This window comes from Argiope bruennichi, chromosome 8 (assembly GCF_947563725.1).
Source record: "Argiope bruennichi chromosome 8, qqArgBrue1.1, whole genome shotgun sequence".
NCBI classification, from domain to species: domain Eukaryota; kingdom Metazoa; phylum Arthropoda; class Arachnida; order Araneae; family Araneidae; genus Argiope; species Argiope bruennichi.
This window is the reverse complement of record NC_079158.1, coordinates 30,691,815-30,763,903: the sequence shown is the minus strand read 5'-3', so window position 1 is coordinate 30,763,903 and position 72,089 is coordinate 30,691,815. Positions and strand designations below refer to the sequence as shown.

General features: G+C 27.5%; 2 protein-coding genes across 2 annotated transcripts; one reads left to right on the top strand and one right to left on the bottom strand.

The window, feature by feature from the left end:
- Positions 1-17,926: 17,926 nt before the first annotated feature.
- LOC129980608 (actin-6-like) lies at positions 17,927-24,674 on the bottom strand. The gene is made up of 4 exons (XM_056090989.1): positions 24,651-24,674; positions 21,237-21,483; positions 19,860-20,081; positions 17,927-18,219 (listed from the first exon to the last, which is right to left on the bottom strand). Exons 1-4 carry the CDS (start codon positions 24,672-24,674, stop codon positions 17,927-17,929), a joined length of 786 nt encoding a protein of 261 aa, XP_055946964.1.
- A 6-nt stretch (positions 24,675-24,680) lies between these two features.
- LOC129980942 (DNA-directed RNA polymerase I subunit RPA1-like) lies at positions 24,681-71,776 on the top strand. Its single transcript, XM_056091449.1, has 32 exons — positions 24,681-24,848; positions 27,659-27,839; positions 29,377-29,504; positions 30,854-31,067; positions 35,855-36,062; positions 37,443-37,662; positions 38,284-38,415; positions 38,506-38,646; positions 40,220-40,440; positions 41,529-41,748; positions 42,560-42,813; positions 43,548-43,656; positions 44,506-44,589; positions 46,371-46,538; positions 48,185-48,304; positions 49,150-49,367; positions 50,507-50,591; positions 51,911-52,111; positions 54,882-55,010; positions 56,864-57,025; positions 58,152-58,300; positions 58,880-59,144; positions 59,730-59,954; positions 60,962-61,011; positions 61,117-61,284; positions 63,361-63,596; positions 63,987-64,123; positions 66,084-66,164; positions 67,430-67,597; positions 68,288-68,398; positions 70,536-70,728; positions 71,626-71,776. The coding sequence occupies exons 2-32, from the start codon at positions 27,680-27,682 to the stop codon at positions 71,730-71,732; spliced, it is 5,064 nt and encodes a 1,687-aa protein (XP_055947424.1). The 5' UTR covers positions 24,681-24,848; positions 27,659-27,679; the 3' UTR covers positions 71,733-71,776.
- Positions 71,777-72,089: the final 313 nt, after the last annotated feature.

The window sequence follows — 72,089 nt, the reverse complement described above, 5'->3', positions numbered from 1 at the left end:
AAGAAAAAAATATAAAAAACTTTCCGATTCGCGATTCGAACTGAAGACCTTCAAAAGGTAACGTCTCGCCCTGCCGACTTAGCCACCAATCTTGTACACCGGCTTTTGACCAGATTCACACCACGTTTAATACTTTTATTGGCTAGTCATAATGAGAGTCTTAAACTTTTCAGACGCTCTCGGGGTTCAAGGATTGGTGGCTAGGTCGGCATGGTGAGACTCTAACTTTTGAAGGTCTTCAGTACGAATCGCGAAGCGGAAATACTTTTTTTAATTTCTTTTTCATTCTTGGTTTTTAAAATTTATTTAGGTACTTTTCTCCAATTATAAGAGAGTTACTATAAATTCCTCCAAATCATATATTCCAAAAATAAAATTTAATATTAAAATATTTCTATATTTAATCGTAATTTAAAGAAACAAGATGACGAACATGCGCAGTATCCACTCCTATACTTAGCATTGTGCTTTTTGACCAGATTCACACCAAGTTTAATACTTTTTTTGTCTAGTCATAATGAGAGTCTTAAACGTTTCAGACGCGGCCGGTGTACAAGATTGGTAACTAAGTCGGCAGGGCGAGACGTTACCTTTTGAAGGTTTTCAGTTCGGATCGCGAAGCGGAAAATTTTTATATAAGTATAGGATATAGAAATATTTTAATATTAAATTTTATTTTTGCAATATATGATTTGGAGGAATTTATAGTAACTCTCTTATAATTGGAGAAAAATACCTAAATAAATTTTTTTTAAAAAGAAAGAAAAAAAATATAAAAAACTTTCCTCTTCGCGATTCGAACTGAAGATATTCAAAAGGTAGCGTCTCGCCCTGCCGACTTAGCCACTAACCTTGTACACCGACCGCGTCTGAAAAGTTTAAGACTCTCATTATGACTATCCAAAAAAAGTATTAGACGTGGTGTGAATCTGGTCAAAAAGCACAATGATAAGTATAGGAGTGGATATTGCGCATGTGCGTGAACTTGTTTCGTTAAATTACGATTAATTATAAAAATTGTTTGATAATAAATTTTACTTTTGAAATATATGATTTGGAGGAATTTATAGTAACTCTCTTATAATTGGACAAAAATAACTAAATAAATTTTTAAAAAAAAGAAAGAAAAAAAATATTAAAAACTTTCGCTTCGCGATTCGAACTGAAGACCTTCAAAAGTTAGAGTCTCAGCCTGCCAAACTAGCCACCAATCTTGTACACCGACAGCGTATGAAAAGTTAATACTCTCATTATGACTAGAAAATAAAAGTATCAAACGTGTTGGGAATCTGGTCAAAAAGCACAATGCTAAATATAGGAGTGGATACTGCGCATGTGCGTAACTTTTTTCTTTAAATTATGATTAAATATAGAAATATTTTAATATTAAATTTTATTTTTGAAATATATGATTCGGAGGAATTCATAGTAACTCTCTTATAATTGGAGAAAAATAACTAAAAAAATTTTAAAAAAAAGAAAGAAAAAGAAATTTAAAAAAAGTGTTTCCGCTACGCGATTTGAACTGAAGACCTTCAAAAGTTAGAGTCTCACCCTGCCGACCTATCCATCAATCCTTGTACCCCGAGAGCGTCTGAAACGTTTAAGACTCTCATTATGACTAGCCAATAAAATTATTAAACGTGGTGTCAATCTGGTCAAAAATCACAATGCTAAGTATAGGAGTGGATACTGCGCATGTGCGTGAACTTGTTTCTTTAAATTACGATTAATTATAGAAATATTTTAATATTAAATTTTATTTTTGAAATATATGATTTGGAGGAATTTATAGTAACTCTCTTATAATTGGAGAAAAATACCTAAATGAATTTTAAAAAAAAGAAAGAAAAAGAAATTAAAAAAAAGTATTTACGCTTCGCGATTCGAAATGAAGACCTTCAAAAGTTAGAGTCTCACCCTGCCGACCTATCCATCAATCCTTGTACCCCGAGAGCGTCTGAAACGTTTAAGACTCTCATTATGACTAGCCAATAAAAGTATTAAACTTGGTGTGAATCTGGTCTAAAAGCAGAATGCTAAGTATAGGAGTGGATACTGCGCATGTGCGTCATCTGGTTTCTTTAAATTATGATTAAATATAGAAATATTTTAATATTAAATTTTATTTTTGAAATATATGATTTGGAGGAATTTATAGTAACTCTCTTATAATTGGATAAAAATACCTAAATAAATTTTTTTTAAAAAGAAAAAAAAAATATAAAAAACTTTCCGCTTTGCGATTCGAACTGAAGAACTTCAAAATGTAGCGTCTCGCCCTGCCGACTTAGCCACCAATCTTGTACACCGAAAGCGTCTGAAACGTTTAAGACTCTCATTATGACTAGCCAAAAAAAGTATTAAACGTGGTGTGAATCTGGTCAAAAAGCACATTGCTAAGTATAGGAGTGGATACTGCGCATGTGCGTCATCTTGTTTCTTTAAATTATGATTAAATATAGAAATATTTTAATGATAAATTTTATTTTTGAATATATGATTTGGAGGGATTTATAGTAACTCTTATAATTGGAGAAAAATACCTAAATAAATATTTAAAATAAGAAAGAAAAAAAAATATATAAAAAATATTTCGCTTCGCGATTCGCCCTGAAGACCTTCAAAAGTTAGCGTCTCGCCCAACCGACCTAGCCACCAATCCTTGCACCTCGAGAGGTCTAAAAAGTTTAAGACTCTCATTTTGATTAGCCAATAAAAGTATTAAACGTGGTATGAATCTGGTCAGAAACCACTATGCTAAGTATAGGAGTGGATACTGCGCATGTGCGTCATCTTGTTTCTTTAAATTATGATTAAATATAAAAATTGTTTGATATTAAATTTTATTTTTGAAATATATGATTTGGAGGAATTTATAGTAACTCTCTTATAATTGGAGAAAAATACCTAAATAAATTTTTAAAAAAAGAAAGATAAAGAAATTTAAAAAAAGTATTTACGCTTCGCGATTTGAACTGAAGACCTTCAAAAGGTAGCGTCTCGCCCTGCCGGCTTAGCCACCAATCTTGTATACCGGCAGCGTATGAAAAGTTTAAGACTCTCATTCTGACTAGAAAATAAAAGTATCAAAAGTGTTGGGAATCTGGTCAAAAAGCACAATGCTAAATATAGGAGAGGATACTGCGCATGTGCGTAACTGTTTTCTTTAAATTATGATTAAATATAGAAATATTTTAATATTAAATTTTATTTTTGAAATATATGATTTGGAGGAATTTATAGTAACTCTCTTATAATTGGAGAAAAATACCTAAATAAATTTTTTTTAAAAAGAAAGAAAAAAAATATAAAAAACTTTCCGCTTCGCGATTCGAACTGAAGACCTTCAAAAGGTAGCGTCTCGCCCTGCCGACTTAGCCACCAATCTTGTATACCGACAGCGTATGAAAAGTTTAAGACTCTCATTCTGACTAGAAAATAAAAGTATCAAACGTGTTGGGAATCTGGTCAAAAAGCACAATGCTAAATATAGGAGTGGATACTGCGCATGTGCGTAACTGTTTTCTTTAAATTATGATTAAATATAGAAATATTTTAATATTAAATTTTATTTTTGAAATATATGATTCGGAGGAATTCATAGTAACTCTCTTATAATTGGAGAAAAATAACTAAATAAATTTTAAAAAAAAGAAAGAAAACGAAATTTAAAAAAAGTATTTCCGCTTCGCGATTCGAACTGAAGACCTTCAAAAGTTACAGTCTCACCCTGCCGACCTAGCCACCAATCATTGTACACCGAAAGCATCTGAAAAGTTTAAGACTCTCATTATGAATAGCCGAAAAAGTATTAAATGTGGTGTGAAAAGGTCAAAAAGCACAATGCTAAATATAGGAGTGGATACTGCGCATGTGCGTGAACTTGTTTCTTTTAATAATGATTAAATATAGAAATATTTTAATATTAAATTTTATTTTTCAAATATATGATTTTGAGGAATTTATAGTAACTCTCTTATAATTGGAGAAAAATACCTAAATAAATTTTTAAAAAAAGAAAGAAAAAGAAATTAAAAAAAAGTATTTACGCTTCGCGATTCGAAATGAAGACCTTCAAAAGTTAGAGTCTCACCCTGCCGACCTAGCCACCAATCCTTATACCCCGAGAGCGTCTGAAAAATTTAAGACTGTCATTATGACTAGCCAATAAAAGTAATAAACGTGGTGGGAATCTGGTCAAAAAGGACAATGCTAAGTATAGGAGTGGATACTGCGCATGTGCATCATCTTGTTTCTTTAAATTATGATTAAATATAGAAATATTTTAATATTAAATTTTATTTTTGAAATATATGATTTGGAGGAATTTATAGTAAATCTCTTATAATTGGAGAAAAATACCTAAATAATTTTTTTTAAAAAAGAAAAATAAAAAATATATAAAAAACTTTCCGCTTTGCGATTCGAACTGAAGACCTTCAAAATGTAGCGTCTCGCCCTGCCGACTTAGCCACCAATCTCGTACACCGACAGCATCTGAAAAGTTTAAGACTCTCATTATGAATAGCCGAAAAAGTATTAAACGTGGTGTGAACAGGTCAAAAGCACAATGCTAAATATAAGAGTGGATACTGCGCATGTGCGTGAACTTTTTTCTTTAAATTATGATTAAATATAGAAATATTTTAATATTAAATTTTATTTTTGAAATATATGATTCGGAGGAATTCATAGTAACTCTCTTATAATTGGAGAAAAATACCTAAATAAATTTTTAAAAAAAGGAAGAAAAAGAAATTAAAAAAAAGTCTTTCCGCTTCGCGATTTGAACTGAAGACCTTCAAAAGTTAGAGTCTCACCCTGCCGACCTTTCCACCAACCCTTGTACCCCGAGAGCGTCTGAAACTTTTAAGACTCTCATTATGACTAGCCAATAAAAGTATTAAACTTGGTGTGAATCTGGTCTAAAAGCACAATGCTAAGTATAGGAGTGGATACTGCGCATGTGCGTCATCTTGTTTCTTTAAATTATGATTAAATATAGAAATATTTTAATATTAAATTTTATTTTTGAAATATATGATTTGGAGGAATTTATAGTAACTCTCTTATAATTGGAGAAAAATACCTAAATAAATTTTTAAAAAATGAAAGAAAAAGAAATTAAAAAAAGCATTTCCGCTTCGCGATTCGAACTGAAGACCTTCAAAAGTTACAGTCTCACCCTGCCGACCTAGCCACCAATCTTGTACACCGACAGCGTCTGAAAAGTTTAAGACTCTGATTATGACTAGAAAATAAAAGTATCAAACGTGTTGGGAATCTGGTCAAAAAGCACAATGCTAAGTATTGGAGTGGATACTGCGCATGTGCGTCATCTTGTTTCTTTAAATAATGTTTAAATATAGAAATATTTTAATATTAAATTTTATTTTTGAAATATATGATTCGGAGGAATTCATAGTAACTCTCTTATAATTGGAGAAAAATACCTAAATAAATTTTTAAAAAAAGAAAGAAAAAGAAATTAAATAAAAGTCTTTCCGCTACGCGATTTGAACTGAAGACCTTCAAAAGTTAGAGTCTCACCCTGCCGACCTATCCACCAATCCTTGTGCCCCGAGAGCGTCTGAAACGTTTAAGTCTCTCATTATGACTAGCCAATAAAAGTATTAAACTTGGTGTGAATCTGGTCCAAAAGCAGAATGCTAAGTATAGGAGTGGATACTGCGCATGTGCGTCATCTGGTTTCTTTAAATTATGATTAAATATAGAAATATTTTAAAATCAAATTTTATTTTTGAAATATATGATTTGGAGGAATTTATAGTAACTCTCTTATAATTGGATAAAAATACCTAAATAAATTTTTTTTAAAAAGAAAAAATATATATATAAAAAACTTTCCGCTTTGCGATTCGAACTGAAGACCTTCAAAATGTAGCGTCTCGCCCTGCCGACTTAGCCACTAATCGCGTACACCGACAGCATCTGAAAAGTTTAAGACTCTCATTATGAATAGCCGAAAAAGTATTAAACGTTGTGTGAAAAGGTCAAAAAGCACAATGCTAAATATAGGAGTGGATACTGCGCATGTGCGTGAACTTGTTTCGTTTAATTATGATTAAATATAGAAATATTTTAATATTAAATTTTATTTTTCAAATATATGATTTTGAGGAATTTATAGTAACTCTCTTATAATTGGAGAAAAATACCTAAATAAATTTTTAAAAAAAGAAAGAAAAAGAAATTAAAAAAAGCATTTCCGCTTCGCGATTCGAACTGAAGACCTTCAAAAGTTACAGTCTCACCCTGCCGACCTAGCCACGGATCTTGTACACCGACAGCGTCTGAAAAGTTTAAGACTCTGATTATGACTAGAAAATAAAAGTATCAAACGTGTTGGGAATCTGGTCAAAAAGCACAATGCTAAGTATTGGAGTGGATACTGCGCATGTGCGTCATCTTGTTTCTTTAAATTATGATTAAATATAGAAATATTTTAATATTAAATTTTATTTTTGAAAAATATGATTTGGAGGAATTTGTAGTAACTCTCTTATAATTGGACAAAAATACCTAAATAAATTTTAAAAGCAAAGAATGAAAAAGAAATTTAAAAAAAGTATTTCCGATTCGCTATTCGAACTGAAGACCTTCAAAAGTTTGCATCTCGCCCTGCCGACCTAGCCACCAATCCTTGTAGGTCGAGAGGTCTGAAAAGTTTAAGACTCTTATTTTGATTAGCCAATAAAAGTATTAAACGTGGTCTCAATCTGGTCAAAAAGCACAATGCTAAGTATAGGAGTGGATACTGCGCATGTGCGTCATCTTGTTTATTTAAATTATGATTAAATATAGAAATATTTTAATATTAAATATTATTTTTGAAATATATGATTTGGAGGAATTTATAGTAACTCTCTTATAATTGGAGAAAAATACCTAAATAAATTTTTAAAAAAAGAAAGAAAAAGAAATTTTAAAAAAGTATTTCCGCTCCGCGATTCGAACTGAAGACCTTCAAAAGTTAGAGTCTCAGACTGCCGACATAGCCACCAATCATTGTACCCCGAGAGCGTCTGAAACGTTTAAGACTCTCATTATGACTAGCCAATAAAAGTATTAAACGTGGTGGGAATCTGGTCAAAAAGCACAATGCTAAGTATAGGAGTGGATACAGCGCATGTGCGTCATCTTGTTTCTTTAAATTATGATTAAATATAGAAATATTTTAATATTAAATTTTATTTTTGAAATATATGATTCGGAGGAATTCATAGTAACTCTCTTATAATTGGAGAAAAATACCTAAATAAATTTTTAAAAAAAGAAAGAAAAAGAAATTAAAAAAAAGTCTTTCCGCTACGCGATTTGAACTGAAGACCTTCAAAAGTTAGAGTCTCACCCTGCCGACCTATCCACCAATCCTTGTACCCCGAGAGCGTCTGAAACGTTTAAGACTCTCATTATGACTAGCCAATAAAAGTATTAAACTTGGTGTGAATCTGGTCTAAAAGCAGAATGCTAAGTATAGGAGTGGATACTGCGCATGTGCGTCATCTGGTTTCTTTAAATTATGATTAAATATAGAAATATTTTAATATCAAATTTTATTTTTGAAATATATGATTTGGAGGAATTTATAGTAACTCTCTTATAATTGGATAAAAATACCTAAATAAATTTTTTTTAAAAGAAAAAATATATATATAAAAAACTTTCCGCTTTGCGATTCGAACTGAAGACCTTCAAAATGTAGCGTTTCGCCCTGCCGACTTAGCCACTAATCGCGCACACCGACAGCATCTGAAAAGTTTAAGACTCTCATTATGAATAGCCGAAAAAGTATTAAACGTTGTGTGAAAAGGTCAAAAAGCACAATGCTAAATATAGGAGTGGATACTGCGCATGTGCGTGAACTTGTTTCTTTTAATTATGATTAAATATAGAAATATTTTAATATTAAATTTTATTTTTCAAATATATGATTTTGAGGAATTTATAGTAACTCTCTTATAATTGGAGAAAAATACCTAAATAAATTTTTAAAAAAAGAAAAAAAAGAAATTAAAAAAAAGTCTTTCCGCTTCGCGATTTGAACTGAGGACCTTCAAAAGTTACAGTCTCACCTTGCCGACCTAGCCACCAATCCTTGCACCCCGAGAGCGTCTGAAAAATTTAAGACTGTCATTATGACAAGCCAATAAAAGTATTAAACGTATTGGAATCTGGTCAAAAAGGACAATGCTAAGTATAGGAGTGGATACTGCGCATGTGCGTCATCTTGTTTCTTTAAATTATGATTAAATATAGAAATATTTTAATATTAAATTTTATTTTTGAAATATATGATTTGGAGGAATTTATAGTAACTCTCTTATAATTGGAGAAAAATACCTAAATAAATTTTTTAAAAAGAAAAATAAAAAATATATAAAAAACTTTCCGCTTTGCGATTCGAACTGAAGACCTTCAAAATGTAGCGTCTCGCCCTGCCGACTTAGCCCCCAATCTCGTACACCGACAGCATCTGAAAAGTTTAAGACTCTCATTATGAATAGCCGAAAAAGTATTAAACGTCTTGTGAACAGGTCAAAAAGCACAATGCTAAATATAAGAGTGGATAATGCGCATGTGCGTGAACTTTTTTCTTTAAATTATGATTAAATATAGAAATATTTTAATATTAAATTTTATTTTTGAAATATATGATTCGGAGGAATTCATAGTAACTCTCTTATAATTGGAGAAAAATACCTAAATAAATTTTTAAAAAATGAAAGAAAAAGAAATTAAAAAAAGCATTTCCGCTTCGCGATTCGAACTGAAGACCTTCAAAAGTTACAGTCTCACCCTGCCGACCTAGCCACCAGTCTTGTACACCGACAGCGTCTGAAAAGTTTAAGACTCTGATTATGACTAGAAAATAAAAGTATCAAACGTGTTGGGAATCTGGTCAAAAAGCACAATGCTAAGTATTGGAGTGGATACTGCGCATGTGCGTCATCTTGTTTCTTTAAATTATGATTAAATATAGAAATATATTAATATTAAATTTTATTTTTGAAAAATATGATTTGGAGGAATTTGTAGTAACTCTCTTATAATTGGAGAAAAATACCTAAATAAATTTTTTTAAAAAAGAACGAAAAAAATTATAAATAACTTTCAGCTTCGCGATTCGAACTGAAGACCTTCAAAATGTAGCGTTTCGCCCTGCCGACTTAGCCACCAATCTTGTACACCGACAGCATCTGAAAAGTTTAAGACTCTAATTATGAATAGCCGAAAAAGTATTAAACGTGGTGTGAACAGGTCAAAAAGCACAATGCCAAATATAGGAGTGGATACTGCTCATGTGCGTGAACTTGCTTCTTTAAATTATGATTAAATATAAAAATATTTTGATATTAAATTTCATTTTTGAAAAATATGATTTGGAGGAATTTGTAGTAACTCTCTTATAATTGGAGAAAAATACCTAAATAAATTTTTTTAAAAAAGAACGAAAAAAAATATAAATAACTTTCAGCTTCGCGATTCGAACTGAAGACCTTCAAAAGGTAGCGTCTCGCCCAGCCGCCCTAGCCACCAATCCTTGTGCCCCGAAAGCGTATGAAAAATTTAAGACTCTCATTATGACTAGCCAATAAAAGTATTAAACGTGGTGGGAATCTGGTCAAAAAGCACAATTCTAAATATAGGAGTGGATACTGCGGATGTGCGTGAACTTGCTTCTTTAAATTAAGATTAAATATAAAAATATTTTGATATTAAATTTTATTTTTGAAATATATGATTTTTAGGAATTTGTAGTAACTCTCTTATAACTGGAGAAAAATACCTAAATAAATTTTTAAAAAAAGAAAGAAAAAGAAATTAAAAAAAAGTATTTCCGCTTCGCGATTCGAAATGAAGACCTTCAAAAGGTAGCGTCTTAACCTGCCGACCTAGCCACTAATCCTTGTATCCCGAGAGCTTCTGAAAAATTTAAGACTCTCATTATGACTAGCCAATAAAAGTATTAAACGTGGTGGGAATCTGGTCAAAAAGCACAATGCCAAATATAGGAGTGGATACTGCGAATGTGCGTGAACTTGTTTCTTTAAATTACGATTAATTATAAAAATTGTTTCATATTAAATTTTATTTTTGAAATATATGATTTGGAGGAATTAATAGTAACTCTCTTATAATTGGAGAAAAATACCTAAATAAATTTTTAAAAAAAAGAAAGAAAAAGAAATTAAAAAAAGACTTTCCTCTTCGCGATTCGAACTGAAGACCTTCAAAAGTTACCGTCTCACCCTGCCGACCTAGCCAGCAATCCTTGTACCCCGAGAGCGTCTGAAAAGTTTAAGACTCTCATTATGACTAGCCAAAAAAAGAAACATGGTGTGAATCTGGTCAAAAAGCACAATGCTAAGTATAGGAGTGGATACTGCGCATGTTCGTCATCTTGTTTCTTTAAATTATGATTCAATATAGAAATATTTTAATATTAAATTTTATTTTTGAAATATATGATTTGGAGGAATTTATAGTAACTCTCTTATAATTGGAGAAAAATACCTAAATAAATTTTAAAAAAAGAAAGAAAAAGAAATTAAAAAAAAGTCTTTCCTCTTCGCTATTCGAAATGAAGACCTTCAAAAGTTAGCGTCTCCCCTGCCGACCTAGCCACCAATCCTTGTACCCCGAGAGCGTCTGAAAAGTTTAAGACTCTCATTATGACTAGCCAAAAAAAGTATTAAACGTGGTGTGAATCTGGTCATAAAGCACAATGCAAAGTATAGGAGTGGATACTGCTCATGTGCGTCATCTTGTTTTTTTAAATAATGATTAAATATAGAAATATTTTAATATTAAATTTTATTTTTGAAATATAGGATTTCGATAAATTTATAGTAACTCTCTTATAATTGGAGAAAAATACCTAAATAAATTTTTTTTTAAATGAAATTAAAAAAAAGTCTTTCCGCTTCGCGTTTCGAACTGAAGACCTACAAAAGTTAGCGTCTCACCATACCGCCCTAGCCAACAATCCTTGTACCCCGAGAGCGTCTGAAAAGTTTAAGACTCTCATTATGTCTAGCCAATAAAAGTATTAAACGTTGTTTGAATCTGGTCAAAAAGCACAATGCTAAGTATAGGAGTGGATACTGCGTATGTGCGTCATCTTGTTTCTTTAAATTATGATTAAAAATAGAAATATTTTTTATATTAAATTTTATTTTTTAAATATATGATTTGGAGCAATTTATAGTAACTCTCTTATTATTGGAGAAAAATAACGAAATAATTTTTTTTTAAATGAAAGAAAAAAAATATAGAAAACTTTCCGCTTCGCGATTCGAACTGGAGACCTTCAAAAGGTAGCGTCTCGCCCAGCCGCCCTAGCCACCAATCCTTGTGCCCCGAGAGCGTCTGAAAAGTTTAAGACTCTTATTATGACTAGCAAATAAAAGTATTAAACGTGGGGTCAATCTGATCAAAAAGCACAATGCTAAGTATAGGAGTGGATACTGCGCATGTGAGTCATCTTGTTTCTTTAAATTATGATTAAAAATAGAAATATTTTAATATTAAATTTTATTTTTGAAATATATGATTTGGAGGAATTTATAGTAACTCTCTTATAATTCGAGAAAAATACCGAAATAAATTTTTAAAAAAAAGAAAGACAAAAAATATAAAAAACTTTCCGCTTCGCTTTTCGAACTCAAGACCTTCAAAAGGTAGCGTCTCGCCCAACCGACCTAGCCACCAATCTTGTACACCGAGAGCGTCTGAAAAGTTTAAGACTCTTATTATGACTAGCCAAAAAAAGTATTAAACGTGGTTTGAATCTGGTCAAAAAGCACAATGCTAAGTATAGGAGTGGATACTGCGCATGTGAGTCATCTTGTTTCTTTAAATTATGATTAAAAATAGAAATATTTTAATATTAAATTTTATTTTTGAAATATATGATTTGGAGGAATTTATAGTAACTCTCTTATAATTGGAGAAAAATACCTAAATAAATTTTTTTTAAAAAAAGAAAGAAAAAAAATATAATAAACTTTTCGCTTCGCGATTCGAACTGAAGACCTTCAACATGTAGCGTCTCACCCAGCCGACCTAGCTACCAATCCTTGTACCCTGAGAGCGTCTGAAAAGTTTAAGACTCTCATTATGACTAGCCAATAAAAGTATTAAACGTGGTGTCAATCTGGTCAAAAAGCAGAATGCTAAGTATAGGAGTGGATACTCCGCATGTGCGTGAACTTGCTTGTTTAAATTTTGATTAAATATAGAAATATTTTATATTACATTTTATTTTTGAAATATGTGATTTGGAGGAATTTATAGTAATTCTCTTATAATTTGAGAAAAATACCTAAATAAATTTTTAAAAAAAGAAAAAATATATATAAAAAAAACTTTCCGCTTCGCGATTCGGACTGAAGACCTTCAACAGTTAGCGTCTCACACTGCCGACCTAACTACCAATCCTTGTACCCCGAGAGCGTCTGAAAAGTTTGAAATTATGACAATGAATAGTAAATTGATTAGAATCCTTAATTTAGTAAAATGGACAGATAATTGGTCGATTTTTTCCCCTTTTGTGAACTTCCTTTGTTATAAAATCTATTAGAATCGGAGTTTATGAAAGCTGATAGTTCATAGCAATTTAAATTTTAATTTGCAAAAAGCAAGTCTAGTATATTTTTAAACAAATTTCTAAAAATGATTTGCAAACAAATCTTTTCATTTTTGCAACTAAGATCTTTAAATTCGACATTGAACTATATAAGGGCTCATCTCGCAATTCCCTCTAAAACTTTTATAATGTTAAAATATTTAATTATATGTTAATATTTTATATGCCAATTTAGAATAAGATAGTTTGCGAACGTTGCCTCTTAAATTTTATTAAAAAGGCATTTAGAGGATTGAATTGCTTAAATCTCCTTAACAGTAGGTTGAAAATATTTGGTTTATTAGCTTTCATTATTCATTTCAAGAATTAAAATAATTCCAATTTTAAATATATGATGACGACTACTTTCTTTTATAAAAATTGCAGAAGGGGAGGGAGAGAGCATTGTTCTCTTGATCGACTGTATTTTTGACCACTGGTAACTGGTGGCAAAATTTGGGTATTCATGCCTGTTTAGTACAAAGATCATTCAAGAAGTTTAGTTTGTTGCTCTTGAAAGATTCTGAGTGCTGGATAAAAGCATTTATCCCCTTTCAACACTGAAAAATAAGTTTTGCAAACATTGCTTTTTAGTTTGTAAGTTTTGACACTACTAGGTGATGTTTGTGTGTTACAAGCCTTATTTTGTGATAATCAAAAACGAGTTACAAAAGTCTAAATGTAAAATTTCACTTTATAGCGACTTTGACCATCAGATATGCAATCCTTAGCGACAAAATCAAATATGCAATCCTTATTGAAAAACTAAGAATGCTTGATCCAAAATAATTTTTCCCCAAATTTATTTGTTGGTAATTTGTGTTGATCATATGATTTATTTAGAAAAAGATTTCTATTCCAACCTGTAAATCCATTGTAATGATGGAAAGAAGAAAAATTTACTCCTTTTCATTATTTTTGTAGTCTTGATGAATTAAAATATTTACAAGTTTTAAGCATATTTTAATCGGCAACTTGATACATATAATTGTTCATTGTCTTATTACTAATTGGTTTAATTTTTAAGGCAAATGACTACGTTAAAATATCTTTTTTTTTTTTTTTTGCGAAAATATGATTTTTTTTAATATTGGTGTTTGAGCAAATTTCTACATAAAAAAAAAGTTTGAATTTGGTTTCAAAGTTCATTTCTTTTGTGGAAGTTACACTGATTCTTACGTTAGCATTTACTTGCATTTTAAGGCTACTTTGAATCTTTAAATGCTATTTTCCCAGATTCTAATCTTTGGTAGAATTTTCTTATAAAATTCCTTGTAAATTAAAATCTAATGTATAGTTTGATTCAGATTTGATATAATTTCTCAATGTGTTTTGTTGTCCTTGAACTAGAAAATATCTATTCATTTAGGAATATCTCATAATTGTTTTAATGCTTTACAATGCGAAAAAAAGAAATTTATTTTTTATCAGTTGAACCCCCAATATTTTAAAATAGGATATAAATAACTCACTTTTTTAGTTCAGGATCTCTATAATGCTTCTTAATCCATCAGCAGAATTTTAAGCAAATCCCTTGATAAACCTCTAAACTAAAAAAAAAAAAAAATACTTTATACGTTTTTTTTTAGCTAAAAAAAGTCCTATTCCAATTTTTTTAACCTTTTGTTACTTGTTATATTTTGGTTTAATATGTTTTTTAATCTTTTTTAGCAAAACTCAATCCGAATGTAATCATTTGCGTTAAATTATTTTTTTTTAAGTTAGAGAACTTGACCTTACGGGAAAAAAGTGGCACAAAACAAGAATTTATGAAGGAATGTCTTCTAACGTCTATTGCTACTATTTCAGCAATGTGCTTGGTTTTTGAATTTGACGACAAAATAAAAAATCAGCGAGAGGTCTCCTTGAAAACATCTCGTATATTCTCTAATAAAGGTAGTATGCCCTCCCTTCAGCAGAAAAGAAATTATGCTTCTCTCATCGTTACTGTGATTGATATCAGAGAATCGATTTAACTCCTTGCACTCGGATGGTGCCTCTCGCTGCCTATTTAAGACGTGCATTATTTTGACGTTTATTTTTCAATTTGGATTGTTAAAAAAACCCTACAGAATAGTAAAAAGATGTAGATTAATTTTTCAAAGAAATTTGACTTAATTATGTATATTTATTTTTCAGACCAATTAAACAAATCGTTGTTAGGTGAATAATTATGTATCGAATTACTTTTCCGAGTGAAAAAGATTAATCCAAAACCAGAGCTAACATACGTAGTCGATTTGAATCCAGTCTGACGAGCCTTATAATCCACAAAGAAATTCGAATAAAGTGAATGAAAAATTTTAACCACTTAAGCGCGTTCGATGTAAATACACTTCAAACTAAACCTTCTTTTTGGCACAGTCGATGTGTGATTTTTTATATAATAAAAATGAAATCTTATTCGCTTTAGTATGAATTTTTGCAAAATTTACTGTGCAGCCATTTGTATTGTGGACTTTAAAAATGAATTCCGTTGTTAACTGGTTAAAATATTTTTGTGCGTTTATCAATCTGAAGTGACAAGTTAAAAAAGATGAAATATCTCTGATGAATAGTAAGAGTTAAGTGAAAATGGAAGGATATTGTAACATTCCCCGTTTCCCAGTACTGATAAGATATTTACAGCCAGCTGTGTCGTCGTTGTTACTTACTAAACTCCTCGAGATAGCTAGATGGTGGATCTTTTCACCTGGGTGGTCTCGCATCTGTTCATTAGCTACTGCAGTGAAAGAGCACATGTGGAATTCCTCGTCCAAGAGGTATTGATAGTACCTTCAAAGAGAAAGGGGTGTCTAAACATCTGGATGCTAAATGTTTCTAGTTGTGAAAGCACCTTCCCACGACCGACTGGCGCCGCTGAGAGAGCATATTGCTGAGCCCCGACTGGCCGAAAGAGAGCTCAAACGACCAATGTAAATTAAGCGGAAACTGTCGCCGAAATAAAGTGCGGAGATTTTTTTTAGGAGGAGAGAAGAAACGAATTGTAGGGGACTGTTGGACTACGCCCACGAGTTTGGAATCCGAGAACCAACTGAGTTTCAAGAAAACCTTCGACTTTGACTGTTGTATCTCCTACTACAGGTGTAAATAACTATTTATTTAACCAGGATTAGAACAAGTTGTTCTTTGTATATATAGGGCTGTAAAATAAAGAATTGTCTGGAAATTCTGCTTCGTTATTTGATCAGTCTAGATCAAGACATTGCAATATTTTAATTTAAAACGTTTATTTGAATTAGTTCTAATTTCGTTACATTAAAGGATAATTAAAATATAAAAATAGAGTAAATTAGTGTGAAAACAGAACACGAAAATGCCTGCATGCAAACTGCAGATAAAAATGAGAACTAAACTGAACTGGACATCCTCCAGATTATTTAATGAAAAGCGTATAGATTCCAAAAGCAAAGTTTAACCTCTAGCTAAACTCCTTTCTTTGAAAAATCATCAGGAAATGTGCTTGGGAAGCAAAACAGAATTTGCAGTCTTTTACCTGTAATCTTTACACCTGTGAGACGAGAAATTATATTTTACCAAAACATTGTTGGATTCTGTAATTTGTACTTTTTAACAGAAATTTGTGCTGAAGCCCTGAAATTGAAATAAAAAGGAAAAATATACGTTGTTTCGAAAGTGCACGCTTCCTTATTTATGATTGAAGCGAGGGATTCTGTATCTTTTAGCAGTAGGCATAAGTAGTAATAATATACTAAATAATATACTTTAATATACTAAAATACTTTAATATACTTTAATATACTACTTTAATATACTTAATATACTTTAATATACTAAAATAATATACTTTAATATACTAAAAATTAAATTGAATACTATCCTATTTATTCAATATGTAAGAAAGATAAAAGCTTTAGTGAAAGCAGAAAATTATGTATTCTAATGTATTTTGTGCTTATTATGTAAAATTTTTCATGAATTCTTTGTTTTATTCTAATTCTTTTGAAATAAATATTTTAATGCCGAAAAATTAATCACAGTAAACAAAAAATTGCACTAATTTTTGTATTTATTAAAAATTTATTACCAATTATGAATGTGGATGAGTGTTCTATTCTGAAATCCGATTGCAAATAAAACATTTTGGTACACAATTTCAAGAGACCGAGCCGTAAAAAATGTTCTGTGGCGCCATCTTTCGATGTTCTAGCCAATGAAATCTACATGTATTGTTTATGACTTTCAACTTCGCTGTAATGAATTAGTTGATCAAATAACCCAAAACATTGATATGCATATAATTTTAAGCTTACATTACTTATCATTCCTCATAATTAGATAAAGCGAACAATTAGGCTTTTTTTGTGCATTTAAAGTTAATCATTTTAAAATCCTTCATAAATATTTGTAAATTTTAATTTCCTCTAATTTTTTTAAAAAATTTCTTTGATATGAAATTCTCACGATTGTCAGATAACTGAACTTGACAGGGTCTGAGAAGCTTCAAGGGCTATTATTATTAGGCTACTTTAAATTAGAATGAGAATTATATAAATTTAATTCTCCTATCTCAACGGAAATAAAGTGTGTGTGTGTGTGTGTGTGTGTGTGTGTGTGTGTGTGTGTGTGTGTGTGTGTGTGTGTGTGTGTGTGTGTGTGTGTGTGTGTGTGTGTGTGTGTGTGTGTGTGTGTGTGTGTGTTAGAATCGCTCTATAGAACAGACTATTTGATACGGAGCTGCCAATTTTGGCCACGCTATACTTTGGAGGGTGAAAATATTCATCTTTGAGCGATTTTTTTGAAATTAAAGATTTAATTAAAAATGAAGCGAAAAAACATTAACATATATATTAACTTCAAATATCCCTCTACAAAAATGATCTTGACACCGTTTTAAAGTCCAAAAAATATATTTTTAATGATGTCAATTTAATTGCTATAGAATTTTTTAGTTTTTCTTTTAATCAACAATTTAACAATACAGTTATAACTTAAATAAAAAACACTTCTATAAACCACATTTGTAATAACTTCTTGTGCATGAATAAATAGGTGCATTTCGAATAAGAAATTTCATAATGTCATTTATTACTTTAGATACCGGGAATCATTATCACTTGATAATGATTCTACTGAAAAAGCATTATGTTAAAATGTGACAAAATTAATAAGTATAAAAGATATAATATTATCACTAATCAAACTTGTGCACAGACATTAACATCAACACATGAGATACATTAAAGTTCATTCTGTGTATATTTATTGCAAATGAAGTATAATGAAAGAAAACACGCATAATTCCGATGCTTAAAAACATTTTCTGTGCACAATCTTTGGTCCGTAATCCTCGTACTCTGACTTGGTGATGCAGATCTCCTTGAAAGTGGACAATGAACCCAAGATGGAACTTCCCAACCAAACAGCATACCTCCTCTCCGCTGGAGCCCAGACCCGAACTCGACTGGAACACATGTCCTGCAGTTCATTCTGGAGTCGGCCAGCTATTCCAGGAAATAGGGTGTTCCCACCTGAGAGGAGAACATTCTCCAGAATGTCTCGACGAATATCCACGTCGCACTTCATGATTGAATCGTATAGTGATCCGTAGGTGAACGGAATTGATTGTCTAAAGTTGAGCGTGAAATCGGATTTGACAACAGATTTAAGCAATAGTTTCTCAAGATGTCTTAAATTATGGCTCGCGACTTTAAATATCTGATTTTGGTGATTCGGCCACTTTGACTTTGGGAGTCACTCATTTTTTTTCAATTTAAAGCCTTTTTTTTTATATCATCTGTGCAAGACTGTGAAACATGAATAGGAGAAAGAGGGTTGTGGGGTCTATTCTCAGATGTTGCCTTTAATCAGAATTATTCAAAAATTGGATGGCAAAAGCAATTTGATAACGAATTGCTCATACTTTTGGATCGGTTGCTTGAGATTTTCCTGATTTTTTTCTGACCGAAAATCCTGGAGTTACGTCAAACCTCTAAATCAGGTTTGCAAATTTATTTGACAAATAGAAATGACCGAAATTCGCCTTAATTATGACATTAACACTTGGATTTGGCAGGATATGACAAATCAAGCAGGATTAAAAATAAAATCACACTTACACTTTCTCTAAAATTTATTTATTTATTATGTATAGAAAATTAATTATACTTTTAACTTACTCTTGAGACTAAAATTGTTATCTTCATGCAAATGGAATAAATCAGAGAAAATTTTGAAATATTTTGTGTTACAGTCAGGTTGAAATGTAAAAATTTATATTGGGGGAAGAGAGGGTGAAGGTTTAAGGAGAAAGTTATAAATGAAATAACATTTAAGAGTTTTTCTGAATTCAACAAAGCTCAAATTTAAAATAACCGCTGATTATTCTTAGTTCTGAATGTTAAAAATGTTAACTATCATCACTTTCCTTCATAGTGTGTACAAAAACTATTAACAGTGGTTAAAAAATGAATTTTTTATACTTAGGAGAGTTTTGTATTTTACTTATTTAAAACTGTTTTATATGAACTTAGCAACCATTTCTGACTCATAGGCCTAATGAAAAATTTATTGAAAATTTTAAACTCGAAAAAAGAAGTACCACAATACTTTATAAAGCCGTATAGTCAATCATTTTTCTATGCAACATTTTTTAAAGTTAATAATCAATGTTCTTCAGAGGAAAGAGCAACATTGTGTTTTTATTTTGCTGCTCAGAGTTCTATGAATAGAAAATAATCAATCCTCCCAAAATGTGAAATCAGTGAGTAAAATACATTTGTACACTTTCACTTAAAATCTAACAAAAATTGCTAATTATACAAAATATAATTAATCGAACGTTTTTTTTCATTCTTACTAAATTAGACGAATTAAGAGGAATTTAAAATCTCTATTAATGCAAATTTTCATTTAAAAAAGACATTTTTGGTGAACAGCTAACTCTTACATAGGGTGAGGAATATATTCTGCATATCTCTAAAATGTAAAACTGCAAATATTATAGGTCAGTTCCATTGTTCTTATATCAAGAGCAAATTAGAGCATTCATTAATTTTTCTAAAAAAACAATTCAGATTATATAAGGAATTGTTTTATTTTCACTTTCAATGAGTTATAGTCGTAATTTTTCTTTCGCTTTATACGAATTCACATTATATCTTGGCGCAGTGTAAGAGAGTTCAGTGTAATTAAAATATTTCTGTCATTCATTAATTTCGAACAATCTATTAACGGACTTAAATCACCTGAAATCCCGGCCCATCGAGATTAAGGAATGATGGTCTTAAAAGCACCTCAGGGCATCGGAACCTCTCAGATCGTACTGTGAGCACTTGTCCATCCGGCAACTTGTACATCCTGTCGTATGAAGTAGGGCTCTTGGCGCATGCTCTCATATCCGCCACAAAATCTTTGCTGATGAAACACGGCTTCTCTTTTATATCTCGAACAATTTCAATTTCAACTGGAAAAAAAAATGTGTTCGACTGCAATTCTGAAACAACTTGTTCGTCCAGATATATAAACAAATTTTGATTGACGAATCATTTTTGGCAATTCGATTGCACTACAAGTCATTCGACTTCCAGATTTTGAGGCATCTTCGAATTTCAAGTTTTCTTAGTCGTAAAAACACATTTTTGGAATACTTTTGTCTATCCGTGAACACGATTACTCAAAAATGCATTGAGCTGGAGCAAAGAAATTTATGATCTAGTCCTCGTGCATGGTATGTAGTCAAATTTGAAGATTTCTATCAATATTAGGACACTATTCGTCGAAGAAAAATCTGTATTTCTATTCGTAAGTATGTGAACATAATAATTCAAGAGCTTTTTGGGTAACATTTGGTGTTCAAATTTATTATTGAATGCGTGTTAAATTTTGAACCAAATACGTCGGAAGGACGAACACTTATTGACTCTACATTCTTGTGCATGTAAACACGAGAATTTAAAAACACAATGAAATAGATAATTAAAATTCTCTAATAATCTTGTAGACTAAACTATATGTCTATGGCAATTGTTGGGTCTAATCATTGGAAAAGAAAGGATTCAAAATGTATACTCTGAAACAGAAAATGTTCCGCTCTGTGTCACTGTAGGCGGAAGTTGGCGGGAGGGCCACACAAGCTTTCAAACTGGCTTGACATTAGAGGTTTTGCTGACTGACTCTAAATACCATTTCGCCGTTTCTATAAATTCAGAGAATGAAGAGGAGTATCTGAATAAATAAATTCGAAGTTAGAATTCAACATCTAGCATACTCATTTATTAATTACTATTTTCAACTGTTTTTCTTATTATGTTCTTTAACCCTTCATTGGTAAAATTGGTTCAACTTAAGATAATAATACTATCGTATCGCCACACTTTCCTAATTTCGCAAAACGACCACCGTCTTGGACAGCAGAAGATTTTTGTTTAAAAAAATCGCTTCTGAATACAGTTTTTGTTTCATAAAGATTCATTTGAAATGTTATAGATTTCTACATTTGCCCAGTAATCACTAGAATATAGTTATAGATCTATCATGTCATAGACATTGAGAATAACGAAGAACCGATAGTATCTACCTTTAATCCCAATATCTACAATAATCCTTAGTAGAACGTTACCTGTTGATGTAAAGTAATATCCTCTCTCTGTAAGCAATGCCAGAAGGTAATCGGTAAGTGCCCGTCCGGCATTTTCCAGTCGAGAAATGGCATGGTGAATGACATAACCTTCATCCACGGCGACGGTGTGGCTGACTCCGTCTCCAGAATCTAGGGCAATGCCTGTTGTCCGACCTCCAGTATAGAGAGCCAGGGTAGCTTGTATGGCTACGAATGCTCCCTGGCAACCGAATTTATCGAACAAAATCTGTAAAAGTGATTTTTGTTTAATTACAATGTTAAGAATGTTATTGATCTGAAATATTGCCACAGAGATTCAATTGCTCGCGATTTATTTGAAGAACATTCTGTACGAATTCCAGCGAATGATTTGGCCACCTAGATCACCCAACATGAGTCCCATCAAATATTTCTGGAATGTAATTGGGAGGTCAGTTCGTGTACAAAATCTTGCAAGGGCAACAGTTTTGCAATTATGGACATCTATAGTGGCAGCATGGCTCAATTTTTATGCAGAGGACTTCCAAAGGTTTGTCAAATCCATACCACGTCGAGATTCTACACCTCTCCGGGCAAAAGGAGGTTCAACACGTTATTTGGAGGTATCCTATGACATTTGTCATCTCAGCATATTTATGTGTAGTTTGTCGTTCTTCGCTATCCAAAAACAAATTTGCAAAACTTAATTTCGAAACCTAGGTATATTTTATTTTGTTCCTATTGATTTTCTTCGATTGTTTTTTTTTTTTTTTGATTTAATAACGTAAGTACTAATTTATTAATGTAAATAAGGTAAATTTTTACACTAAATTATAATCATTTAGAATAGTTTTATACAATATTGCTTTTATTCGATTAATTGCAACCGGTATCCAGTATTATTTAATACGTACTGTTAGTTACATTTTTCGAATAACGTGTTTGCTTAAGCAGAACCCTTTTTCCTTAGCTTTCAACAATGGAAGAAAATTACTCGATTAAATATTTAATGAAACAGCGGAAACAATTTGAATTTCAAGGCAATTATGTGATATTGTTAGAAATTAAGAAAGAAAAAGTGTTTTAAAAATTGCCAAATTTCATGAACATGTTGCATAATTATTAAATTGGGACCATTACAAACATAATTTTTTTTTATTTTGAAGCAGTATAAAATTTATTTTTGTGCTATAATATTTCTGCAATTTATAGTGCAAAAACATTAAACTCAGCCTAATTTTTAATTAATTGAAACTTCAAAAATCTCTCACCTTCCTAGGAATATATTTTCATATCCTAGGAATATATAGTTGTAAATCAAACAATCTTGCCTGTAGAGCGTCTAATGTACACACAACAGACTTTCATCTTTATTAGACTAATTGTCCTGGTGACTAGCTGGTTCACAGAGAATATTTCCTATATTTTATTCCAAATAAATCGTTTCGATATAATTTCATGTCCTTGATTCAACCAGATTGTCTGCCATTAAAACTATATAATTTTAATTGTCTTACCTAAATTCCGTCCATTCTGTACGTTAATTTTTAATTTTGACCAGTCTCATAGTAGTGTTAAAAGTGCAAATGTCTGGTTCAACTATCTTTAAACTTTCGTGGTATGGTAAATACTTTTTCATTTGTTTTGAAAAATTCAAAGACATTAAACAGAATCCTTCTTCGTTAGTTTACAACAATGGAAGAAAATCCAAAGATCAAATACTTGATGAAATAGTGAAAACAGTTGAATTTCAAGGCAATAATGTATTTTATTTTTGGAAATCAGACAAAAATAATTATTCCTAAAAATTTCAAAATTCAGAAAAAATTCGCATGACTATTGAATTGGTATCATTAAAAATACAATTTCTTTAAATTATGAAACAGTGTAAAATTTATTTGTGTGCAAAAATATTTTCTGAAGTTATCACTAAAAATCATTCAAAATTGTGCTTAATTATTTTTTAGATTATTTAAAATTTATTAAAAAGAAATCTCCCCGTACTGTACTTTTCTTCCACTAAATATATGAGAGCCAGTCCAGTCTATAGAGCATCAACACACACACTCATTTTTATAATAAGAAAAGTTCATCTAATATTTATAACTTTTTATTTAAACTTTTTCTTTAAAATTAATAGCTTTTTAAAAAAAATTTAAATATGAAAAAACGTCTTTTAAACCTCTCGCCCGTTTATCCATATTCAGGTGCTAACTTAGATGCCTGTTTTGGACAAAATAGCTGTCAGGTATTTTTCACTGTTAAAGAACAATTTGACTCGATTAGAATAAAATATCTGACATTCAAAAATACTAGATCCCAGATTCTAAACCCGATTTTATCAAAGATTACCTGTGTATGTCGGCTGGTGAGCTAGTGCCTGTCAAATCTGATGTCGAATCGTCACCACTTCGGAAATTTGGAAAGTTGCTAGTTCATGTCTTCTCTTCTGATTATGGTTAAAATTACAAGATCATTCCGATAGTCTTCATGTTAATTAAAGGGATGTTGGTAAAAATAAATTGAATTCAAATATATTTTTTCTTTTATTGCTACTAAAAGATGCATTTCAAAGAGATGAACGAATATTTTACGAGCGGTTATTACGTAAGCAGTATTAAAAAGTTATAAATACAAGTGATCAATACTTTTCAAAGAGGGGTGTGATTCAAATCCTTGATACGATCTTACTGGTAAAATTCCGATTACAGGTCTTGAATCGCGATAGAAAGTAACAATTGATACAATCTGTCCAATGAAAGCTCTCGAATAAGACTTCAATCATTCATAGGGAAAGTCCCTTACCCACTGAAGTGAAAGGACCGGTTATTTGGAATTATCGTATCATTGAATTGCATATCACTGAAATTTATCGGAGCCGTGATTTCACTGGAAAGTGTGAAGCTTCACTAGAAAGTGCGAAGTCACCTCTCCACTTCATGGGAGTGACCTTTATTTTCCGATATGCGTATTTAATGATACATTATTCCATAAAGATCATTTTTAATTGCTTGTGACATGACTTTGATTGCATATATTCTGTTTGCTGCTGGCGTCATCTATTAGTAGAATAGAGAACTAAAGTAAACATTTTAAAGAAATGACATACTATATATTTAATTCAAATTTTTTCAGAAAATGGTTTTCTCCAATAAAGAATCCGGTTTGAAAAAAAAAATCAAATTTAAGAAGTAAGCTGAAATAGATAAATTAATTCAATCACACGTTACTTAAAATAGTAAATTAAGTATTCATTACAATTAATTACATTTTATATTTAATACTAACTAATAATTTTTAATTAATAATATGATTGAAATAACAGATATTTGGAACAAATATTTAAAAATAACAGTAGCGAAATTATTTGTTATTCAAAAAATCATGGATTATGCAACTCTAGCATTTCAATCTATAAATGAAAAGCACTTTTACTTCGACTTTTCCCGGTTTTTCCATATTTGACTGAAATAAACAACAGTCCACGTGCGGCTGCAGTGAAGGAGATTTTTTTTCTCTGTGTGTTACTCTCTTCCCTTTTAATGTAGCTGTAAGTTCTGATAACTTATTTTCGGTTCGTAGTTTCGTTTATTAGTCAATGAATAGATATAAATTGGCTTCATTTTATTCTTGGTAAGTCATGGGAAATTTGTGATTTTGTATTATTAGTAATTTAGCTAAGGTTACAAAATTGTATCAAATTATAAATTTGATAATTAGCTAATATTTTCATTAGGTCTGTTTATTAAATTTGCCTTTTAACTTTTTAATAGCTAGAAGTAATATGTATAATGAATAGTCCTTCAGCTTTTTCCCTTGTATATTTGGCTGCGTGCATGCTATGGTAGTAAAAATAATAAAATATTACGTTTGTTCGTACATGATCTGTTAAGATTGATGAAAATTACCCGAACTTAATAATTTAGTACAAAGAATAAATCTGATGAGTAAATAGTTTGTTAAAATGGCCTCCCAAAACACACGAGAATTTGTATTTCTTGCTGTTAGTAACTGGGTATGCAAAATCATCCTTCTAATTCTGAAAGTGGCAGTGATATGAAAATACAAAATCTATGTGTAGTAAAGATGGTCTTCAATTCATAGATGTAAAATCTGAATTTCAGTAATTGTATTTGTCATTTATACCTGTCAGAGAATTGTCTTATTTGAAAAGTATCAACAGATATTGTTTATAATTTTACTTAATTGTTGATCATATGCCAGAATCTGACTACCATAATTTAGGTTATATAATTTCATTACTAGAAAATGGAGAAGAAAAATTTGGACACAATATTACCTGAAATTGAAAATACTCGTTCATTAACTACTGAGCTTATTTTAAGTTTTCATGGCATCAAATATTTTGTTCTTTTATTCGCTTCTCAAATAATAAAAATTCAACTTTTAGTGTCTTTGGATTTGTAAGTTTTTCTTCAGGGTCTTCAAGAAACTTATGAATTGATTTTTCCATGGCTTCTTTTAAAAAAGCTTTACTCTGATGAGTAGTTTCGACAATTTGTTGTTCATCAGAATCGGTTACCACATAAGAATTTGGAAATATTCTAGACAATATCTTTCTAGATAACTGAATAATTTCAGTTTTTGAAACTAAAGAAAGTACATTAGATTTCTTCGCTGAACTAGAAATGTTTTGTGGATTTTGCAAATACAGCAAAAGAGTTGCTGATTCTACTTGTCTTCTTTTTAGAATTCGTTCTTCTAAAGCATATAATAATTTCAAACTTATTTGAGTGTTCAAATTTTTTAGTTCATTTAACAGAAATTTAAATATACCTTTATTTGTTAATAAATTCGCAGCTCGTCGCCTTAAGCTCTCAGCTGCTAGACAAATCGGTACCAACCTATAATTTTTATTTATTTATTTCATTTTTTTTTGAAGAATTTGGAATATTTAGGTGTTTCTGGAAACCAGTTTTCTTACTTTAAAAACCAGTTTTCAAATGTGACAAATTAACTTAGAAAAACCGTCGAACCCTATTTCTGACATAAACTTATTTTTCAACTGATTAAGTATATCTCTTTGTGAATCCTTACACACATATGCAGTGTCATTCTCACCATGAATGATTTTAAAAAATTAAATTATTTTAATCTGCATTCAACAGTTTTTCTTGTTAATGTCTCATTACTTGTAATGGTAGGCTCTTCTCAGATAAATGTCATCATATTCAGATATTCAGCCTTTCATATCTTAATGCTATCATCCATAAATTAACATCTTTCCTTTTTTTATTTTCAATTGAATTAAAAACTTTTTAAAAATCTATTTTCTATGTGAAGTTGCTTCACTTTTAAAACTTCATGAATGTTAAGCTATTTGATTATGTTATGTTTGGTTAAATGCCATAAAAAAATTGAACAAATACAAATAGTTCTTGAATTCCGTCTGCTTAAAGATTAAAAAATATCAAAAAAGCATGAAATTTGCAACTTTCAGATTCCTTAACTAAATAGTTCAAAGAATCTGAGTTTTTGAATTTTCATCTAATGTGTTTATGTTGCATATTAGTCATGAAATAATAATGTTTTGTCTGAAATTTGGCAATACAGAAATATTTTGTTAATGTGATCTTGTTCATTTCTGTATTATTAGGTTATATATATATATATATATATATATTATAATCTTTATATTTCTGATAGGAAAATTTTGAAATTAGTTTTTCAGATATTTATTTTAGTATAATTTAGATATATGTAGTGTATTTTAGATAAATTCATTAAATCCAGAATTAATATATATATATATATATATATATAGGACACTTTTAAAATAATATTTCATTAATTATGATCCAATAAACTATACCTGTAATTAATGTATAATTAAGTCAACAAAGATATATTAAATTTATACTTGTTATAATTTATTCCTGTGGATTTCTTTTTATAGAGATACCTGAAAGATATTATTTAAAGCTCGAGATTACCTATAATCAATAAGTTGAAAGTGACTGTTAACAGAAAATGTATGAAAATAGAGGCTTTGATAGGCTTGCTAATGTTTGCAGTTTCATTTAATTGACATTATCAGCAGTACCTGATAATGCCAAGTGATTTATAACTGCCAAAAATTTCAACATTATCAATCAATGAAAAGATAGCAACTATCTTAATTTATTTGAACTATTAAATTTAATCTGTTTTTAATGCTTCATTATTTTTTTTTAAATATGCATATATTTGGTATTTAATTAGTCAGCTTTTATTCTACTTGCCTACTTCAAAACAGTTTCATTAGAATTAGCTTTTTAAATAGTCCTGTGTAGCAAGAATTTAGGTATAAAATTAAATCCTTAATTTTTAAATTCATTTTCATAATGCATGTATTTTGATTTATTTGAATTATATTCAAAATAATAATGTATTTGGAGTAAAAGTTATATTTTTCAATGAAATTATGATTTTTTTTCCCCTAGAGAGATTATATAAATTAGAGAATGGATGACAACGTCACTTTTAAAACTATAAAAGGTCTATCATTTGGTATTTTATCTACTGAAGATATTAAAAAAGTTAGTGTCTTAGAAATTACAAATGTAGAAATTTTGGATTGCCTTGACCATGCTGCCACCGGTGGACTCTATGATCTTCGGCTAGGTAAATTTTTTTTCTAATCAATTTTTTTTTTTTTTGGTAAAATGTTAATTAATATTTATTTTGTGTTTAATAAAAAATTTATTTCGACAAATTCCAAAAAGTCTTTAATATATAATGCTAATGAAAGTATGCCAGATTATCTTGATTCTTACATTATATTCTATGTAATTATAAAAAAATGTTTTCAATTTCATTTTTATTATATATTTGTTGTCCAAATTTTTTTAGGAATTAAATCTAAAAATATTTCTTATCATAATATGGAATTAATAATTATGATAATTTTTAAAAAACAAGTAATATATTTTGCAAATATCCTTTGAATGCTAAAGAATATGAAGGGAGATTACACATTTCTCAATACATTATAGAATTTGATTGGTTAAGCACAAGGAAAAAGAATATGTCCAAAGAGTTATCCAAATTTTTATACATATTCAGTAATAAGATTTCCATGAATACTTTAAAGAAGAAAGCTGACTTTCCTCAATCAAGAAGTAATTTTTGAACTATGATTGCTAATTCTCATGCCTTATATTTATTCAAATCTATTAGTAGGAAAGATGACATTTTTATAGCTTGATACAAAAATAAAACGTCAAACACTGTAAATAAAATATTTCAGTAATAATGAGTTTTCATTTCTTTAAACACCAGTAGGAAAAATCCCCTATATTTAAATCTGAAATTATTGAATTTGAATTTTTCAAGTTAAATAAATTATGAGATGTTGGTATAACGCTACTTGAAAATATGACATAAAATCTTGTTATTTAATAAATGGCTAATGCTTATGCATTTCAAAAATTTGTAAACTTGAAAATTTTTATCAAGTAATCAAAATGATGAAAAAAAATCATATTAACTATTGGCATTCATTTCAGATAAATTGAACAGAAATAAGACAGCTCTACAGCAAGAACACATTAGCATTAGTTTAATTCAAAGTGGGTTTTTTAAACCTTGTGTATCCTATATAAAAATGAGTCAAATCAGTACTAGTTTTTCTATTTAGCAGCCTTAACCAGTTTTCTCTATCTCAGCATATGGCTTGTTTTCTACTTCCAAGTTATACCAAATTTACTATTTTGTATAAAGAAACTCGTAATGTATTTTCTTAATTTGCTAGCAAAGTCGATAGTATTGATATTAATAGTGGATAATACTTTAAAATTATTTGTCATGATTTTATAAGTAAAATTTTACAGAAAAGTGTTTTTTTTTTTTTTATAAATAAGGCTTGAAAGATAGAAGTGATTTTTAATAGTATTTTGTATGCTTAAAAAATGATAAATTTATATCATAGTATTTATTTATCTAAGGTCAAAGAAAATTTGCTACTATGAGAAGTAAAGGGAAGAAATATATTACAGATCAAATTAATCCTTTATATGATTTGAATTTAAAACTGTGTAGATATAAATTATATAAATGAGATATATTCATTTTTTTTTCATGTAAGTTGGTTATTATATCAATTTTAAGTATATGTTCTTTTAAATGGATAACATGAGTCCCACATTTTTGTACTTTGTAGGTCCTAATGACAGAGATGATGTGTGCCAGACTTGTGGACTTGGTGACATGTTTTGTGCTGGTCATTCAGGTCATATAAGTCTTCCAGTTACAGTGTACAATCCATTTTTCTTCCATTATTTGTATCAGGTAAATTTGTATAGTCAATCTAATTCTGTTTGTATATATAATCTAATATTGTGCAGATCCTTCATTTAATCATTTTATTTAAATCGAAACTAGTATTTATACAGTACAATTTCTTTATTAAAGGTTTAAGAACTTTTGAGTTTTAAATTTCATTCTTCTATATTTTATTTTTAAAAAAATGTCAGAGTTTATATTTGCAGCATATCTTTTCAATCAACTTTTGAACTGATATGTAAACTTGGGTACAAATTTTATGAATTTATACTTCTGGTTTTCTGCACACACACGCTATTAGCACTAAATGATTCGTGAAATTTTTATGATATCATCACGATATTTATTATCCAGCATTCAGAATTTTGAACAACAGATATCATATAATATCTTGTACTAATAATATATATATATATATATACATTTCTTTCTGTATAAAGAATAGTTTATTTTGCAAATAAGCATTAATGTTCTAACAATCAGTGTTTGATTTTTGTTGCATAATTGAATTAAAAATGTCAGGTAAATATCTAGCTTTTTTTTTTATTGCAAAGATTTTTGCTTGGCTCTAAAAATAGTATAAATATATCTTCATTAAGGTTTTTCTTTATTTTTTTAAATGTATTTTTAAGTAACCAGTTGATTTCATGTTTATTTTAATCAAAAAAAAAATTAATCAAGGAACATTTTATTTTAATATTTTCATATAGATTTGAAAAGTATATCCTAAAAAAACCTCAATACTTATAGAGTTAGAATGAAAATATATTGAAAATTAGAGATTTTAACTCTGCATAGTGCAGAATAATTTTAACTAGATTTATATAATAGATTCAAATGCAAAATCTTGCTGAATTAGCATTTGATTTATATAACATATTTAAATAGATTGTTCTTGTGAATAATAATTTGAAGCTTTTCATTAATGCTTTTCAGTTTAACATTTCTGTAGAAAAGTAAGACTAATTTTTTTTTCTTGTTATTTGCTATAAGATTTCCTTTTTGAAGTTCTTCAAGTGATTTATTAAATTGGTCGAATAATTTAAAATATGGAGAATAAGCTTTTAAGGTGTAGAAATTGCATTATCTTGGCATATCATTTATTTCTAGATATCTTAATATTTTATTTGTAAAATTTTATGAAAATAGAAGGATATCTATTATTTTTATATGGACATGGAATTTTAAAAAGCCAGTTAAGCTGCTTGGATGAAAATTCAGAAGATTTTACTTATTCAGAACTTTTTTTTTACCCATTATTCAGATTTGTTTCTGAATTTTAATATGATTACTGTTTAATATGTCTCTTTGAATTTTGTTTTACAATTCAGTCTGAGAAATGATAATTTTTTCAGCTTTTGAGGGGAACCTGTTTTTCTTGTAACAAACTCTTGGCTCCTCCTGTTGCATTGCATTTGACTCTGTTCCAGCTGCAGAGTTTGGATTATGGACTAGTAAGCACTGTTCAAGATCTTCAAGAAGTTGTATCAGAAGATTTAAGCACTGTGTCATCAGATGTTCAAGTCATAATTTCAAAACTGGAAAAGAAGTTTAATGATGCTGTGAATAGTATGTAATTTTATAAGTTTGAATCTCATGGTTTTTGTTGTTTTATTTGGTTTATGTTTGTTTGATTTGTTCAGGGGGAGGGGGGATAAAAGAAAGAACGAATGCTTATTTCAGGCTATATTTTTGAAGCTAGTTATTTAAAATTATATCTAAAATTAATATGTATATATTTGTTCAGAAAGATAAATTATTTTTCACAGTTAAAATTGAGATCTTAAGAGAAGAATTTGCTTTCTCACTTTTTGTATTATTTGATTTAAAAATAATTTTAGGCCACAAAGAAGTTATTGTCTACCTGCCCTGATAATAATAATAATAATCAGTCTGTCCATTAAACATTTTTAGTTCAAAAGAACAAGGGAATGGATAATAAAACCTACAAGCTTCTGCGAGACTCTGTTAGGTTAGGGAAATTCTACAAGTGTAGTATTTGCACTGTCTGTGAAAAGAGGGAAACAATATTCTTTATCTTTGTCATGGAAAAAAAATCCATATTTTATGTTAATATATGTATTCAAATATTTCCATGTATGTATGAAACTAATGTATTACCCCTCGTGTTGTTTTAACATTGCCGAATCTTCAATTCTCTTTATACATATTCAATGCAACAATATGATTAATTTCCTTATATAATTGTTTTGTCATATGGGCCATTTTCAAAATTCGGTGCCATTTGTTGTCCATGTGAAACACATTTTTTTTACAAGATGTTATAAAGTTTAAATGATTTTTCTTTTTACCATGCTTTTTATCAGGCAATTTCCAGTGGATAAACGATAAAATTAAAATAATTCATCTGATTTTTTTTTTTTTTTTCTAATAAAGAAGTTGAGAGGAAACAAATATTCAGCTGTCCAAATCATAAAACTCAATGTTTTTTGCTGCATTACTTTCCAAAAATTAAAATTTTTATTCTGACATATTTTTTATTGTGAAATATACTTTTAATTATGTTATAAAGAAGGTTTTAATAACCTTTTAAGAAGAATAGATGATTTTTACCAATTAAACACAGCTGTCCAGACATTAAGTCATGTCTGTTACCATACAATATTTTCAACATTTTAAGCAACAAGATTGAAATTTTGAAATGACAACACTTGTATACCAGTGAAACATGTTCTAATAAAGAAATGCAAGCAGCCATCTTGAATGTTTGATGTTTGATTGAAGAAGCTGAAGCCTTTTTGTGTTAAGTATTTTTATTGCATGTCATGTCTGTTACCTTAATATTTTGTATAAAATATATTTATTTATTAATTTATTCAACTGATTAATTTAGATTTTTAGGTTTTTAATTTTAATTAAAATTTATTTTCATGTTTTTATGGAATTATTTAGTTTCCTTAATTTTTGTACTTTGAAATGTCATGTCTGTTACTCTATATAGTAACAGACATGACAATCTTGGTAACAGACTTGACATGTTTCAAGATTTGAAATATGGTTCAATTTTTGGGTTTGTTTTGTTTAAATTTTAGTTGATATTCTAGGAAGAATTTTTTAAGGGGGGGGGGGAAGGGAATAAATGTAAGTTCTTACTTTTTAAAAGCTCATATTTGTTACAGTTTTCATTTTTTCTTTTATCTTCATTGTTTTTTTATTATCACATTGTATTTACTGAATTGATTAATGTTTGCAATGTTATCAAATCATTTGCTTTATTAAACTTTATTTCTGAAAATTACGTGTGCAAACATGCTACAGAAGTGCAGGCATTTCATTTCGGAGGATCGAGAAAGCAGGCAAATCTGCATACTGACGTTTTATATCTAAGAAACCAGCATGAACCAATTTCGTTCTGCACAATTTCCGAATGTTACCTCCATGGTCCTGCAGCAATTTGGGCTCACCTTCAGCCAATATTCAACGAGCTTAAGAGAATTTCCCCCGAAGTTGAAATTATCCACTTTTTTTCTGATGGCCCTACCATGCAATATCAGCAGAAGAAAAATTTCTTCCTTTTGAATGAGTATATAGCAAATAATGGTTATAAGTATGGATCATGGTCTTTTTTTTGAGGCTGGTCACAGCAAGGATGCTGCTGATGTAATAGGGGGAGCCATTAAGAGAGCTGCTGACAAAATAGTTGCACAGGGGACAGATATACCCGATGCAAAAACTCTGTTTAATGTTTTAATAAATAAAACAAACATTTAGCTTCATTATATCTGTGAAACAGATGTAGAAATGTTTAAAAAAATAATTCCATCTGATATTCCGGTTTTAAAAGGAACGATGAGCGTACATCAAATTTTTTCTTTTGGGAACGACTCAATGTTTTTTAGGGATTTAAGCTGTTTCTGCAGACAGAAAAATGTCTGTGACTGTTTTACAGTTAAGGTATTTGCATTAAAAGAAAATGAACAAGAAAGCACAGCCATGACAATAAATAACGCAGAAAATAATTGTAAATCTTTTTCTTCTCCTTTATCCAACAATTTTCAACAAGATATTCAAGAAGGAAGCTTCGTACTTGTAAAATTGGAGGGTAAACGATCGATAAAATATTTCGTTTCAGAAATAATTGACATCCAGGACAACAATTTTACAGTTAAATATTTTTAAAAAGTCAGGAATCATGCAAAGTTCTTTTGAGAGGATGATAAAGAATATAATATTGAAGCAGAGGATATTGTAATGAAACTTCCAAATTCAAATCTAACTGGATGCTCTTTTCGCCAATTACAATATTTGATGTTTGATGTGGATCTCTCCAAATATGATGATGAATAAATAGCATTGTAACTCAAGAAAATACTAAAAAATAAAATGTGTACACATGTTCCAATTCTGTATCTGTGAATTTCAAATAATATATACATATTTGTTTTTTTATTTTATAGTAAAAAGTTATGTACTAAAAGAGAAACCTATTTTAGCTTAATTCTACCTTTCAAGCTTTACATTAAAATTTGGTTCCTGAATTTATGTCATGTCTGTTACTCAGTGTCACGTCTGTTACTTTGTGTCATGTCTGTTACCATTTCAAAATTTTCCTTAAAAAGTTTAAAGTGACATAATATTGCTACAATTAGAGTTACATATTAATTGACTCTGCCTAGTATATATAAAAAAGACAGACATTTTGCATTAATTGTTTTTTATAGTATTTTATATTAAAAAAATCCTTGTAAGAATTCTATATTAGTAACAGACGTGACAAACAAAAGTATAAAAATACCAAAAGAAATATTTTTTTATTCGAAAGTCTTTATTATATGGGTAAAATGACTCTATACTTATATTAAATATAGCTTTACATTATTGTACACTGAACTTAAATACAAAAATTACAAGAAAAATGTCCGGTAACAGACATGACAATTTTCATCATATCTGACCAAAAAAACATCAATTAAAAATATATAAAAGAAAAAAATGTATCAAAAATATTCAAGTAATATACAGAAATAATGTCTGTTTAATAATATTAAAAAAAATTTACTAATTAAAAAAATTTTTATTTTTGTCTTTTCAATTTCCAAATGGCACCGAATTTTGAAAATGACCCATATATTTGTTAACACCTGTTTATTTATAGTATTGTTTTCTACATTATAGATAGAGATACAAATATAGCAAGTACATAATATGTTGCTGAAAGTTTATTTTTCTCATCCATGCATAACATGCTTAAGAATACAAATGTTATTTTGATTTCTGATTGGGTAAATAAAATAAATCAGTTTTAATCAGATGCATCAGTGGATTAATGACTTCAACAGCATAATAAATAGCATGCTAACTTTTTTTTTTTTTTAACTTTTATATTGAAAATGTTACATTTGAACTGGAAACTGCAATAGCTTAATTTTTTCTCAACTACAAGATTTTTTCTCAACTTAAGATACAAGTATTTTACAATGAACAGTTGTAAAATGTATCTTAAATTTCAGTTGTATATGGTCACAGTTGCATTCTTTAAAGATTTCATATCAGCCAAATTAATTTTTAATTATTTGCATTAAAACTGAACTTGAATTGTACATTTCTAATTTGTTTTATTTATCTTAAGAGGCTAGTTCTACTTTTCCTTTTTTTTAATTGCATATTAATTATACTTTTGTATCAAAAATTCATATTTTGCTATATGCTTTTTTGAATCAAAGGAATGAATTGAAAGAAAAGTTAGATAAACTTTAAAGCTTTATTTAGAAACAGATATTCATCAGTATTTTTTCTATTTTATTTTAGAAAATAAATTTATGATATAATAGAAATACTTTTATTCACTCGTGATTTCTGATAACTGCATAAAAAAATTCACTCTGGGGTTTTATAAATCATTATGTTGTGTGTGTGTTTTTATTTTTTTAGTTACACTTTTTATTCTCCTTTTTATTAATTAATGCATCAATAAAAATCTTAAATTGACTTATAAACACTTTTTTTTTTATTTGTAAAAAGATAATTTTGTATTCCATTATTTTTCACTCACTTTCTGTTGTGAGTGAAATTTTGCTTAAATTTTGCACCCTTGCATATTTTCGATGACATTACACTATTTATGAGAACTCTGTTGTTAAGTACTTTTTTATTTCATTTCAGTAATACCTCCCAGTAATGAAACTGAAAATAACTAAAAAGAAATTCTGTGGTTGAGGGCAGAAATAAAGATATCTTTTAAAATATTAGTTTTATTCAAATTTCTTGATTAGAATAATTTGTATCTACATATAAAAAAATATTAATTTGTTTTCAGAAATGCATATTTTCCACCTCTTCAATACAATATGTAATTGCAACTCTAATTTTATTTTATTTACTTTTTAAACTGTTAGAAGCCAAGTCTAATGATCAGAGTCAATATCCTGTGAAAAGTGTAGTTGAATGCCGTAGAGATATCATCAAATCATTTGTTAAAGCTTACATGATGGGTGCCAAAGGACGCTGTCCTCATTGCAGGGCAGTAAAGAAAAAGATAGTCAAATATAATATGCGTTTAGTGTATAGAGACAATGCAAAAGCTGTTAGTATTGAATCTACAAGGTATGTTTCTTATTCTTTCGTATATTTTTCTTGAAAGTTATTAATAACTTGCAGGGGAAAAAAGGGGGGTGGGAACGATTTCTAATTATAATAAAATTGCTTTTAATTTCTTTAAAATAAAAGTAAAATGTGATTAATTCATAAAAAATCCGAACTCTACAAATTATGCTATGCTTCTTATGTATCCCTTTTAATGTATGTTTTAGATATGATCAAATATATGAATATTTGGGAAATTTTCTCTCTTACCTCAAGACTTTAAATGTTGAATTTACTCAGTGAACTGCAAGAATAAAATTTGTTTTTAGGATCTAATAATTTAAAAGGAGATAATTAAAAGCTGATTTATTACGGTGTAATTCTTTATCGGGTTAATTAATGATAGGTGCGAAAAGCACTGGAATAAAGAAAACTGTGAGAAACTTTAATTGTTGGAGTGGCAAAATGGAATTTCACTTATTTTGCATCATCTTGAATGAGGTAGCTAAATGGCCAAAGTTCTTGACTAGGGAACAATAGATTGTGAATTTAAACTTGTGGAATGTGTTTAGGTAAAATTTTGATCCTAGTATAAGGGAAAGAAGAAATAAAATCTTTCAACGTTCAACAAAGTGTGATTCACTTTCCAAGTACATGTTAAATAAAATGTTGACTTTAAGGAATTACAGTTGTCTTGTTTAAATGTATATTTTCATTTTTTTGCAAGTGAAACATTACAATATTAAAGTTGTGAAGATTATTGATGCTAAGATCGAAAAATACTAAATTTGTATCTAATTAATATTTTACCAAGAAGAATTCAATGAATTCTTAAGCTATTGAAATCTAATTAATCATCAAAAATACTCAATAGAAATTTTCATACCATTTTCTTCTAATTTTAATATCAATGATTTTGCTAGAAACATTGGAAAAAAATTCATATCTTCTTTGATGAAAAATAAATTATAGTAAACTATATATTTAAAAAAAAAAGAAAGCAAAATGGGCATCAAATGTTGAAATTGAAGGCTGTTCTCTGGGTGGAATAAAAAATGTGTAGAATTCGAGAAAATGTCATTATTGCCCCCCCCCCTTCAGTCATAGGCAGCTTCACAAAAGTAAATGGCACCTTTGAAATCTATTGCTGCCCCTTCCTTTGTATCATTAGAGGCTCATTGCAGTTGTAAAATTTCTTATGCTTTCTTCTGTTTTGTTGAAAATTTCATTACTCTGATTATTTCATGAATTGCATAGAAAGTTGAAAATGCTTATCAATAATAGCACAAATCATTTGCCTAAAAATACATTAATAATTTAATGGCAATGCTCTATTAGAAGTAAAAGAAATCTGCTATGAGAATGTAATAAATTGAAAGGGGAAAAAAATTATCTTTTCAGTGGCGTAATGGCAGCTGAACCCAATCTACCAAATGAAATAGTCAATAAAGAATTGATGCCTGAAGAAGCAAGGAAACATCTTCTTCTATTATGGGAGAATGATCAAGTTTTCCTCAGTCACTTTTTTAAAACCTTAGGACAGAAACATTCAGCTGGCTCTTGTCCTGTTGACATGTTTTTTATGGATACCATATTAGTTCCACCTTCAAGATTTCGCAGAGTAAGGTCTCCTTTTCCCTTTTTCTTAATTTATGTATCTTGTGTATAGATTTTATGTAAATATGTTATTTATATCCATAGTGATGACTAAAGAATATCTTAACTTTCAAAGGAAATTTTCACAAAGTTAAAAAAAAAAAAAAAGTTGTGGCCTTGGTTGATCAATCATGTCAAGAAATATTATAAAATTATACTCTTAATTTCTAAGATTTGCAGTATAATCATCTAAAAAAACTTGAATAATATACTTGTTACAGAAACTCTCCCATATTCTTTGTTACCTGACTGAGATGTTATGCAAAAGCACTACATGATGTGAAAAGCAATGGCCTTCTTAATGTTCACCAAACAGTTAATAGAGGAATTAGCAATATTCCTAATGGTCTTGAATAATAATTTTAATATTTTTTTGTAAAATCTGTCTTTAGAACTATTTAAGTTTGTTCAATAATGTATGTTTTGCATATATATATATATATATATATATATATATATATATATATATATATATATATATATATATATATATATATATATATATATATATATATATATATATTGGTCCATGAGTTTTACATAATTATTCCTTGAATAAATTTTTTTTATGTTTTTTGTAACTTAGCTTAATGTTATGAAAGGTAGAAAATATGCCGATCAGCAAACATTGATATTCAATGAAGTTTTAAAGGATTGCATCCTTTTGAAGATAGTGATAAAGAAAATTCTTAAAAAGGAACTTAGTGCTAGTGAAGAAGTAAGTTATTGTAAATATCAAACATGTCTTATTTATTCAAAAGTTTAGATATGTAAATTACTTATAATTTATCTTTTTATATTATTTTAGGAACGTGTGAACAAATGCCAGGGTAAAACTGTCAGTGAGAAATACAGCTATGCTTATCAACTGTTACAAAGGCATGTTACTGAAATATTTGATAGTGATGTCAATAAAGATAAAAATAAAACTTCCAAAGGAATCAAACAGGTAAATATAAACATTGTCTATTATAAGTATATTGCATTTCATTTTACGTAATAATGCAAGATTATTTTTATTCTCTGCCCAATATGAAAAATAAACTATTTTGTAAAATTTATACAGTAAGTTTATATATTTCTCAAATTAAATATAATTTGAGCTCAAATGCTAGTATGAGGGATACTAATTATTATCCTAAATTTTGTGTTAGACCAACCTCTTTTGTTTTTCTTTCTTGAAAGTATAAATTTTAGGGAATTTTAAGTACATTTACTGTTAAGATGCTTTTAATATATATAATACAATATTTATCACTATTGTTTTTAATGAATGTTGTTATACTTACAGCAAACCTTTCTTGGGCAATTTCTTTGACTTACCCTACTCAGCAGAATTAAATGCAAAATAGTTTGAAATAAAGACTTTGTTTTTTTTAGCCAAATGTATTTTATGATATAAAACAAAAGAAACTGCTTAAAAGAATGTTTATAAATAAATTGAAATTGCAATTTTGAAATATGATGGTTTTATTTCATTTTATAAACTGATTGAAAGAAGGATTTCAATTAAACTTTATTGTATCAGGTGTTTTATGTTAATCTTCTAAATATTGTACCAAATGTAGCCCTTACATTTAACCTTCTTAAATTTTATAATCTTAAAATTAAATGACTCTTAAATGCCATAATTTGATTAAAAAGTTATATGTACTCCATAAGTATTCTGAATTTTCTATTAACTCTTAGTTCAATCAATACAATGCATTTTTAAATTACAAGGTATCTTATTCTGTGGTAGATGAAACAAAATAGTTAGGGAGTTATAAGTGGTAAATAATCATCAGAATTACTAAAAGAAATTTTCATTCTTAATGTTAGTATTTCTTTAATAATGAGTGGATTATGTTTATTATTACAATTTTATTTTCGGTGTAAACTACCAAAAAATTCTTCTTGATAATTAAGAATTTCAGGCCAATTTCAGCATTATACAATAATAAAAATATTTCCTGAATGTATATATGCATGCATTCTTTCACTTTCTCTTACTAATCAATATTTTTTTACTTATATGAATTTATAATGTCTGAAATTATCAGTATTATGAAATGTTCTTATAAATTAGCTGAATTATGTTCAAAATCTTTTTACATTTTTTTAATATTTTTAATTTTGTTTCAATATAATAATTTCTTATAGGTGGAATTTTGGTTATTAAAATTCCACCTATAAGACATGAAAGATATAAGACATGAAAATTAATAAATAAGAGTGTACAAAATAGCTATTTATTGCAAAAATTATACTCTGAGTGCTTAGAATACTTTCTAATTTTTTATATTTTTAATCATTAATGATTTCTTTCTTATCTGTTCAGCCTTTTATGATTTACTATTTCTGTGGATAGATTCAGCATGTATTTGACAGATTTTTAGTAATTGTAAATGGAAATTTTTTGTCATCACTTGTGACATTTGAGGGAGGTTTTAGTTTCATTTGGAAGATTCTGAGGTCTCTTTTAAAAAAATGACAAAAAAAAAATTGGTGTTTTTGCAAATAATAATGACATATCTTTTTAGATTCTTGAAAAGAAGGAAGGTCTTTTTCGCATGAATATGATGGGGAAACGTGTAAATTATGCTGCAAGATCTGTAATTTCCCCTGATCCTTATATCATGGTTGATGAAATAGGCATTCCTTTGGTTTTTGCAAAAAAATTAACATTTCCAGAACCTGTTACTTACCAAAATGTGGAAAATTTACGACGGGCTGTAATGAATGGCCCTAATGTTCATCCTGGGTATGTTAATATATTATATATCCTGTTAAACATTATATTTTATTAATGTATAATTAATGTTCTCTAGAGCTATATGGAACAATTCCTTTTAAACAGATAATGTAATTAAGTCACATTTTTTTTAAATATTTTGAATTTTTAAAAATGCCTTTGCACTATAATGCTAAATTTATTTCCACAGTTTAGGAAACACCCCTCTCCCCCATTAATATACTTGTTTATTTCGATAATTTTCTTCTATAAAAGAGTTGCATATTGAAATAAATTACTTTTATTTAATTTGTGAATGAGGGAATCAACTGTAATCAAAGTTGTCTATAAATTTTTAAATTTTGTCAAATATATTTTTAAAAATTGTTGCTTTTAGGCAAATTATGCAAATGAATCTAATCAATTTGTAATAAATGGTAATGTATATTATGTTATATCGCCATTTAGCACCAGTTTATTATTTTGTGTTGGTAGCATTTAAATTAGCAATTAAACTTAAATCACTTCATTCAAAATATATATATGTATACAATAGGAAATTGGTGCAAATTTTAAAGATTAACTAAACATTAAAGGAAAATTGCATGGAAATAGAATTTATGTTACTGAAAACCTACTATTTTAAGAGTAAGTAATTATTACTAAGTAAGCTTAATTTTTTTGATATTTTCTGTAGTTATGGCTGAGAAACATAAAATCATTTTATTTCTTTTTTGTTCTTTTGAAAAGGTTGTGTAATATTTTTTAAAGTGCAATTAATCCTTTTAGATGTGAAGGAACAAGTGCACAAACTTCATATGAATCTATCAAGAAGTTAAGAATTTTATTAAGTTCAAACAACCAGATAGTCAGTTTTATATTTATGTAATTTGCAAAATATTGGCATTTTATATATTACATTTTGTAATGATTTTTTAAAACTAATTTAGACATATAATTATTAATGCCTCGGCAGGGAAGAATTTTGCTGTTATGTAATATATTTTTAAAATTAACTTTTAAAATATATATATATATATATATATATATATATATATATATATATATATATATATATATATTCATTTATTCAGTTTTTTAATTATTTTTCTTTTTAGTGCTTCTTTTGTTGAGATGGAAGATGGTCGAAAAATAAAGTTGACAGCTGACAGTGCAGAAAAAAGACAGGCCCTAGCAAATATGTTGCTTACTCCTCAAAATTCAGCTATTAAAAAAATTGGAGGAGTGAAAGTTGTGCACAGACATATTAAGAATGGTGATATGGTTTTACTAAACCGTCAACCAACTTTGCACAGACCTAGTATGATGGCTCATAAGGTAAATATTAGGAATACTTTTATATTAGGTATATTAATTTCTGGTATGGAATTTGGTAAATGTGTTGTGTGGAAGGAGGTTGAAATTATTAGCTATTATTAAATTTTGTGAAATAACTTTTTTTCAAAATTCTTTACTTTAATGTTGTTTCAAGCAGTGTCTTTTAAAAATTTAGAATTTGTAAAAATTTTAATTTAAACAGTTTTTAAACCTATTTCAAAGAACCTTCTTTCTTCCTTTGGAATTCAAATCAAATATCAACAAGTAGTAAATTGTGAAAGGGCAACTAAAAAAGTATATTTATGTTTTGTAGTATTTTAAGAGCATTAAATTAAAATTAATAAAAACCATAATAAAAGATAAATTATGAAAGTAGAAAAAAATGTATGACATTTAACTGAGAATACAAATGTGTATTTTGACCAATAGAGATTTAGATTGAGCTTCATTGTCAAAAGTACTGTGATAGTTGAATACTTTTTTTTTTCTGATATATTTTATAATGTGACAGCAGTGAGAACTATGGACAGATTTCATGCACATCCTAGTCTAAACATCTGTATGCTTTGTCCTTTCATATTAAAATGATGTTGAGCATAACTCACTCTGCATTTAAAATTAAACTTTTTACCATCTGTAACTTTTTTAGACACAAATTCTCTCTTTAGAATTTACTACTGAAGACACAAAATGTCTTTTAATGGTAAATTCATACCTCATCATGTAGCTGGCTTAGATAACCCATTTGAATTTTCATCCTTCTTTCATTTTTGTTGGCTTAATTTTAATACTTTCTTTTTTCCATTTGTAGGCTCGCATCCTTCCAGGAGAAAAAACTCTTCGCCTCCACTATTCCAACTGCAAATCATACAATGCTGATTTTGATGGAGATGAAATGAACTGTCATTTACCTCAATCATATCTGGGCCAAGCTGAATGTTATGGATTGGCAAGTGTAAATCATCAATATCTTGTCCCTAAAGATGGAACACCTCTTGGAGGTCTTATCCAAGATCATATCATAGCAGCTGTACTGCTTACAAAACGTGGACGTTTCTTTCCAAAGTAAATAGTTATAACATGAATTTTAGATGTGAGATTGTAAACTTATAAGAAATGTAAGATTTGTTGTATTTTATCTATTGATATGTACTCTTGCAATTGTTTTTGTAATTTTAATAAATATAGTTCTATTTTTGCTTTATCTTTATGTAACAATATTTGTTAAAAATAATTGCTATAAGTTTTCTTAACATAAAGATCAACAACTTTTGCAATAGGGAATGATTTTTATTTGTTTACATTAAAATTTTGGAATTGAATTATGTTAGAAGTTTGTTTCAATACAGTAGAAAAGAAAATATAAAATTTTATTATTTAGGCAGAATATTTTTTTGTTTTGCAATTATTTATTCATACTTTTAAAGTGAGTTTTTTCAATTTTTTTTAATGCAATACAATTTTTTTTTTTTTTTTTTTTTTTTTTTTTATGAGGAGTATTTTTGATGTTACAATTATTTGTACTGTGAAAGTAAATGTAATGCAAGTAAATAACAACTTAACAGAGAAAGCTCATAAGAAATTAAGACACATACATATACATTTTATGTCAATTGCTACCAATTCAACTTTTCATAACTATGCACATGCTTGAGTCATTATTGATTATAGAGTAGATCAGTATAATTATTCATATTGTATTTATTTTGATAGATATTGATTGGAGTTGCAAAAAAAAAAAAAAAACACCCACACCCACTTTTTTTTTAACTGTCTTATTATTTTATTCTTTTTGATAGAGATCAGTATCAACAGCTGATATTCAGTGCAATGGCTTTCTATCGAAAAAGACTAAAACTTTTACCTCCTGCTATCCTGAAACCTCGAATGCTGTGGTCTGGCAAACAAGTAATTTTTTTTCAGTATATTTCTTTTTTGTATGTTACTTTTTATTTTTTAATAATATTTTTGTTTATTTTAATTAATGGAACTAATATTTTTCTTGGAATTGAAAATAAAACCTAACATTAATATGGTTATTGACAGATAACAATATCAGAATATAATTAAATTAGTTGAGTAGGAAGAGGAAATGTGTCATATATAATATAGATGTTACGTATGATACATTTTTTACACTTTCTCTAATATTGAATAGCATAACAAATTACATATTACAAATGCAAAATCAAACCATACAAATGTTTCTGAAACTAATTTTGCATATCCACTTTTTTTATAATTGCTGATTCAATTATTTCTTCTAAATTCTAAAAGGTGAGAGTTTATTATACTGGTCATCAGGAAATTTAGAAATGATTTAAAGAAAAAACTAAATTAAATCATATAATTTTAAAATAAATTAAATCAAGAAACGGAAAGAATAAAACGTAAATCTTTAATAACTTTGATTTCAGATTTTTAACTAATATCTAATCTATTTCCAGAAATAACTTATTGTGCAGTTAAAATGTATGTATGATATAGAAAAAAAATTTAAAAAATATGACAAATTTTTGAATGCATAATTCTGAATGAATTGTGCCATTATATCCTATATAATTATTTGGATGTTTCAGTTTTCTGCCATTTGTAACTGACTGATATACATATTTGCATCCAAAAAGTCATTTTAATTTATTTAAAAAAAATTAAACTATTGTAAACAGAAGTATTATTAAAATTATTCTGTCTGGAATATGATAAAATACTCATGTCTTCAAATGTTCTTTTTCTTATTTTTGCCACACCTTGAAGGTAGTATCCACTATTATCATCAACTTGATTCCTGAAGGAAAAATTCCTCCAACTGTAGAAGGAAAAGCGAAGGTCTCCCAAAAGGTATATATTTTTTTGTGCATTCGATCGCAGGAAAAATTCATTACTAAATATAAAATGTTGGTTGCAGTTTTTGTTTAATACTTCATTTTTAACACAGCATTAAATGATTTACTTAAAATGGTAATTATCTGTGGTTTATTTTATTAATTCTGAATTAAACCTATACAGTGAAGTAATTTCATATCAAAATTTGTGAAATCTTTTAATATATGTTATTTTTAAAAAAGGCAAAAATGTGAACTCTTGCATGATTCCAAATACCTCAAGACAAAGAAAAAATCATTTGTGATTAGTAACAAAATCAAAATGAAATGCAGATGCTTCTCAAATCCATTGAAATAATGTGATCATCTTTAAGTGAAACAGTTTGAACTTAAAAGTTTGTGAGTTACTAAATTAATATTGACAAAACAGCAAATAAATGCGATTATCTGCTTCTGTTTAACATTTTTTTTTCTTTGCTATAAAATATAAATGTTTAAAATGCAGTTTAATTTCAAGGTAAACAAAAGTACAATAATTTATATAATTTGGTATGATGTTTTGATACATAAAAGATATAACCATATAAAATGCAATCATATTTAAACATATGCTACAAAACATTCATATTGATGTGGGGAAAAAAATTGTTTTAATGTTTCACTACCCATTTAGTGACTTTATTTCTAGAAAGATTTATTCAATGTCTATATTAAAACGTGTCTAAAATTTTTATGACTTGTTAAGTCTTGAGCTATTCAACTTAACATTAGTGGGAATATAACTACATGCATTTCAAGATGTTTAAAAAGAGTGTTATTACCATTTGATGTACTATTCTTATAAAATTGTAAAATCACCAGTCTTTGAAAACTTTTTGGTGGGAAAATTATTTTCTGATTTTGAGAACTTTGCTAAATGAAGACGCACCAATTTTCTGAATGTAGCTCTACATGTCTTCTTCTCAAAATTTGCTCTACTGAAATACTCATAAATTGCTTCTATTATTATTTTTAAAGAAAAATATAAGCTAGTTTCTAATGAAGCATGAGTTTAGCATCTTCATACAAACTGATAATTTAAGATAAAATACTTAGCCAATCAATTATAAAACCTTAAAATTTTATTTTAAAATATTTTATTTTTTTTATGTTATTTTCCTGGTTTTAGTTTAATTCTACATAAAGAAATTATCTGATTGAATTTCAAAGATTCTAAAAATTTATAATGCATTCTTTTGCTTACTCCTCCATTAAAAAAAAAGAAGAAAATTACCTTATATGAAGAAAAAAATTTGGGGGAAAATATTACTTTCATTATTCTATTATTATTGTAAGAGGAATTATTTGATTAACAGATTAATTGTATTACTACAGTGACTCTTTCAATTAAATAATGAGTTAATGTTTTAAATAGATATGCTTTTTTTTTTAGGTTATTGGAAATTTTAATAATTAGATTTTTTTAAATACCTTCAGTAAAAATTATATGCTGGTTTGCAAATTGGAGATTTTTTTTAATATCATTAATAAGATTTTCATTATAATTTTTAATAGTCTATTAATGTCAATGGTCAATTCATTGAACATTTTAATTCACTGACATGAACTTTTATACATTATCATTGTTCTCTCTAAGAATGGAAGAAGATGAAAGCATCTCATCTATTATGTATTTTTTACTTTAATGCAAATATTTAAATTCATATTATTATGTAACTTGAAATTGTCAAATTAATAAATTACCCATAATATTAAGATTCATAAAATGGTCTAAATAATTTTCTGTGATTTGTACAGAACTGGAGGACAAAGCCATCTTTAGAATGGTCAGCAGGTGGTGCTATAACTGGCGAGAGTATGAGTGAATCTGAAGTCATTATTAGACATGGAGAGCTATTGTGTGGCGTGATAGACAAGGCTCAAGTTGGACCAACACCATATAGTTTGATCCATATCTGCTATGAGGTAAGCTCCTTTCAGAATTGTTTTTTTTTTTTAAGCTGTATTTTTCCTAAATTAGGGATTATTTGGCTTTAAAAAAGTCGTCTTAAATTACTATAATGTCGTTATTGTTATTTTATAGAAATACTCTTTCCATCATTATTATGTATCTTTGGCTGAGCTTATTAAAAAAAAATGATTTAAATGAATTTATATATAATGCTTATAATACTGTAAACTCAGTATAATTCTTATTTCTCTTATGCCATTGTTTTTTATTTTAGATTTTTATGCAATTTAAATCTTAACTTTTTTTTCTCTCTCTTTAGAATTGACAGTATCATATAAAGGCATTTAAAATACAAGTTTTCATCTTTCCTTTTCCAGCAAATAATAACTTTTCTTAAGCATAACTTCATGTTATTATATGTTTAGTACTACAAATGTAATATTTTTTCAATAATGTCTTTGTATTTCTATTCTCAAGATTTAATAATTTGCTCTATGGTATTTGTTAAAAATATTGGACTCATTTCATTTTCATTCATTTCTTCCATTTCATTTGTTTAAATAATTTTTAATTGGAAAATATGTATTTATAAAACTAATTTTGGACAAATGAGTAAATATAAAAATTTGTATGGGTTGTTTCTGTTTGGTTTAATGACACAGAAGTAAAATCCATTCTTACTTGTAATAAAGATGAATGCATATTGTTGCTCTATAGTCTAGATTCTTTGACCTAGATCTTCCAAACATAGCACATATATACTTTGGAGAGTGAGAATGTGCATATCAGAGCAATTTTTTAGACTTAAAAATGAAGTAAAATTTTGACATTTTTCTTCGATAACTTTTGACAAATGTTATAATGCAAACATGATTTTTGCATCAGCTTAAAATTCAAAAAATTCTGTGATACCGATTTTTTTTTTTTTTTTGTCATATAATTAAAAGAAATATTTTTACTGTAGTTTCCTATAAAAATTCTAAAATACATAAAAACTAAGCAAATAATAAACGTGTCATGAGTGATAATACAAAAACATAAGAATTCTGGAAGAACAGAAAAGTTATTGATAAAAATCACCATTAATTTTGCACATGTTTTTTGTTTTTAATACAAAAAAATATTGCAAATTTATATAATTAAACTTCTGTCTTAGTACAAATCATTATTGGCAAAACAAATTTCAGGGAAGTAAGTGATATATTTATTTAAATCTGAGATGTCTGTAAATTTTATAATATTTTGAAGTTAGAAATTGGGGTAAATTATTAAAAGCCTAGCAAAATATCATTTTTTTTTTTTTTTTTTTTTTTTTTAATAAATGTTAGGTTATCTGACTGAAAATAAGACAAAAGAAAAGATGTATGAATTGTATATCTAAATAGTAGAATATAAATATATAGTGAGAATAAAATAGTATGATTGTATATCTGAGAAAAGTTGAAGTTTTAAAATATTTTGTTTGAGGAAGGATTAAATCAGTTCATGATTTATGTCTTTCTCTGCCTTTTTAATTACTTCAAAAAGTAAAAGTGTTTTTCAATGTATGAATTAAAGTTAGTTTTGATATTACTGAATTATGAATTGTCTTGTATTGAATTTTGTTATGTGTTTTAATTCTTATTTTTTTTAAAATTAATTGATTTATTTTATTTTTTAGTTATACGGAGGAGAAGTTTCGAATATGATTTTAACTGCTTTAGCTAGACTGTTTACACATTATTTGCAGTATTATTCTGGTTTTTCTCTTGGAATAGAAGATATTTATGTGAACAAAAAGGTATTGCTATGTTTTTTAAATCATTATTAATAGGGATGCTTTGGGCCTAGGTACTACAAACTAACATCCCTAATTTTTTGCTGTGTATAAAAATAATCCTTAATTTGTATAATTTTGTTTGCAATATCCACCTGCAATTTAATAGCATTCCTTTTAAGCCTTTCAGTGTTCTGGAGAAATGTGGGAAAATATGTTTCTTTCTATAAAGAAAAAAACATCTGAAATGTATCTTTATCATTGTATATGCTCATTCATTCTGCTTCACAATTTATAAAGGGTAGATGTTGTGGAAAAAGAGCAGTGCCATTTCTGCTGCTACATACACTGATGTGAAAAAGTACATTAATACCTGATTTTGTGAAGACAGGAAAATTTTGTTGAAAAAACAAAAACTGCACTAACTTCTATTCCTTAGATGTTTTCACTACTGAAAATTTAATTTTTTTTACAAGCCTAAAATGTGAACATAAATAAAGCCTGAACATAATTATATGTATTTATTTTAACCTTAAAGTCTCATATTTTTAAAAATACATATATAATTATTTAATTACTGTGAAATAAAACTTTTTAAACAAGAGTGAACAATGTAAAAAAATCTTTGAAAATAAAATAAAAAATTATTAGATTCATATATTTAAAGTAAAATATTGTATTAATTTTTTTATTGATATTCATAATTAGAAAAAAAGCAAAATTTTAGTGATGGTAAAAAGTATCACTACTCAGTATAAGATAAGTTACAGTACTTTCACAGCAATAATGTATTAGTCGTCACTATTTTTTAGTATTTTTTCCCATCATTCTATATATTTTGTAAAATGAAGTTAAATTGTCTTCCATAGGCTAATAAGAAAAGGAGACACATTTTGAGGAGTGCTGCAAAGAAGGGCTTAATTGCTACTGCTAAAGCTATTGATGTAGATGATCCAGAAAATCCAGATTTGAAAGAACTGCTTTTTAAATACAAGGAAGTTCATTGCTGTAGAGATGATTTTGGTTTGAAAATGCTGGATATGGAAATGAAAAAAGTTACTGGTGCCCTAAATAATGAAATAAATGAGTAAGATAGTTCCTTCAAAGCTAATAGCTGTTTGATTTTCTTTAAGCTGCATTACAATAAGACCAAAGCATTATGGAAACTTTTTAAAAATTACTTCAAATTTCTCAATATGATGTATGTACCAGTAGGATAGTGTATTATTTTTATTAGACATTATTTTTGTTGGTAACATTTTTATTTAAAACGTTTTATTTAAAATGGTTTCCTTTTAACATTTTTTTCTTTTTAAATTCTGATTTTTATTGAAAGGACTTCATGCTAGTTACTTCTTTGAGGTGATTCTCAATGTTAGAAGTTTCTCCAGGAAAATAAAGTCATAGATTGAGCAATTAATTCAAATTATAATACAGGACTTATTAAAAAGTTTCATTCCCCCTTTACTGAAAATTCAGAAAATGAAAATTAGGTAGGGTATCCTTTTTCTGGTTTGGATGTGGAATTCATGTTTCAATTCAAATTAAATGCAAGCTTTTAAATATTTTATGTGACAGATATAAACAATTCTTCTTTGACTTTCAATATAAGAAATTCAAACAAATGTTTGATGAACATTAAAAACAATATGAATTTTATTGTGAATATGAAATATATTGTTCAAAGTTATCCAAAAAAAAAATTATTTCCAAAATAGTTCTTCAACTAAATTGCATAAATTTAAAGAAAAATAGTTTTAATTTTTAAATGATGTAAAAATAATTTTTATGAAATAAAATTTTTATAAATAATTGCTGTAAAAAAATCCCTGGAATTTACTGAAGCCCTTTTTAATTAAAATGTCCACATAAAGAAAATCATTTCCCAGTGCATATTCCCATCTACCAAAGTACGTTTGTATTCAATTTGATAACATTAGGTCAAACAGACTGGTCTCTAAAATGTCAACAGATATGCTTTTTCCATTAGTAGTAGTAAATTTTTGTTGTGATGAAGAAAGTAGATAAAATTAGAATAATATATATATATATTTTTAAATGGTTTTGCTAATGCAGTGAAATTTTTTAATGTTTTGAATGGCCAATATTTCAAAACATGAAAGAGCATTGATTTTTTTTAATGATTTTATCTTTATTATAAAAAATTATAATGTTTATTTTGTGTACATGAATGTGCATTATAAATGTTTATGCATTCTTTCTTAGAGTATGTATTCCTAATGGGCTGAGGAAGAAGTTTCCATATAATAACCTTCAACTCATGGTTGAATCGGGAGCCAAAGGTTCTTCTGTAAGTGCGAAAACTAGGACTATGCTTTTCAGATGCATTTTTTATTATTTTAAAAGACATTGATTAAGTGCTGTATGTCATTGATGAAGCATTTTCTTTACATTTGTCATATGCATTTGATTTTCTTGAAGCAATGATTTGTAAGAATATTATGAAATTCTTTACTTATATAAAAATATTTTTTATAACTTATGAAGTGCAAATGGCTCATGATTTTATATAAATTATGAGCTAAAAGACCTAATTCATTGAGTATTAGCTGAAAAACAGGTAATGAAAAATATAATTCTTTAAGATTGTTACTAAAAAAAAGGCACTGTTTAAATCCTATCAATGTAACCTGAAATCGAGAAGAATAATCTCCTGGAAACTCTCATATACTTTACAAGAAATTATATTATTAACAGCATGTCATTGGTGGTCAGTAGTTAGGAAAAATTATATTAACCTGTGATCACTAGAATGTAGTTACTGCACAATCATTACTTATTATTCATTATTATCACTTATTATTTTGAGCTTTTTCTACCGATCAGTTGAAACCAAAATTTGACACAGAATTAGATTTATAGTCACAATTATATACAAAATTTCAAATATTTAAATCATTGCATTTTGAAGTTGTCATGTTTATATGCTTGTGAAAACAAATTGACTGATTGTCAACCCCTTAATAGATTTGATGCTAAATTAGGTCATACTTTATGTTTTAAGTATTAAATCTATCTACCAAATTTTAACCAACTAGCTTTTTAAGTTTTGTAGTTATCGTATTTGAATGTTTTTAGACAGCGGGGGGAAATTGTTCAAACTTTGAGAGAGTTTTACAAATTTAGTTTTCCTATGCTGAATTTCATCTGTTCATTTCAAAACATTTTTGAGTTATTGTTTTCATAGACAGACATAAATTCAAAAATGTTTCTTTCAGGCTCAGAGAGGTACAATGTTATCTTGTTGTGTTTGTGCCTGTTTGTGAGAAAGATGCATCAGCATCTCATGTTAGTATAAAATATTGCCCCTTGAAATTAGTTTTTGTATAATTTATCATAATTGTGCAAACATTTCTGCACAAGTTATTTTAACTGTAAAATATTTAGAATAATGGAACATAATTTTAGGACAAAAAAATAATGTAATGTTTTTGTTTTTTTAAATTTATTCAAATAATTTCAGTTAGCATGTTAAAAAAGACATTGTTTATTATACAGAATTAGAACTATAAATTTTATAAAATTCAGAATATTAGGATTTTAGTTATTTTTAAATAGTTTTCTTATTCATTTATTTTCTTAATTCTTGTTAACTTTCTTTAATTCAAGGTGAATGCTATGCAAATTTCATGTCTTTTGGGACAAATTGAATTGGAAGGGCGGCGTATGCCTTTAATGTTGAATGGCAGCACTCTACCTTCATTCATGCCTTACACTACTACTCCACAAGCTGGAGGATTTGTTGGAGGACGATTTTTAACTGGAATAAACCCACAGGAATATTTTTTCCATTGCATGGCTGGTCGAGAAGTAAGTTTATTTACCTATATTTTTCTATGGAAAATTTATAAAATTGAATCCATGAAATTTAATGATAAAATTAAACTTGCTATATGATGTACTATAGGCATTTTTTTTCTTTTTCATATATATACTGACCAACCATCACAAGAAAAACCCTGAACATGGTTGCCGTAAATAGACAAGTCGAAGTAAGGAGAGAAGTAGGCAATAAAACATATGACAACATTTTGCTAACTAAACATGCTTCATTAGGCGAGAAATTCATTTCGCTTGTGCTAATGCAGATATATTTATATGACAATTAAATATAATCAATTGTAGATAAAAATTCCTTGTTATTTAAGCTTTTAAAAGAATGTCTTGAATAAGAAAAACTTCAACGATATTTTTTTCTGCTGCTGTTGTATTGATTTCCTGAGGTTGCCGTTAATTAAATAAAAACTATTGGATAATAACAAAATAGCTTAATATTTCATGAAGATTCATGTGTTTTTAAAAGAGGAAAGCTTATGTTTCAAGACTAAATTTTTTTCCCCCGTTTTACACTAGAATTTCTAAGTTTTGAATTCTAGTGTAAAATAAAATTCAAAAAGTTGAAAATGATAATTTCAAATAATATAGGTGAAATATGATAGTTTCAAATAATAAACTTAGGATCAGGAGAAAACAAATTAGTTAATTTGTAACTATTTAGTTCATAATAAATCTGTTACTGTTTAATATAAATAAATAGGCAAAATTAAAGATATATATTTATCAGAACATCATAGCAGACTCCCATATGCATTTTGTAATGAGGAGCAACTTCAATGTTTTTGCATTGATACATAAAAAAGCTCTCACTTCTCTTTTAACAATGCTAAAAAAAAATTTTTTTTTACTGATGTGAGGTATGAATAACTATATTCTACAATACATCAAGGTCTGAATCACTTGAAGTGGTCTTTTTCTGTGTTTTCTGGGAGTCTATAAGATACTTGTTTCACTGTCATTAAGCGAGTGTCTGTATTATCTTTTTAATTGTTGAAGCTGAAATCTCTGTCACTTTGGCAATCTTCTTAATTACATTTGAAATTGGTATTTTTAATGAGTTTGTACTTTTATCCTGTTCAAAAAATTCCGTAACATTCTGAACTATAGTACACGCTTGAGAATGCACACTTTTAAATGTAGTCATTATATAAAACAAATCTTCACTAGAATTAAAACAAATGGTAGGTTCATCTTGATAGCTGAGATCAAAGATTGATAAAGCAAAACAAGAGATAGAATTGATGAGAAAATCGCAAAATATGAGCGTCAGGTATGGATTGAAGTACAAAGCAAAATTAAGACTTCTTTCCGGCGATTCCTCTAATGATAATGATTCTTCTAACCGGTTCTTTTGGTGCCAAATGAAATACAGCCCTTTCCTTCACCCCCAAAATATAATAGAATATTTTGTTTCCAAGCCGATTGACTTCTACTTTTAGTGTTACTAGGGTTTTCCTCATGACAGTAGGTCAGTATATATATTATTGTTATTTGTCTGTTGTAGACTCATTTTCTCTGTACCAAAATTTAATTCTTTGATCTGATAGTGTACTGATTCATGGCACTGCCTTTTTAAATAACTATTTTATTATTAATTGCAAATTTTCCGTGAAAAAATAGAAGACAAAATATTTCAAAATTCATGAAAGAAATATTATTTGAAATCTCATGAATAGGTATATTTTGCTGCTAAGAGATTATTTAATTAACTTTTTGCGAAATCAGTTGTTTGCATGAAATATTCTGTTCTATTGTGCATGAAATATTACTCTCCACACTTTTGCGCATGTGTTAGGATGAGTTTAATTCGAAAAAATAGGGGGGAGAAGAAAGATGAAAGGATAAAATGTTTACATACGTTTAACAATAAAGTAAATACATATATAAAGTCTCTGCTTTATATATGTATTAACTGGATTTCTCTGTGAAAATAATTGATTTCATGTCATGTATTATTAAATCAGAATAAACTTTCCATGATTACAAATTACCAAATTCATTATTTAATTCCTCCCCCCCCCCTTCCTAAAACATCACCACTTTTTATTTTTATATAAAAGCAGCAGGTTTTGAGTTTGAATTAAACTGGCAGTCATAGATTGAAAAATAATATTTTTAAACAAATTTATATAGATGGTTGCATGTTATAGTTATAATTAAATAGATATTTTTTTTTTATGGAAATATATATATATATATATATATATATTCTCAATATTAGGTAAACTTTATTGAATAAATGTTAACTGTTGAAAGTATACTTTCTAAAACATAATTTAGAGGGAAATAAATTCTAAGAATAATAAGAGAAGTATAATAAATTCTAAGAATAGGGTCTAATTTATTTTCTGATAATGCAGATAACCCATTGACTGTAAGATGATTACAGTACTTCAAAAAACTTATAGAAATATGAAAGCGGATAGAAGTTCATTTAGGTTTTCTACAAAGTGACTCTTCTGTACAATTTAACATTTTTTCAACATTTATAAAGATATATAAATACAGATTACAAGCCCTTTTTTGCCTCTTCCTGCAGTGCATTGCAATAAGCACTCTAACATTTGCTATCTGAAGTTTAGAATGTGTATAATCACAAACTGTATGCATGTGCTGTGTGCATAATGGTGTATGTTAGGCCTAAGATTTTATCAATGAGACTAATGTTTGAGATTTATTATTCAATATTTAAAATATGCTTCTACTGATAATATTAATTAATATTTGTATTTCAAATTTTTAGGGTCTTATTGATACTGCTGTCAAGACAAGTAGGAGTGGTTATCTTCAGCGATGTTTAATTAAACATTTGGAAGGAATTACTGTTCAGTTTGATCTTACTGTTAGGGATAGTGATGGAACTGTAATTCAAGTGAGTTATAATTGTTTTCTGTTATAAATTTTGTGAAAACTGCTTTTTTTTTTAACTAGCAAATTTTATGTCTTGTTAATATATTAAATGTTTATGGAATTGTGCATTAAAAATTCAAAATTGTTCTGAGAGATTTCAACAGTTTTCAATTTCAAGGCATAAGGAAATAAGCATTGTCTGCATTAAGATGTTTGAATGAAACTAATTTCTCAAATTTTAACAAAGAAAAATGTAAGCACATTAACCTGAAAAAAGAAGGTAGGCATAACATTGATTTTTTTTTTTTTTAATGTTAAGGAAAGATTGATAAGTGATACTTATGAAATGGTTTATTTAATTATTTTTTTCAAACTTGCACTTTCACTTTCCTAAATGAAGCTGTTAGTAAATATTTATGTATAAATATGTATCACAAAATTATGCACATCACGTTTCATTTTGTAATGTCTGAAATTGTCACATTTTTACACCACTTTAGTTTTTGATTTTTGAAATAGAGTGGTAATCGTCTCTGATTGCAAATAAATAAAAGCTAAATAGACAACCATTTTAATCATTTATATAACATATTTTATTGGAATCTTTGAAGTCTAGAAAAGTTTCCTTGTCTCCACCTTATACAAATAATGATGAATGTGAAAAACTTTTAGCAAAGAAATTTTTTTAATATCCCTTGTTTTTCTGTGTGCCCCGAAGAGTGATCATGATCCACATTTTAAAAAACCTCCAAATAATTGCTTGAATTTAGTATCAAATCCAAATCTGAATATTTATTCTCATACATTATAACATCAAATAATTTAGGTGTAATCATTGAAAAACATTGGTACATTTTCTTTAATATCCAAATGATATATATAAAGTATATAATAAATGCACACAAATATATAAGATACTCTGAAATTCATTGTAGTTGCTTTAGAAGATATTAGAACATAATTAGATGAGCCTCTATATGACAAATGTATGCTTATATTTTATAGTGTGAAGTATTAGAGGGTCCTGTGAATTTTTTTTGGGAACATGATTTTGTAATGAAGATGAAAACTCTTAAAAGTTAGATGTGTCATTCAGTTTAAAAGGTTAAAAATAGTGGGTAGTGAAATTTTTTTGCAGTTATATGGAAATAGATTCAAATTAGAGCAGTTATCACAAATTTAAGACATGCGTATCTGCAGGCTTTCAAAGCATCCCTTCAAAAATGCTGAAAAAGCATGAGATGAACTATCTTATTACCTTTATATCGTTCGTATCTTTGGATGAGGTTTATAATGAGCATTGGATTTAAAATTTAAATAGTTTTTTTTTTTTTTTTTTATTCCCAATGACAACAGGGCTATATTTTGTTTTGTTTTCTTTGAAGAGATCTCCAAAGCTGGTATATTCATTATGATTATCCCCACATGTTGATTTACAGTAACATGAAAATATTAGGCATAGAATAATAATTTTAATATTAAAAAAAAAAGATCCCTAATCTTTTTTTGGTATATTTTTTGAAAATATTTAAACATAAAAGATTGTATATTCTCCTTCCTTCTGAATTTAGAAAAGATCATTAAACATTTTTATGTAACTTTTTTTTAAAAACTGAGTTGGAAAGTATTTGTATATATTAGTTTTTGGATTCTACTATAATAATCTACCAAGGAAAGTTAACTGTATTTAAATATCCATTGTACTACTTAATTTCAGTTTAATATGTTATGTACCATCTTCCTAGTAAATATTCAATAATAATTCCTTACAAATTTTTCTGTTTCAATTTTTATAAATATTTTTGCTTGAATTTTGTTAATTTTTTTTTTAAAAAAAAAAAGTCCTTTAAAACTTATTTAATTTATTCATTTCAGTTTCTATATGGCGAAGATGGTATGGATCCCCTAAGAATGCAATTATTGAAAAAAAATCGTCTGCATTTGCTTGGAATGAACTACAAAGCAGCCATGTCTGAAAAGCAAGTACAAGCTTTGAAGCAAATGGTTGAAGTAGATCTCAATAAAGAAAAGAAGAAGGTTTATTTTTTTTAATATATTATTGATTAACTATTATATTTCACTGGAAAAAAAATGTCAGCATCATAATCTCCTACTTTTAAAAATTTATAAGCAAATAGTTTGCATTATTTTACCACAGAGTCTTAGTTTCTTGTTTTGCAAAGCAAATATTCTAAATGTTTCCTCCAAGCTATTTTCTTTAATGTCAGACTGTCAGCATTAATATCAAATAGTTTAATATGTGAAATGGAATTCTCTTGAAGATATGTATGCAAGCCTTGAGTATGTTAAACAACTTTCTTCTGGTGTAGTATGGAAGTTTGGAGGAAAAGGTGCCAGCTCATATGTTGCTCTTGTCATCTTACCACAATTCAAAAGGATGAAGTCTTCTCAAAATATTAATCATGTTGCTTTAGACAGGGGGACAATTAAACTAGGCATATTAAACTTTATTAAAGTGAAACATTGCCTTGTTTGTTGGAAAGTTTGGCGAGTTGGATGTAGTCTTAGAATTCTTTTTGTCATCTGAATGATTGTTCAAAATTATTTGATCTGACGCCACAGCAGCCATAATTTAGTTTTAAAATACCATTAATCATAATAAGTTTTCCAACTCTCCTGTTCAAAATTTATGCAGAAAAGGTTTTTGTTTTGCTGCTTTTATTCATAAATACTTGATGGATATTCTTTGTTTCTTGTAGGCACTTTTTTGATATTGCTGTGATTTATTGTATTGTTAACTGCAAAATTGATTATTTCTCTGTGAAACTAACAAACAAAAATTTCAAAGCTCTTGTACTTGCCATACTCATAATTTAAAAAAAGTAATACGTTCAATATTCTGTTATCGCTTATATCTTTTTAAGGGCTGAATTTTTGCGCAATTAATAGTTTTAACCATGCAGTTTTCATGGTCTTTTATAAGAAACATCTTAAATATGAAGGATGCAGCAAAGCTTGAAGAATATTTTGGAAGGAGATATTTGTTTGGTTTACTCCTAACCAATAAACTATAAATGGTGCATGGTATTTCTTAAAAAAACAATAAACATTTGAATGAATAATATTTACTAAACAATTTTAATTATTAGAATAATAAAAATTTATTTAAAAAATTTCATAATGTACATTTATTTATTTTTAGATTAAAAGATGGAAAAAGAAGCACCCTGAAAACTCTTCTCATCGTACATCTCTTGTCCATTCGGTTAATTATAAAGCAGGTGACCATAAAGCAAGAACTCAAAGAATATTTTCTGAGTTGAATGAATTGAGTGTTGGGGATAGAAAAACGTAAGCTTAAATTTTTTACATTAGAAATTTATTTATTTATACCATTTAGTTTTTAGACTAATTTGTTGACTAATTGCAATGCAACAGACATATTGATAAAATGTTAAAAATAAGATTGATTATTATAAAATTTGAAAATTTTCCATTTAAATTTTACAAATTTTGAGCTACAAATAATTTTCTTAATATAAAAAAATAGCATTTGAGGGATGAAAACAAATTGACCAAATTCATTCATAACCTGTTTCATAAAATTTAATTTTAATAATTACATGTTCTTTTTCATACTTAATGTGCAAAATATTCTATAATGTAAATTAACTTTAAAAATTCTAAGTTAGAAACAAATTTCAGCATGAAAAAAATATTACAGATCTTTGAATTTATTTTCCTGTTCCCCCTAAAGAATTTTTTTATCAATCCTAACCTTAACATCACTTATTTGAATTAGTTACTTATAATTCTTTTTTCCTAATGTGAAGCAACAGATATCATTTTCATTACTAATTAAGTGAATAATAAAGTTGTAAATATTCTATTAAAAGGATTTCAAAAGAAAAATTATTTTTTTTTTTTCAGGTATGAAAAATCAAAGCAGAGATGTCCAGATGCAATAAATTCTAAATATCGCCCAGATACAACATTCGGATCTGTATCCGAAAACATGGACAATTTAATATCTGATTATGTGTCTAAGAATCCTCACGGTCTACTTTTAGATGATGAAGTAGAAAGCAGACAGCAAAACACTGTTACAAAGGAAAATTTTAAAGATTTATGTTATTTCCATTCTATGAAGTCACTTGCTGAACCAGGAGATACTGTGGGGCTTTTAGCTGCTCAGGTAATGAATGGTTTTATCATTTCCTGTTATCTGTATTTTTAATTCTTGCAATGAAAAAAATTATGGAAAGAAAGTCGTTCCATGTTTATTAGATATAATTGTATCACATGCTGTTACATTTTATCAGGTATGCCTTTGACTCAAAATCATTGTTTGGTTTTCTGTATAAACTTTCAGTACAACTATATACTTGAAGCATTTTGAGTAGATTTTATTTCTATATTTTTGAAGAATGTTCTTTATTTTATTCATTATTTTATTTACCAGATGGAGAAGTATCCTGAAAAGAAATAAAATTTTCAAATTCTATGCTTAAATTACTTTAATCCTTCTATTTTTTTACTGGCTCAATGTTGCTTTTAACTATTTATTATTTCACTATACACCTCACACACATACACAAAGAAAATTTTATTTGAAAATCTTTCAATTAATAATATGAATATTTATATATTTTTATTATCAAAAAAATCTTATAACTACTCGTATATATTTTTAATCAAATAAGCTATACATTTGCATCATCAAAACCCATTATTTCAGTGACTGTTAAATCATGTGGAATAAAATCAAATGTCTTTCTAGTCTATTGGAGAGCCTTCCACTCAGATGACCCTGAATACTTTTCACTTTGCTGGAAAGGGTGAAATGAACGTGACCCTGGGTATTCCCCGCATTCGTGAAATTCTTATGACTGCTAGTCCAAACATTGCCACACCTACAATGGATTTACCGTTTTTGGATCAACCAGAAATTAAAAAAAAGGCCAATGATTTGAAATTGAAACTCTCTCCTGTGGCTCTGAAAGATGTAAGCTCATTCAATGTATTTTAAAAGAAATTTCTTATATATTGTTTAATTAACTTAGTTGTGGTTTAAAAAAGTTCTCAAATAGAATATCATTTTCGGAATTCAGATATGACAAAATGCAACTGGTATATAATATCTCCATATATTTTTTCCCCCTTTTATTCAAAAAAAGAAAAAAAAAATCTTACCATATTTTTTTTTTATTATTTTATATTGTACTCGATGAGTCAACATGAATGCACTGATTTCACTGTGCAAAAAGTAGGAACTGCACTTATTTGAGAGATACATATTTCAAGAGAACTTTATATGTGTATTTAAATTTTGATTGAAATCTTAGTAGTGGTATTCCTCTTTTTTTTAATGTTGTTTATTTATTCAACATAGATTAATTCTATAATTCCATTCTAACCAAATCTTTTGTTGCATATCTGTCTTCTCAGACCAAAGTCCTTTTTTTATTTCAATTTGTGTAAACATCACCTGTGTATGCCTTCATGGCCAAAAGCAGTCATTGATTTGAAAACCCATATACCAGCTGCTACTAGTTTCATCAAAGATATATTGCATTTCAGACTAATTAAAAAAAAATAATAATAAGTAGAATGGTAAATATGTGTGATAAATGCATTAAAAACTTGAATATATTGCCTCAAATACAGTAAGTACATATTGCACAATGGAGCTTCGAAATCAGAAAATTCATTTTGATTTATCCTATACTTTCTCTCACCTACCAGGTAAATTAAATATAATAGTGAGGAATTTTATTTCACTTGAATCGTGAAACATGGCACATAATGTATGATGTCTATGCTCTGGTAAAAAACCAATTTGAATCCTCTTTAGTGAGATGTTTGATTCACTAATTGCATTGAAGGTTTGAAATAGTTATAATTTATTTTAATTTAATCATAAGTTTATAAAATTTGCTATTTTAAATTGTCCTGTGATAAACCAATAACATGGGGAAGTATCATAAAATTACTATTATTTTATTTTTACAGCTTCTTGATTCAGTTAAAGTAAAAGAGTTCCTGTCTGTGTCAGAACAAATGTAAGTAATTATTTAAATCTTTTGTTTGCTGAAATTTATTTGAAAGCAAATGCTATTGTTAATACTAAGTTTCATTGGTATTTAAAAAGTATTTTTTTTTTTCAGGGGCAATACCAGAAATTATATAATTAAAATGGATTTTTTGGAACATTCAGTTTATAAAGGACATGTGAACACTACTCCATCGAAAATATTATATTATATTGAGCATAATTTTGTAAAAAGACTTATAGATGCTTTAAAGAGAAAACTTCGTCAATCTGACAAAGCAAAGTCAGTACTTTTCATTGTATTTTTCTTCTCTTATTTTTCAAATGATTTAAATATTAATTTTCAAAATTATATGTCCTTAATTTAAATAATTTGATTATATTTTGATGAATTTCTGTTGAAAAGTTTTCTGTCTCCATTGTAAAAAGGAATGCAATTTTCATTCATTCTAATTTACAATGAATATATTCTTTATCACTTAAATTATATTCAATACATGAACACCTAATTATTGTATTTTTAAATTAAAGTAAGTCATTTATAGACATTATAGTGAAGCATTTCTTGAAATCTATGAACATCTAAAATATACTGCAGATTTTGAATTGAATGAAAATTGGTGCATTCCTAAAGCAAAAGTTATCATTTAATTAGACCTAATTGAAAGTTTAGAAGTGTTTAATAATATGTATTTGTTGCAAAAAATGCTTTAAAATTTTGTTTTTTCTAATTTTTGGCAAGTGTCATTTCGAATATGATATAATTTATTTAAAAAGAGAGAGGGAGGGAGAGAGAGAAATTCCACATTGTATTGTTATGTATTACATGCAATGAAGTTAAACTATTTTTTTTTTTATTTAAATTAACTTTGACATTTCTAAATAGTTTTATCTTTAAAATGTTTGATGTTACTTGTCATAGATTGCCTAAATATTTAATTTTAATTTGATATAATATATATATTTATGGATATTTGTTTAATAACTATGTGCTACTGATTAATCATTAAAAATAGCATTGTACTAACTTACCTCCATGAGAAAAATCCTGAACAGGGTTGCATAAAGTAGACAGGTCAAAGAAAGAATGGAAATGGATATAAAATAGATTGTAAAATTTGACAATTTAAATGCACTTTATTGGATGAGGAACTCATTTGGCCGGTGTAGATGCAGAAAGTTTTTACAATAGTTGAATAAAATTTTATTTCATTGCATATAAACTTAAAAATTCCTTCTTATTTAAATTTGAAAATCTCAGGCTTAAGAAAAGCTTCAGCAATATTTTTTCTACTTTTTAAATATAGCAGGGCAATGGCTATGGAAGTGGTCTATCCATTAAAATCATCATCAACTGGATATTAACAAAATAGTTTTGCCCTTGTAAACCAAACAACACTGCTTCCCTTTGAATTTTTTTATTATTCTCAAATATTTACAAATCCAAAACACAATATCTTGCCTTTTGATCAAAATCTTTCTTAAGCTTACACATTTCTTTCATCAAAAATTCATTGAAATGTAATTCATATCAATGACTCTCTTTTCAATACATAATTAATTTTTCCTTCAGCTCTAGGAACAATTTCCTGATAGAAGGAACACATTTCTTTTTTATGTAGAGGTTCTGAATAGTTTATCTTCTAACGCAGTTATCAAAATCATGAATATTACAGTTTCAAAAGGTTCTTTTACTGTTTTCCAGGAGTAAATGAGATACTTGTCACACTGTCGATAAGCAATTTCACCTTATATTTTATCTTCATAACAGTGAATGCTGAAATCTCTGTCACATTGTCCACTCTCCTAATAAAATCTGAAATTTATATAATTTCCAAATTTCTGCTTTTTTCCTCTTTAAAAAAAATCAGTATCATTGTGAACTATAGTATGTACTTGAGATTGCAAAGTTTGCATTTTTAAACATAGTCATTTCATAAAATGAAATCCACAATATGATCAGCATAAATGGCACATTCTTTCTGTTAGCTTAGAACAAAGATTGGAGAAACTGGACAAGAGATATAATTTTATCATAGATGTGAGCATCGAGCTCAGCTGAAATGCAGAATGAAATAAGAATTGCAGCTGGTTATATAAGTACCAAATGAAATAAAATTCTTTTCTTCACCCCAAAAATGTAGTGGAATATCTCATACCTGTAAGGATCGCCATTAAATTGTCTTTAGACTTTGATTTTTCTCATTGCAATAGATAATGCCAATAATATAGAATGAAGCAAGATTATGATTAATACACAAGTACTTGTGTGTGAATTTTAATGTTTATAGTAATCATGTAGAATTACTTCTTTTTTTATCCTCCCTCTCTTGTTCCTGATGGTTGGTTTTCATTTCAGAACAATTTCTGTGATGAAAGAGAGTCAAAATGCTATTTTTAAGACTGATAATAATAATAATGGAGATGAAGATTCTCCACCTCCAGTTGCTGAAGAGCCAGTGAAAGCAGATGATGGGGAGTCTTCAGAAGAGAGTGAAGGGGAAGGAGATACAACTTCTGCCAAATCCAAAACGCGTCATGATCAGGAGCAAGAATATGAAGATCCTGAAGAAGAAGAAATTTTACCTGAATCTAGTATGTGGGTTTGGTCTAGTTTTAAAAATAATTTAAGTAAATTATAAACCCTCCTATTTGTATATTATACATTGTTAAAAAATTTCTCATATTTTGTCTGAGTATTTTTCTGTTGATGGAATCCTAGATATCACTTAACTGAAACTTATTGTTAACATTTATTTTTAAGATTTAGTGGTCCATTGATATAATTTGTGAAAAAATTTGTAACTATGATTTTTACCCAATAATTTCTTGAATATAATAAATCCTTAGATTTTTTTTTTTTTTTTTTTTTTACTATGAGTAAAAGTTCAATTGAAAAATTGATTTATAGTTGGTATTAGATCTTGCAAAACTACTCATTTTTCAAGCACAATTTATTATTTTATATGATAACATTTTGTTTAGGTGAAGAGAGTGATGGTGAAGAAGTTAAAATTAAAGAAGAATTAAAAAGTGACAATGAAGAAAGTATTTCAAATGACTTTTTCATGCCCAAAGAAATCGAAGCAAAATCCTCCGTGGATAAAGGTATTAGAATAAATGTGAGTGCCTGATTTATTATTATTATTATTATTAAAAAAAACTAATTTAACTCTCTTAAGTTTAAGAAAATACAGTGAATATAAATAGAAAATTTATTTCTTATATAAAAGTGCAAAAATGTTTCAACCTTAATTGTTATTTTATTTAAGTGCTAAATGATTCACAAACAGTTAAATTCTTGATTACTGTAACAAGATTAATGATTAAAAGAAAAAAGAGCCACAAGCTTCTTCAAACATATTTCCATTTAATCCATCTTCCTGCTTCTCTACTCTTGAAAATTTGAAAGGTTTTTCCTTTTTTCCTAATTTCTTTTCAGATTTAATAATTACTTTTAAGCTACAATTATACTTGATTATTAATATTTTATTATCAACAAATTAATTTAACAACATGCAAATTCTGAGTTAATGGTTTCTTTTCTTGATATCTGTTATATATATTATTTCTTCTCTTATTGCTCAATTCTTTTTTAATGTTGAATAATTTTGTTTTATTTTTGTGGCTTTAGACTTTAATCTTTGCAAGTGCCAGTATTAAACCACTATTATTTTAAATGTAATGACAAATGAAATTTAAAAAAAGTTTTCACTTTGAACTAATTTTAAATATATTTAATGTGCTGATATCAAATTTAGAAACAGCTTTATTCATATCAATTATATTTTTTTGAGATTCTTCCATCTAAATTATAAAATGGGTGTTATTACATTTAGCCTTTGGCAACTATTTGATTTGTTGGGTTTAATTGTTGCTGACATTTTCAAGAAAATCATTCAAAGCTGTACGTTTTCAGACTTCAAGTATATATATGTAAAAAAGCAAATTTGATCACTCTAGGTTAAATTGTCTTGGTCTAAACAGTGCCAACCTCCCATTCACTCATATTTATTATTAACACAAATGCCCCTCATTGAGTAGTAAGTAAGTTTTTATGTGGATATGACCCTTGTTTTTTTTTTTGTTTTTTTCACTCCTTCCTTAAGCTGATTATAAGGAAACTTTTTTTTTCCCCCTCTATAACCTTGTATTATAACCAACTGACAAAATTTAGTAAATGTTCAAATATCATTTAGATGAGATGCTGTCTGGTTTGGATATTCCATATTGTTTCACTGACTTGGGCAACTTTTGATTTTGATCATGTAATGCATATTTTATTATATGTACATTTTATATTGATGTATACAAGTTGTTAGAAAATAATTTTGCTCAGTTTTTTTTTTTTTTTTTTTTTTTTTTTTTAACTCTTAAAGGTGTAATTTCCCATTCTCCAAAGTATGTTTATGCTGAGTTCTATAACTTTGACTTTGATAGTACTTATTCCTTTATTCTTAGTACAAGCTAAAATTTTTCTAAAATAAGCAACTGCATTAATATATAAAAATATAAAAAAAAATGTAATTCAAATTTTAAGAAGAAATTATGGAATATTGTTTTTCTGGAGAGAAATATCTCATTGATATTGAAGAATTACATATGTCTTCATAATTAACCCCTTGTTAAAAAGTTTCTTTATCCAGAATTTGAACTTTAGAAAGGAAAAAACAGTTATGTATTTATTCTATTCAAAAGAGAAAAATAGATAATTGTGTTCTGTACATAAAGGTTCTACTTTTCATTTGTGTTTATTTATATTTTTTTTAAATCTTTTTTCATTTGTGTTTATTATTTGTTTCTAAAGAATTATTGTGATTAATTGGTTTTTGTTCTAAATATTTTAGGTTTCTGTGTAAAGTAAATGCCTTTTTTTTTTTAGTATATCTATTTAATTAACATGTTTCAAAAAAATTATCAAAAAATAGTAGATTAAAATTTTTACAATGTTGGGTGGTTGATTTCTTCAGTTCTACCAAAAGTGATCATTGCAATTTATATATTATTATTTATATATTATTCTAATTATTTTTAAAAGCTATATTTTATTTCAAATATGCTTATCATTTCTTTTCTAAATAGTATGTAAAAAAAATTGACCCTTGGGTATCCACTTATGACTATGATACCAAACGTCAGTACTGGTGTGAAATTTCTCTTCGAGTAAGTTCATAAATTTTAGTGCTCTTGTATATATGTGTGACAGAATTATGAATATTTCCCAATTCTTAGAATAAAGTTTCAGCATTTAGCTAAAAATTGTTATATGAACATTATTTTATTCTTATAACCATTTATAAGACAAAAAAAAATATTGTGAATATCATATAAATTTATAGCCTTTTTTTTTTTTTTTTTTTTTTAAGAGGATATAATGTAAATATATATGAATAAAATAAGATCATTTGTGTAACCGAAGTATTAACCAACAGTACCTTGCATCTGCTTAAAGCGTGGTGTGTTTTTTTTGCTTCACAATTTTTCAGTTTAAAAGATGATGCTAAATCATTCTGTTACTTGTGTCGATATATTTTAATACAAACTTAATTCATTTTTAACATTATTGAGCAGTTGACATTATGTTTACATGTACAATGTTTAATTTTCTAGGTTTAATTAATGTTTTTGAAAAATTAGAATTTTACTTGTGATTAATAGCTATAAATAATTTTGGTAAGATACTTTTTGTAATTAAATACAATTTAATAATTTTAATATTAGATAATTCATTAGCTTTATTATTTTTTTTTTAATTATATTTAATATTCTGTAAATTTATATGTAATTAGTAATATTATTTAATTGTTTGTAGATATCATGAATGCATACTTTGATTTTTATTTATATTCAAGTTTTAATTAAATCTAAATTGTAAAATATATAAGAATTTGCTTTTGTTGCTAACTCTTAAGAATTTTTTTTTATGAATTTTATATTACAAACCAAGGTTTGATTTATTCTTGATTATATTAATTCCTTTTCACACAAATAGTAGTTGTAGTAATATATTTTATTATTATTTTTAATAGATACATGAATCTTCTCTTTTTGAATTGTACACATGTTATAACATAAAATCATCAAAATTTGCTAATCTTTCATGTTCTAATCGCCATATATATAATTTGTTAATCCTGAAATTATTTTTCGGTTCTATTGCTTTCCTAATTACTTTTGGAAACAAATATGAACAATTAACTTCATGGGATGCCGAATGCAAATATTACCTATTAACCGTAAATGTACTTAAGCTTTTCTAAGATTTGAAACCCCATTTTGCAAAGAATGTTTTAAATTTCATCAAATCATAATCAAAATGATATTAAATAACAATTTGTTAAATTTCAAGTTTGTCTTAAATAATTTTTTAATAAATAATACAATTTATTAAAAATTACTATTTCATAACTTTGTATTTTACTTTTCAGCTACCTCTTACTAACAATAAAATAGATATGAAATCTCTTCTTGAAGAAGAAATAAATAAAGCAAAAGTACATTCTGTTCCTTCTATAAATGATGCCATTTTAGTCGAAAATCCAAATGCAAAAGATGGCTGCAATCTTATGTTGAAAACTGATGGAGTTAATTTTCTTGTAAGTATATTGTTTAGAATATGAATGTCATAAATTACGTTAACTATACTTGTTAATTTTCAGAAATTTATATTCTTCATATGTTATGATTTAATTTCAGTATTATTAGATACTTAATAATATTATGTATTTAATAATAATAAACATATATAACTAATAATATAATATATTAAGTAATAGTTAATATGTGTTATATATTGAAGTAAAAGTCAAAGATATAGTAAAGGAACTGATATATACATATACAGTTATATGCTAAAAAAATGCATGAAAATTGCAAGTAATTAAAGTAAAGTTTGAAAGCTTCAACTTCTATTTATATTGAATTGGGAAAATATTGTTTTTGCTTTTGATTGTTCTCACCTAATCAATTTATGAACAATATTAAATAGTTTCAGCCATATTTACTAATATTTTAAGCAGGTGTAGGTTTATTTCGAGATAATTTTTATACTGTTTCTAAGCCTAAGTTTTTATATGTAAAAATTATTCTTGCTGATAAAATTAGTTTTTAAAAAAAGAAATATTAATTTACAATGATGAATATTGCTTTGTTTATGCATTTAAAATTTTCTTTGATTGGATTAAATGAATAATTTGCTTCTTTGTTTCCATATTACTTTCTTTCACATTTGTGCAATATTGGTTAATGCTTATTATAATATTTTATAATGTATTCTTTCTTTGCAGGAAATTTTTAAATATGTTGATATCTTAGACATTAATAAAGTATACAGCAATAATATCCATGAAATTGCCAAAATATATGGTATAGAAGCTGCTGCTCAAGCCATAAGAAGGGTAATTTTTTTGTATTTTATTATAAAGTTTTGGTGTATTTTAATATTAAAGAAAAATTATTTTGACGGCATTTAGTAATTTTCCATTAGTTAATTATTTAAGCATTTTTATTTCGATTTATTTTTATGGAGAAGCTTAGAACTTCTTAAAAATATGCTGAAAAATCTGTATTTGATTCGTTGTGGACACTTAAAATTGAATATCATGAATGATTCAAGGCTTCCAAAAATAAAAATAAAGTGAAATGTTCATAATGCTCAAAAGTTGCTTGTAGGTTATTTGTTATTCTTGTCAAATGATACCAAAACTAAATTAATACAAACATTTTTTTATCTTTTTTTAAATAATAAAATTTTAAAAATTAAAACAATAAAATAATAATTTTTTTTACATTTCTGTATTAAAGAGATTTTCTACTATTAAAGAGAAAGAACTGTAATCGCTAAAAAATTCTAGATTTTGCCCTGTTTATTCAAAACTCCAAATATCACATTTTTAGAATTAACAACAACTGAAAAATGCTCAGAACTGAAATTTCTTAATACCAAATTTGCAGATTTCAATTGACTTTCGAACAAAATCCGTTTCCATAAAGGCTTTTTTTTGTTTGTTTGTTTGTTTGTCTGAGTGTAAGTGAATAGAATAAAGTGCTACATGAGTAAAATTTGGCAGTTTTAACATCTAAAACATAGATCCTTATTGTAATTGCAAACCAAATTCATTAGTGAGTTGATCTCCTGTTGGTTTATGTGTTTGCCTGCATATATATAACAATAACAAAAAAAAATGTAATAACTTAGATAAATGAAATTTGGTTAGTAATCCTGTTTCAAAAATTGTAGCATTGTAATAAATTTTAGATTCATTTGGCTAAGCAAAAATTTACATTCCTTAAAAGCACTATACGATAAAATTATGATTTTCAAGTATAATTATCAATTGCTTGTTTTAATAATCTGAAAATCATAAATAAAAAAAACATTTAGATTTTTGAAAATTTTTCTCTTGAACAAGCATTTATTGAAAAAGGTTAAAGTTCTATCTAAAATATTGAAGTGTGAAAACGGTTCCACTCAGTAAACATTATTAAAGAATTGAGAATGTTAGCAATGTCAGCTCCTTCAAAATATCAATTATTTTGGGTGAAAAAAAGGGGAAACGAAATAGTTGTTAATAATATTAAAAAAAAGTTATACTCTGATTTCTTAATCTCTTTACTGAAAAAGGAAATTGCTGGAATGGAATATAATGTAATGTACATGTTCAGCATGCCAGTAAATTTTCACTTCTAGCAAATTTTAATGAGTTGGTAAAAGTTATTAGTGAACAAAATTGAATGAATTAAAAGTATTTGGGAAACTCAACAAGTAGAAACAATCTTTTATTTTCACAAATGTAATAAAATTGACATGCATTTTACATCTAAGATTTGTTTATTTATGTGTATAACCTTCTCTTTTTTGCAAAGGAATTTAAATGTTAATGAAATTATGTTATAATGTTTTTTCTTATTATTATAAACTGTATTGTAATAAAATAATTGTAAGTATACAATAAAAATGTTTTAATAAGAGTTTTCAAACAAAACTTCACAAAAAGTATTTTAAATAGTTTAATTTTAATGTTAGTGAAAAATATTCAGTAATTCCTGGCAGTATTTAATGTTTATATTTGTATAAAATTGGGCTCTTAATTAACTAATACCTATCTTAATTTATTTCATCTAATGCATAATTCTATAATTAAAAAATATTATTCTAAAGGGGCTTCAAAAGTACTTATGAAGTGCTTAATTTTTAAGATAAAAATTGTCTACACATCTTGATTCAAGTTATTATTTTTCAAAAGGTCTAAAAAATATCTTCAATGCTAAAGATGTACATAATGTTGTATTCATTCAGCATGGAATAATTAAGAGCTGTAAGAAAATCAGTAATTTTATAAATCAGTTTAATTATGGTTGATTCTACTGATAGGAAGATCAACTTGCTTGCTTATTCAACTTGCTTGAAGATCAACTGTATTTCTCTGTAACATCTATGTGTGAAATTTAGATAAGATAATTATTTTTAAGAGAAAAGAATCCATTGTTCTTTGAAGAGTACAACTTAAACCAATTTATATTTACCATTCTTAGGAAATTGTCAATGTATTTGCTGCTTATGGCATTCAAGTAGATCCTCGCCATTTATCATTAATATCTGACTATATGACATGCAGTGGTCAATACCGGCCTTGCAATAGGATTGGTATGGAAGGAAATGCATCGCCTCTTCAACAAATAACTTTTGAAACATCAAAGAATTTCCTGGCAGAGGCAATGGTTATGGGTAAGGCATTATTTTACTTTAATTATTTAAATTGACTTTTTTTAAGTATTAAAAAATATTAGAAAGAAAAAAAAGCAATGTTTTTTTAAATTGAAAGATAATTTTAACTTTGATAACTACTGTTAATACATGTAAAACAGTGGTGGAATCATATGTATTGGACGATATGAAAGAAAAAAATTTCACTTTTGGTTTCTTAAACACCTTGTTTTCTTATGATCCCTCGTATCTTAGATCAGCAGTTAATGAAGATATTTATTTGCTAAATATTTTGTTCCAATTCCAATAATGTTACTTCATTATGTTTCTAAAAATAAAAAAAATAACTTCTCTTGTATTTTTTTTTTTTTTTTAAATATTTGTATGCATCAGAGCTATAATTAGATTTAGATTCCACCATAATAACAGGTGATAATGAGGCTCCATCTTATTCTTTCTTCCAATTTTAACAGTTTTTGTCTTCCCTCTTTGAGGAGATGTAGTCCTAGAACACTATCCTGCTAGTAGTTAGGTTCATTGCATTTAAATATGTATGCCAGAACTCTTAACAAGCATTTTATTCTATGCTAGCATATGCCTATTGTGAATAGTTTAATTTTCCATAATTATTAATATTTCCCTTAATTTTCCATAATTAATAATTATTAAATAATTAAAAATTTACAAACAAAAACTTAATACAAAATGTTTAGCTTATTTCTCCACCCAGAATCATAATTTTCATACATATTACTGAAATTCACTTGATGGTAACTTCATGAGGAAATATTTTATTTGAATGGAATTAGTGCTTCAATTGTAGAATTCCTCTGAAATTATAAAAGTTTGCTGATTATATATATGAAAAATTATTTCTGTTGATTCAAACTTTATCTATTTTTTTAACCTAATTTTTAGGTGTAAGGGATCGTCTGACGTCACCTTCTGCTAATATAATAGTAGGACAATTGCCTCCTGCAGGGACTGGTTGCTTTGATTTATTATGTGTCAGTGGACCTTCATGATTTGTAAATACAAATTATATGTAAATAAAATTTTCTAATTAAAATTGATCGCATTATGATTTTAATTCGTCTGCAGGGTGCTCACAATAATTGGGAATCAGGAGCAAATTCTTAATGATATAATGGCATGTATATTTTATCTGTGTCAATAAGCATATTTCTGTAAAAACATGTCTGAAGTTTTATATAGTTTCCAAGTTCTATCGATTTTAGTAAAATATTCTGGGCATGCCATCATTCAAAAAATAATAATAAATAAACATTTCTCTGCAGCTAAAACTTATTGAGTTTTAATAAAATCACCTTTAATTATCATTATTTTAAACAATTTTAAAGACCATTTCAATAGAGGCCCTC

Bases quoted from the DNA above. Each gene is read 5' to 3' on its own strand.
- LOC129980608 (XM_056090989.1), bottom strand. From the start codon at position 24,674: ATGGAAAAACCGGGAAAAGTCGAA. The intron at 21,484-24,650 runs GTAAAAGTGCTT...TCACTTTTACAG, and splicing joins AAAAACCGGGAAAAGTCGAA to ATTTTGTTCGATAAATTCGG. The intron at 18,220-19,859 runs TTTAAGTCCGTT...TCACCTACGGAT, and splicing joins TGGGCCGGGATTTCAGGTGA to CACTATACGATTCAATCATG.
- LOC129980942 (XM_056091449.1), top strand. From the start codon at position 27,680: ATGGATGACAACGTCACTTTTAAAACTATAAAAGGTCTATCATTTGGT. The intron at 27,840-29,376 runs GTAAATTTTTTT...TGTACTTTGTAG, and splicing joins ACTCTATGATCTTCGGCTAG to GTCCTAATGACAGAGATGAT. The intron at 68,399-70,535 runs GTAATTTTTTTG...TACCATTCTTAG, and splicing joins CTGCTCAAGCCATAAGAAGG to GAAATTGTCAATGTATTTGC.